Source organism: Thamnophis sirtalis, unplaced genomic scaffold (genome assembly GCF_051295495.1).
Source record: "Thamnophis sirtalis isolate CommonGarterSnake01/CBP01778 unplaced genomic scaffold, rThaSir2_p1.2 scaffold_12, whole genome shotgun sequence".
NCBI classification, from domain to species: domain Eukaryota; kingdom Metazoa; phylum Chordata; class Lepidosauria; order Squamata; family Natricidae; genus Thamnophis; species Thamnophis sirtalis.
In genome coordinates this window covers 1-69,701 of record NW_028261392.1, presented here as the reverse complement: position 1 = coordinate 69,701, position 69,701 = coordinate 1, and the positions used below count along the sequence as shown (strand labels likewise).

General features: G+C 44.5%; 5 protein-coding genes across 6 annotated transcripts in view; 3 read left to right on the top strand and 2 right to left on the bottom strand.

Moving 5' to 3' along the window:
* The window catches only part of PTPN20 (protein tyrosine phosphatase non-receptor type 20), a 10,095-nt gene extending 3,151 nt beyond the window's left edge, over positions 1-6,944 (top strand). Inside the window, exons 4-10 of the mRNA XM_087726334.1 lie at positions 562-668; positions 1,939-2,087; positions 2,604-2,694; positions 3,689-4,023; positions 4,718-4,933; positions 5,707-5,769; positions 6,678-6,944. Of these exons, the coding sequence (XP_087582460.1) occupies positions 562-668; positions 1,939-2,087; positions 2,604-2,694; positions 3,689-4,023; positions 4,718-4,933; positions 5,707-5,769; positions 6,678-6,749 (1,033 nt within the window). The 3' untranslated portion in view covers positions 6,750-6,944. The remainder of the gene's footprint in view (positions 1-561; positions 669-1,938; positions 2,088-2,603; positions 2,695-3,688; positions 4,024-4,717; positions 4,934-5,706; positions 5,770-6,677) is intronic.
* Positions 6,945-17,028: 10,084 nt separating this feature from the next.
* GDF2 (growth differentiation factor 2) lies at positions 17,029-21,387 on the top strand. The gene is made up of 2 exons (XM_014053993.2): positions 17,029-18,114; positions 19,994-21,387. The coding sequence occupies exons 1-2, from the start codon at positions 17,775-17,777 to the stop codon at positions 20,911-20,913; spliced, it is 1,260 nt and encodes a 419-aa protein (XP_013909468.2). The 5' UTR covers positions 17,029-17,774; the 3' UTR covers positions 20,914-21,387.
* A 6,310-nt stretch (positions 21,388-27,697) lies between these two features.
* RBP3 (retinol binding protein 3) lies at positions 27,698-35,022 on the top strand. Its single transcript, XM_014053992.2, has 4 exons — positions 27,698-30,806; positions 31,814-32,004; positions 33,759-33,901; positions 34,697-35,022. The coding sequence occupies exons 1-4, from the start codon at positions 27,759-27,761 to the stop codon at positions 35,020-35,022; spliced, it is 3,708 nt and encodes a 1,235-aa protein (XP_013909467.2). The 5' UTR covers positions 27,698-27,758.
* A 1,059-nt stretch (positions 35,023-36,081) lies between these two features.
* ZNF488 (zinc finger protein 488) lies at positions 36,082-41,105 on the bottom strand. Its single transcript, XM_087726440.1, has 2 exons — positions 40,639-41,105; positions 36,082-38,907 (listed from the first exon to the last, which is right to left on the bottom strand). The coding sequence occupies exon 2, from the start codon at positions 38,798-38,800 to the stop codon at positions 37,772-37,774; it is 1,029 nt and encodes a 342-aa protein (XP_087582566.1). The 5' UTR covers positions 38,801-38,907; positions 40,639-41,105; the 3' UTR covers positions 36,082-37,771.
* A 5,633-nt stretch (positions 41,106-46,738) lies between these two features.
* On the bottom strand, positions 46,739-65,482 carry POMT1 (protein O-mannosyltransferase 1). 2 transcript variants are annotated; one of them, XM_087726233.1, is made up of 20 exons: positions 65,318-65,482; positions 63,209-63,353; positions 61,482-61,588; positions 60,685-60,735; positions 59,811-59,957; positions 59,401-59,512; positions 58,925-58,990; positions 58,522-58,615; positions 56,610-56,765; positions 55,660-55,790; positions 54,723-54,818; positions 53,493-53,585; positions 52,477-52,573; positions 51,590-51,682; positions 51,218-51,338; positions 50,250-50,347; positions 49,700-49,813; positions 49,208-49,334; positions 48,340-48,517; positions 46,739-47,923 (listed from the first exon to the last, which is right to left on the bottom strand). In XM_087726233.1, exons 2-20 carry the CDS (start codon positions 63,328-63,330, stop codon positions 47,749-47,751), a joined length of 2,178 nt encoding a protein of 725 aa, XP_087582359.1. In that variant the 5' UTR covers positions 63,331-63,353; positions 65,318-65,482; the 3' UTR covers positions 46,739-47,748. The 2 variants fall into 2 exon arrangements, with proteins under 2 accessions (XP_087582359.1, XP_087582360.1); XM_087726234.1 differs by lacking the exon at positions 65,318-65,482 and adding an exon at positions 65,078-65,217.
* Between the last annotated feature and the right edge of the window lie 4,219 nt (positions 65,483-69,701).

The window sequence follows — 69,701 nt, the reverse complement described above, 5'->3', positions numbered from 1 at the left end:
CTGTTGCCCCCCCCCCTCAATCACCCCCCCCCCGCCACACACCTGTCCTTACAAAGCGGAGAGATTGCAGAGGGATTTCAAGAGAGCAGGTTCCTCTACGCTACGAAGGAGCTGCCTGTCCCAACTGGGGTCACTAAGCAAGGACCATCTGCACCTCCAGGTTCAGTTCCTTACCTCTGCCGGTCAGGGGGAGCCTCGAGGCAATCGGTAAGAGCCCTTTTAGGGTGGACCCTGCACTAAATGGGAGGCCTCCGCTGGCCTTCATGAGCGGAAGAGGCTGCGTCATACCCAGCATACAAGCTGTCCCCAAAGGGCACCTGCTTTGCCTCGGGCATTCACCCAGGGGGGCACTCGGGCGCCAGAGCCCTCCCGACCGTCCCTGCCAGGCCTATGACTTAACCCACAAGTGGATCCAATAGTCAAGGTCTTTACTGCGATGTTCCTCCTGAAAGGCGCTTTATGGTGAAGGAGAGGGGGAAGCTAATGCTCGTTTGGAGTGGCTTTCATTCCGGGGGTTTGAATATAACCTGCAATTCTTAAACGAATAACGCTGTTCTAAAGCCCTCAGAGAGTTTACGCCAAGGCACCCAGGAGGCAGGAAACTCTAGGAAGAGAAGGCGACAGCAGTGATGAAGATGAAGTCCAAAGGCTGAGCATGCTGCCCCAAGGTACCCGGCCTTACGGTGGTCTTTCAGGGCCATCAAAGGATAAGCCCCCTTCCGCCTGGCCTCCCTCCTCCCTCCTGTGTGTGTGTAGAAAGGGTGCTTTGGATGATAATGAGCAGATCCAGATAATAAAGCAGCCTCCTTCAAAGCAAGGCCTTCCCTGGGACCACGCCCTTTGTTTGGCAAGAACAAGGATCTGAATTTCTTTGCTTGTTTCTTTATCTCCCACCTTTATTATTTGACAAATAAATCTAATTACCTAATCCTCCTTTTTGCCACCACAGCAACCCTGTAAGGTGTTTGGGCTGAGAGGGAGGGAGGGTGGGGGGGGGGGGGGCATGGGGAAGTGGGGAGACTGCCCCAAAGTTACCCAGCCGGCTTCCATGCCTAAGACGGTAGAATTCACCGTCTCTTGGTTTTTGGCCTGGTGGTGCCTTCATCACGAGACCAAACCGTCTCTCTCCATGGGAAATCCCTGGATAAATTCTCCAATCTCTGTTAATCAGCTAGGATTCCAAGTCAAAAGGCTGCAATATTTTTTCATTCCCAACTCTAACATTTTAATGTCTTCTCGTCTGGATTATTCCTGGTCTGTCCTTCTTCCCAAGTTGGTTGCCTGGCAGTTAAGGTCCTGGTTGAAACAGGTTACCTGGACCCCTTTCAGTCGGGCTTCAGGTCCAGTGATGGAACCCTCACAGAGGCATTCGCCCCTTGGGAACGACCTCTGGGGAGAGCCGGTTGAGAGCAGTGCATCCGTCCTAGCTCTTCTTGACGTCCCTGCAGCCGCGGAGACCATTGGCCCCAGAGGCCCTTTGGGGCCCCTGTGGGATCTGGAGCCAGATGCTGCCCTTCTGTGACAGTTCGGCTCCTTTCCCCACGGGTGTTAATAGGGAGGGAGGGAGATCAGTCCGTGGCCGCCCGACTTTGGGTGCCCCAGCAGCTATTTTCCCTGATTAGATGTTTTTAATGTCTTTTATTAGTTTTACTGGTTTTACTGTTTTAAAATGTTTCATTTTTATTTTTAATTGTAATATATTTTATGAACAGTAAGCTGGCCAAAGTCATTGACTGAGATGGGCAGCTGATTAATAGAGAATTTATTTCTCATGGAGAACCAGAAACTGAACAAGGCTTCAGCTCCTCAGGGAGAACCTGTTCCCTTGCCCTTCATTCCTCCAGCAGCCCTTGGAGGCTCAATCGGTGACTGGAGAAGGAAGCGAGGCTGGTCTGGATCGGCCTCTTCCACTGGTAACCATTTTCTGATCCTTTGAAGGGCCGTCAGTGGTCAGTGAGGAGGAGTTGACCCAACTGGCCCTGGTGAAGCCAACACGGTCGAAATGTGGCCTGCGACATAATGCCAGACAATTAATCCAGAAGATTCAAAGACAAATGGAAGAGCAGGAGATCCTGAAGGAGTTTTTGGTGAGTTCTCTTCACCTCATAGCCAAACCTTCGTTATTACAATCCAGGCAGTAACGGTTTCCAGGAAATGGACTGTCAGGTCCCATTTTCTATACAAATTCCTCAATTTCATTGCTGTGGTTTCCCTTCCTATCAGATTCTACAAAATGGACATGACGCTCGTTGTATGTTTAGGTTGGTTTGGAACCTAGAAAAACCAGAAACACCTGGAAGTAAAGGTTAATGGGGAGGGGGGGGGAATCGTATCAGTTTCCGGTGCTCAATTGATTCAACATACAAAGACAAAGCTATGTTTTATCACCCAGTTTGTTCTGAGCCAAGAGCATCGGCCAATCAAAAGTTTCCAAGGGAACTGAACTAAAGCATATTTTGTTAATTAAAACATATTGAAAAAGTCACTGGTTTTGTATAGTGTGCTAAGCGAATCCAAACCATCCCCATTTTGCCTGACCCTTTTCAACCCCTCCTTTGCCTAAAAGAAACAAGTGCTTTTACCTGATTCTATCTTTGGGTTAGAGTTTAGAACACCTGAAGCCCCTGGATGACTGCCAGGTTGCCAAAGCCCCAGAAAACCGGGAAAAGAACAGATACCGGGATATTCTTCCATGTAAGAAATACTTCTTTGGTTTCTTATACTATTTTCATCCCACTGAAATCTCCTGAAGTTTACAATATGGTAATAAAAACAACAGGATGAAATCTGAAAAGAAAAACCAATTTAGGAGAGTCGGGGCCACAAGACCTCCGGGTGTTGTGGGGGAGGGGGTGATGTTTGTGAAAGACTGCTTGGAAAGCTTCGTTTCCAGGGGTCCCTAAAGGCCACCCAGAGGGGCCAGTCTGATCTCCGTGGGCGTCCCTGCCGCAGCACTGGCTCTGCTGCAAGGGCAGGACGTTCTGCTCTTGGCAGCTCAGAGACAGGCTGGTGAATATCAATCTGAGACCCTTCCTGGCCCATATTTAACGATTGGACTGCACGGTGTCAGTTCTGTTCTACCGGGGGATTCCGGCTCTTTTCCCCACTGGGCAGCCACGGATAGGAGGGCAGAAGGACGGTGGCCTTGGAGGGTCCCAGAAGGGGGCTCTGCCACTGCCATTTTAGATGCGCTTCTCCCCGAGCTGCTGCCCTGTATAGCTGCAAATATATGCAGCTTTGGATCATTTTGCTCAAAAGGATAAATGGACGAGTATCACATTTTCTATTGTTTGCCTAGTTTTAAGATCACATTTTAGGCCACATTTAAGCAGGAATACTGAAATCTCAAAAGGATCAACAAACTTTTAAGCACCGTTGCGTGTCAGTAGCCAGAAGGTTTAGAATTAAATTTGTTGCTTAATTTATAACATCTTATTTTTGGGGGGGTGGGGGGGGATGCAGCATTTTATTTCCTTACAATTTTTACAAGGTGCTCTTGAATAGTATTATTTCCAGGACAACTAATGAATTGGGAAAATCAGAAAAAATAGCACTATATATAAACCTCTAAACAGATAGACTGTATTTCTCTGTCAATGTCTCTGTATGAAAATACCTTGGCGACTGAATAAACAGAAATAGCCCACTGGGGTTGCTTTCCTTCCCCCTTCCCTCCTTCCCTTCCTAGACGATGCCACCCGTGTGCCCATTGGAGAGGCGAAGGGCTACATCAACGCTAGCTACATCCATGTGCCGGTGGGCACCGAGGACCTCTGGTACATCTCCACGCAGGGCCCGCTGCTTTCCACCACCCATGACTTCTGGCAAATGGTCTGGGAGAACAACTCCAACGTCATTGCGATGATCACCAGAGAACAGGAACACGGAGTGTCCAAATGCCACCGATATTGGCCTGAGCCGCCTCACAATTCTTTGGATTTACTTCGCTTTCAGCTGCAACTACTCAACTACCAAATCTTGGATTATTTTGTCATTAGAATCATAGAAGTGATCCACAAACAGGTAAGGCTCCCCAAAGGCAATAAACAGGACCACTGGCAATGCCGCGTTGGGTTTTTTCAATTAATAGCTGGCCAGATTTGTTTATGTCATGGCAGCCAATGATAAGAAACATTTTAGGTGTGAATCTTTTAGAAATATATCTGGCAGCTCAGCTGTAACAAAATTGCGCTCTGCTTTTCAGTGTGTCCCCGAAATGACATTGCTAATAGCAATAGCAGCAGCCCTTAGGCTTATATATACCGTTTCACAGGGCATTGCAGCCCTCTCTAAGCAATTTACAGAGTCAGCCTATGGCCCCCCCAGTCATCTGGGCCCTCATTTAATCCACCTTGGGAGGATGGAAGGCGGAGTCAATCTTGAGCTGGATCGAAGGATCGAACTCCTTGCAGTGGGCAGTGAGTTAGCCCTGCAGTACTGCATTCTAACCACTGCGCCACCACGTATGTCCGATTGCAAAAGCGCCTCCTCTTGAGCAAGGGGGGCCTTTCCAGCTCGGGGGCTCCCAGGCAGAGGAAAAGGCTGGCCTGCAACCTGGGGGCTTCTCCTAAGCCGGAGGCCTTCGCCCAGAGGCTCCATTGCCCCCTGCCAGAGAAAGCGTCCAGCAGGGCCGGCGCTGGGATCCTTTCCGGCTCTCTGATTCTAGGAATTGCGCCAAGAGGGCCCCTCCACGTGCCCCTGTTTCTTTCTGTTGCAGACCCAGGAAAGGCGGGTTGTGCAGCACCTCCAGTTTACGAACTGGCCAGACCACGGGACCCCCAAATCGTTACAGCACTTGGTCAAATTTGTTCGCTACATGAGGAAAACTCACCAGTCTGGCCCGGTCATTGCTCACTGTAGTGCTGGGATCGGAAGAAGCGGGGTGCTGCTCTGCGTGGACGTTGTGTTGATTTACATAGAGAAGGATTTGTGTGTAAGTCCCAAAGCGAACGTGTCTGTGCTTATATCCGGTTGCAAACAAAGAGAAAATTGGAAGAGGGTTCCCTTCTTAAAGCTTCAGCGGCATAAAATGTAACAGGCCTAGAAATGCACAATCTCTGCCATCCTTCAAGTGACCGGCCAGCCCGGCTGCAGCCTTACCAAATGCAAGGGGAAAGGGGGATCTGTTTTACCTTCCAATTTTGTTCCTCCCAGACTAAGCTCCAGATACACCAGCTCAGCTGTGAACTTGATTGGTCGAGACTGACCAATCCATAGATTTCTCAGCAGATCTTCCCCTGGTGCATAATAAATAAATACTTGGGTGAGAAAAATCCCAGGCAAAGGCGTCTCCCTGCTCTTGTCATTCTGCCCTTCCAGTCCCAGGGGCTGTTCCTGCCCTCTGGAAACTATTTTTGCCTGGCTGATCTGAACTGTACGTGATTATTTTAAAGGATTCTAAAATAGAAACAGCAAGAGGCACCATTTCATCTGAACCCAACGCCTGCTTCTGGGTCTGAGCTCTGCATTTCTAAAGCATTTAGAACCACTTAGAAGTTGGCTTACTTTCTCAAAGGTGCTTGAATTGCTCTCCCCAAATATCTCAGGGACCATCACCGACCGGGTATCTGGAGATCTGCAAAACCTTTTCCCTGTAACTAAAACATTGCTGCAATGTTTAGAAATGGCTATGTAATTGTTAATAACAATGAGATGCTCCATGCAATGCCTGTAACAAATAGCCTGTTTCTTTTCCTCATGCTGCAGTTTGACATCAAGCAGATAGTGACTCACATGAGAAACCAGCGCTTTGGAATGATCCAAACCAAGGTGAGGAATGCTGGTTCTTTTTTGCACAAGCCAGGCCAGGTTAAGTATACAAAATGTGGCCACATTTGCCAGCTCCCAAGTTTGTGCCAGATTGCCAAGGGGAGCTTCAATTCAGGTTCAAGCCATCGGAGTGAATCCCCCCACCCCAGTGGATACGGGACACAAAGCCGGTCTGCTTCACAGCATCAGATCAGGCAGGTCCTCCTTCTGCCAGATGTCTGTATTACTTTAGACTTGCTTTTAGCTTTCTGAGATGTCCAAACTTCCATGGGGGGGGGGAGGGCAGGTGAGATGGTGAGCCCCCCCCCTCCCGCCTTCTCCCACTTTCTTACTATTCTTGGCACCTCCTACTTTAGAGGTGTGAAGATTCGAACTGGTGACTTCCTTTGGGGGCAGATCAGATTCCCTCTTCTTGCAGCAGGTCTGAACTTCTCTCTCAGCTGCCCCACACCCCCGTGCTCCTATCTATTGCTTCCCTGCTTAAATGAAGATGCTCCTCCGATGAGCTGCCGAGATGTCATAGCAAGCAAAGCCGTCTGCCTGGAGGGAAGAAGGCCAAGAGGTCCATTCCCTCCAAGACGTTTAGGAGAACAACCTGGGAAGACACAGAGTGAATAACACAGATGTGCGGATACAGAGGAAGATGCTTGTATGGGAGAACAAAAGCACATGTTCAGATACAGACAAGCAGCAAAGTGAAAGTGGACACAGCAGACGGCTGAGTTCTTGTTTATTAGGACACCAGCACCGCATGTCTTCAAAGGGTCCCTTTCTCACTGTTTTGACCACGACAGACACCAAATAACTCTGCTTCAGCAGAGAGACTGTGGTGAAACCTGATAGATTATCTACTTCGTTCAGTCTCTGCTGGGAAAGTAACTGGCTGTTTTCTCCTCCTTTTCACCCAGGAACAGTACGTGTTTTGCTATGAAATAGCTCTTGAAGCTCTGAAGAACATCCAGAGTAGGGATTTCCAGTAAGGGCAGCCTGCAGTTATCCAAGACTTCAGACTCATCCTCTTAACTGCAACTCCGGAAGAGGCGAAGAGAAGCACTGTAAAAACCGGGTTGCATTCCACCTCAGGGCCTGAAAACACGGACTCTTGAGGCATCCACCCAACACAGGAAAGTCCGTGTAGACAGAGCGCTAGCTGTATAAACAAGGCTGCTTGTGACTGAATTCAGCTCTGCTGGTCTCTGTCGTGGGAAGCCTCGGTGCACCAAACGCAAATGCGGTAGTTCCCCTTGGGTCTGAAATGGCAGCTGAACCGCTGGGGTGTGTGTGTGTGTGTCTTTAAGGGGCTCGGAGACCACGTGGCCACATGAGGCCTATTTTTTTTTTCCACCACCAGAAAAGGGAGCTCCGATTTCACCCTTTAAAACGGGCGAAATCTTCAAGAAAGATGATGAGCTGGGCTTGAATGATAAAAACAAGACTTCTGAAATTCAGAGTGTGGATAAATGTTAGTGTTAGAACAAGTTGCACCAGGATAGAAGGAAACTCAAAAGAAAGCTTAGATAATAATGTTGTTATCTTAACTACAAGATTAAATCATAGGCAATTTTCTTCTAATTTGTTTGAATTCCAAATGGGGGCTTTTAAATACTGTCCTAACCATGTATGCACTAATTTCTTTCCCTTCCTAGCCATGTTTCCAAAATCAATATTTTATTTAGGCATAAAGGAAGAAGTGGAGGAACAAGTTGATTTGATTCAGCAACTCTTTCTTTCATGAAAACTTCATGTCTTTCGGTTTCAAAGTTCCTTTCATAAGTTAATACGGTAGCATTTTAAAACTGAAACATTTTTATGAGAATGCTAAAAGTATAATTTCACCCCTTGGAAGTGGTTCTAAATTGGCAGCTGATTAGGGTATGTAGCTAGTAAAAATATTTTATGCTACTCTTCATAAATTAATAGTTCATTCCATATGGCTTTAAATCTTTGAGCAGCAAAATATAACCTGTATCCACACATACAATTATTACTGCTTGCCTTAGGCATTTCTGAGTCTGCTTTTGTTCACTGGCAAAGCCTTGTGGTATTATCATACATGAGAACAGTCATACACAAGAAGTAAGCTGAGGGTTGTTATCCCCCATTGCAGAGATGGTAGCATTTTCAGAGACAATAAATTGCTTACAAAAAAATAACGTCCCTACTATGGCTGAATAATTTACAATTCTGACGTGTGTAGATGTCACTGTAAAAGGCAATCATAAAAGAGTTTTTCCTTTTTCATGACATTCTATGTGATGTGGACATCACAAGATGGAAACATTGAAAGAGTTTATCACGTTTCTCAGTTGGTCTCAGGATCACGTCTGCCAATGCCACTATGAAAGGACCCATATTTTCATTGGTGGGAAATAAAGTATGATTTGTCTTTAGGCGATTATTGTAACTTGAGTTGATGCTGTAACCTTTAAAATGTTACTGTTTGGTTGTGATGTGTTTTCCTTCTGTATTATGTAAGCATGTTTTATGTTTTTTTGATGCAACATGTTTTTTCCCCGGTTTAAAGAATTTCATCTTGTTGTGCTAGATTTGAATTAATATAATACTTAAAATTGTATAATGAATGAATATACTTTAATTACTGACTTTGGCCAGTCAGCAAATACAATAAACCCCAAACTGAAGCCTTACTCTTAAATCAATGAAATTAATTAAATATAGTCAGGATAATTACAGTGACAGAGATTGGGCTTTGTCTTAAGCTCCATTTTTTTTTAAAAGACCCAAAGCCTTGCCACCATTTGCAGGTACTCCTTGCTTGCGCTTAAGGACCACGACTGGGACTGGAATCTTAGTTCTTGAATGAAGTGGTTGTGAAAGAAATTTCCTCGGAAAAGGTTCCCCTAACTGTAACCCTTGTGGAGCAGTACCACATTGAAATCTTTTTTTCCTATTCCATTCAGTCATGTCTGACCCTGAGAGGCTGCCTGGAGAAGCCCCTGCTGTTTTCTTGGCAAGGTTTTCCAGGAGTGGTTTGCCATTGTCTCCTTCCTAGGGCTGAGAGTGAGTGACTGGCCCAAGGTGGCATAGTGCCCAAGGCGGGACTCGGACTGACCGTCTCCCATTTTCTAGCCTGAATCACTACACCAAATTGGATCTCCTCACCTGATTAGATTAATCATTAGTCATTTTGTTGGTGAAAGCAATTTACACATTTTCAAGTTCTCAGCAACATTACAAGCCAGCAGCAGATGGCGCTGTTTCTTTGTGTACCGTTTTATCTGTGGTTGACCTACAGCCAAGTGTGTAACTTCCCTGAGCATCATTGGCCACAAGTAGGATATGGGCACTTTTTATTCAGAAGAAGGAAAAAGAAATCCTTCCTGTTTACGCATTTTAATATGAGAGGGCACAGAAAGTCTTTGGCAGCCCAATCCCCACCCCCGGTTCTCAACTCCTGCATTTCAGGACTCTTGGCCGTCCCCCAAGACTTGGGGTCCTTTGGCTGTGATTCAGAAGCCATTCAGCATCGAGGGAGGGAGGGGGAAAAGTGGCTTCAAAGGACCTGGGTCTTAATCCATCAATCGATCAGCATCAACCATCTGGTTCCCCCTCTGTGTATTTGTGGAAGCACAGGAGCAGCTCCAACAATATTTTGTTCAATATATTTATCTCCTCTTGAAGATTCAGCACCTCTCCATACTCTGGCCATCAGATATCTTTAGAAAAGCATGCCCCTTCTCCCAGAATTATAGAAAAAAAAGGACAAAAATAGTCCTGCAGAATATATATGGCATCTTATTTCAAAAAGGATAATTATCCGAGACGACGTTTAGATTTTTCTTAGTGCTTCAAAAGATTTTATTCTGAAATAACTATCTGTGAAAATCTATTAGGATCTCTGCGGTGTTCACAAACAGGAACTCTACAGAGATATTAAATAGGTTGCACATACAGTTAATTTCTCTCTCCCCCCCCCTCTCTCTCTCTTGCTCGCTCACGCTCTTCCTCCCTCCCTCCCTCCCTCCCTCCCTCCCTCCCCAAACATACTTCCTATGCTGAAACCACAAGATTCACACTCCCCCTCCCTTCCTCCCCCTGTCCAAATGCTGAAAAGAATCTCAACAATTTCAGAGTGCCCCGCATTAAACAGGGGCAAAGAGCCTCCCTGTCCAACTGCAGCAGGCGAGCCCATTCGTCTTGGTGCAATTTCAGTCTTGTCTGGAACCAGGAACCCCCAGTTATCTGCATTCAGTCCAGTATCTTGAAGCATGTCAAATACGTGACAAAAATATTCCAGCATTCTGGGAGGCGGGACAAATTTCGCACTTGGGTTTGTGGCCACCAACGCCCTTCAGTTCTAAACATACACAGGGAACTGCTCAGGGTCCCCCTAATTGCCAGATGGGCAGCACATTTGATAAATACATCAATAAACAAGTTGTAAAAAAAGACGAAAGATTTATACGATCTGAAGAGAAACCAGAGTTGCAAATAGAATACATGGTTACTTTCAGAGACACTATGTAAGAAATGGTTTATAAGCAGTATGGGAAAAAGTGAAAGAAAAGCACTATATGGAAGTACCTATGTGGCTTTCAACGGTGGAAGCTCTAACACACCCAAATATTAATAGTATGAAAAAGGTTATTAGATACAAAGATATTCTAACAGCACAGGTACAACTAAAACAGAAGAAAGAATTAGAAGAGCAAGGGATTGATATAGGATGGTTGAAACAAAAGCAAATAGAAACAAGATATGAGAAGGAGGTAAAGAGTATAGTTTTAATATGGAAAATTCAGAACTAGATAAGATACTCATGGGAACGGATAAAAAATGATTTAAAAATTGTATAGTTATCTACTCAGAATAAATTTAGAGGAAGAGATTAAAGAAACAATGAAAAGATTGGCAAATTTTTTTGGATATATAATAGAACTAGAAAAATGGCAACAACTATGGGAAAGGAACTATAAATTGACAATGATGACAGCATACGAAGAGAATTTGTATAAAATGTTTTATAGATGGCACATGCCACCTGAAAGCAAAAGTGTTTAAGGCTAAATCAGCTAAATGTTGGAAATGTCATCAATTGCCAGGATCATATTATCATATGTGGTAGATGTGCAAGGATGCAAAAAGCTATTGGTTAAAATACAAACATGGTTAGAGAAAATGATACATCAACCCGTAGAGTTTAAGCCAGAGGTATTCTTATTGAGTATTCTAACAGAGAAATATTTGATTGTACAGATAATAACATCAGCTAGAATTGTATCTGGACAAAATTGAAAAGCAGATAAAATCCCATTGGAATGGGAGATAATAAAGAAGATATTAGATTGCGCAGAAATGAATAGATTAACATTGAGAATAAAGGACAAAGAGGAATCAGTGTACTACAGAACATGGGGGTGATTTTATGATTGGCTTGAAAAAAGATATAAATAGAGAAAGGAACAAAATATGAAATAAATAACTCAGATGACACATTATTAAATTAGGGGGAGGGGAAATAAGAAAACATTAAAGTGTAACTATACAAGCCGAAAAATGACATAAGTGAAACTAATATTAGAAATAAAATGTAAACAGAGAAAATTATTTATATGAAAATATAAAGCTTGGATTACTGAAACACAACCTCGAGAACCCATCAGAGAAAATAAGTAAGGGCAACAACGGAAAGGAGATGAGGAGGGAAAAGAAGAAAGGGTAAAGCAGAGAAAGTAAAGGTGGGAAATTAAGAGTAGGAGAGAGGGTAAGAAAGAGGAGAAGGGAAGAGGAGAGGGGAAAGGGAGGAGAAGAAGAAGGGAGGAAGAAGAGGAGGAAAGAAAAAGGCAGAAGGAAGGTTGAGAAGGAGTAAGGTTGTTGCAAAATAAGATGGAGGCACGGGGTGGCAAAAAAGTAATCCAAACTGTAATACATACATACATACATGCATGCATGCATGCATACATATTACAGTTTGGATTACTTTCTTGCCACCCCGTGCCTCCATCTTATTTTGCACATATGTGTGTGTGTGTGTGTGTTTGTGTGTGTGTGTGTATGGAAAAATGAGTATAGAGATTAATGATGAATAGATAAATGCTAAATAGCAATTATAAGAATGTATATCTATGAATGAATTTGAAAGGGAAAACATAAAAATCTATTTGCTTAAAAAAATGAAAAAAATGACAATAAATAATTAAATAAATACGTTGTGTGGGTGGGAATAGCCTTTACAATCACCCAGTTGAGCATCTGAAGACGAGAAATAATTGAATAACTTTAACTTAGAACTTGGAGTTAAAAATGGCTTGCCTTGAACTCAGCTGGAGACGATGCTGGTGACGTCATTGGGGGTGAGGGGATGCTATGCACATCCTCATACCTGATTTGGGTCGTGACCTGGTGACACCTGCATCCCCTGGGCTTTCTTTGCATTGGTGATGTCACTGGTTAAAGAGAGAAGCCGCTGCTAAAGTTGCCCTGCGCTGTCCCTGAGGCTGCCAGCGCTGAGGCAGTGCAGAAATGTGCCACCATCTGTTCTTTGCTTTCTTCTATTTGTCACTTCTTGACGTTAACGCAAAGAGATGCCCGGCCCAGGGAGCACACCGTGCCTTTCCCTGTCACAGCACCTGGGGAGACAGTTCTTGCCAGACAATATTAAATTTCTTCTCACCCAGTCAGCTGTGCTCATTTCAGCATAAAACTCTCGCGTGAGGGCTTGGAAGGAGCTGTTGAAAACAAGGGCTCCGTCGAATAAGTCCTGATTCTGTCATTTTGACTCACATGTGGCTTTTCGTGGCTTCTCATTGAATGTCAAGTCACTTCATTCTAAAATGAACAGATGCGTTAACAGGCAGGCTAGGAAGCGGCCCTCCTCACTTAGATCATGGCACTGCCACTGTCTCAGTGTTGCCTGCTTTGAAGCGGCATCAGCAGCCGTCAGGGAGAGGGCCTGTCCTGCTGCTTGAAGTCGGCCAAAGAGGAGGCAGGGCCCCTCCGAGAGAACCCAGGAAGACCCCCTTTCTCCCAGCCAAGGATACGGCACTGCAGGACTGCCTTCCTCCTGCCCGCCTACCTCCTGCCGCTCCACTCCTTGATTCTCCCTGGAGTGAGAGAGACAAGGCTGGTTATGGCACAGCATTTGGCCCCCTCGGGTTAAGGTCCACACGGGCTCTTTTCAGCTCTGAACTGTGAGACTGGGCAATAGAGACGTTGTCAGAATATAGATATATGACTATCTAATCAGAATATAAACAACAACAAAAAAAGGCATTTTGAGGAGAGGCGAGTCTTACGTAGAAGCAGAAGTGAAGTGGATTCATCTCAGTCTCCAACTCCTTCTGCTATTTACCAGCAGCATCTCCATCTCCATCTTTGGATTTCCCCTCCGCTCATCCCCAGCCCTCTAGCCCCTTCAGCTGCTTCTGGGGAGTCAGGTGGTTGGAGAGAGGTTGTTCCCAGAGGTCAATTCTGAATGACTCTGCCCTACAGTTTCTGGTAGAGGTGAAATACCTTTGGGGACAAAGATATGAATTTGAAAGACATCAAAAGATGATAGGAACAAAGAACTTGAAAGCAGACTAGTCTGTTACTACACCAAACATTCTTAATAGCTTTTCCCCCCACCCAATCAATTTACTCATCAGAGATCTTGAGATCCTGTTTGTGCCAATCCAGTTCTAGTATCAGTGGAGTGAAATTGACAATGGGTCAAGCACCTACATTGTTTGGAGTCTTCCGGCACCATCTTCTGTGTGCCTCCGAGCTGAAGGAAGGACTAGAATCCCTGCACAGCTAGGACTCCTGGCCCATCGCAGCCAAGTGGTCCCGAAAGATACTGAGATACTCCACGATGCTGAAAGCAATAAGAATCTGGGTGGTTGAACAGGATCAGATTCCCCATCATCTATTTGCTGGAATGAATCACCTACCTTAATGATTAAAGCAGTCCAAAAAAGTAAAGAATTTATTGAAATAGGTCCAGGCAATCAGTTATTCAAATGTAGCTGAATAAGCCAACATTTTCACGTTGTAAGTCACTGTTGACGTTGACGTTGTAACTTCAAGCAGTCACTAAACAAACCGCTGTAAGTTGAGGACTACCTGTAACCTCACCTTCCTCTGAATTTCCACAGCCTCCATGGAAGGAAGGCAGCCGTCTTCTGAGCGGTCCTCCTCTTTTTGTCTCAAAAGGGGAGAAACCCCCTTCCTTTCTCAAGGCAAGGCTGCTGTTGACTCCAAAACTGGGCCTTAGCTTGGTGTCAAAGCTGAGGGATCACCAGACACAAGGTGTGATACAAGAATATACCTTTTTTATTTTTTAGTATGTAAGATGTAAGAAGCCTGGCTTTGAAAGCTGCCAAGGCCCTGATTACAGTTTTACAGCCATTCTTATGGTCAAGGGTGGGTCATATTCACCCCTCCCCCCCAAAAAAATGCAGGCATAACATATAATATTGATTGGTTTCCTGTATTGCAGCCCCCCTCAAGCTAAATGTCACGTCACCTGTCGCTCACCCCAGGTCACCAGTATCTTGCCAAGTTTCTAGTTTCATGTTCCAGCTAGGTGGCTTTGGGGCTTTTCTTCTAAGCGAGCTATTCTTGTTTCCCATATCCTGGCTTAGTGGTTTCTGACAGGTAAGTTGCTTGCTTCTGCCTCTCTGTGCAGCCCTCCCATCCCCCCCATTCCCCCACAGCCCTCCCCCCACGCTATTAGCAACAGTTAGCACGCCTGTATTGCAGAAGAGCAAAATGAAATAAAGCTGTTTCATTGTTCGTTTTAAGGCAAAGAAATGAAGAGGAAATGTTTTTCAGAATTCATATTCCTCACTCTCATGTCCACGACAGCCACACCTGGAGCCTATCTCCATGCACGACCCTTCCTCTGATCCCCAGGGCCTCATCTGTACATCCATCCTGTCGCCTGGACTTTCATTGCCTATATCTTAAGGGTTAACAAATTCCCTGTATTGTAAGATGTAACAGCCCTCCCCAGCCCCCCCCCTGACAATTAGCTGTCCTCAGGTCCCATACAGGATGCGATATTTGTGAGTACATAATATATATTCACACAGGGCTGGTATCTGCAAAAATATCCCTTATAACTAGATAATTTAAATAATTTGTTGCGAGCAGCTGCGTCCAGTTTCTGAAGCTGGGGCTCTGATGAAACTATCCTCCACATTAAGGGCACTCAGATGCTAATTGAGGGAAGCGTGTTCCTCCAAAGCGGGGATCATTTGTCTTCATCATCTCTGACCATCCTTGAGCGGCCTGACAGGAACCTCTGTTTGGAAGATAATAGGAACCACGATTACTGGGAGGGAATCTAATGCCTCCTCAGTCTTTGGGAGCAATTTGTATTCATTAATGTTCTCGCAGATTAACTCTCCCTGATTAATATACCAGCGTGATGGGCACCAGGGCTGTCCTGCTTGAGCTGCTTTGATAAATCAGCTCTGACTGTCATCAGAGGCTAATAGAACGTAAGCCTCCCGTCGGGCGTCTGGGGTCCAATGTTCCTTCCGTGTTCCTTCCCGACGGCTGCCTGGAGCAGGTCAGGGAAGAAGCTTCTTCAGGCTGTCAGCAAAACCAATTCATCGCTCTCCTTCCAACCGGTGGAATGAGGTGAATTAGGTAGAAGGAAAGTTTGGTTTTCTCTTCTTCTTCAAATTCACAGTGGTGGGTTTCAATTTTTTTTAGAACCTCTTCTGTAGGTGTGGCCTGCTTTGTGGGAGTGGCTTACCAGCCATGTGACCGGGTGGGAGTGGCTTGCTGGCCATGTGACTGGGTGGGCATGGCCAACTTGTAAAATGTGGTGAAACTCACTTAACAACGCTCTTGCTTAGCAACCAAAAAGTTGGCTCAGAAACTCTGGCATTTGAAGCACGAAAGTCTTAAAGCTGTCAAGTTACAAGACCCTTGCACCCCTAACCCTTTAGAGAAAAAAACCTCAGGGGTGTTCAAACTTGACAGCTTTAAGACTTGTGGACTTCAACTCCCAGAATTCCTCCTCTCATTCTTCATCTTGATGATGTGTGGACGGGCGGGGGGAGGGAGCTGGAACCGGTTCTAAACGACACTGTAGATTTGTGGAACCTCTTCTATAGAAGAGGTTAGAACTGGCAGGAACCCACCCCTGGTGTACCAGAAATCGGGCCCAGAGGCCAACAGGTGGCCTGAAGGAGCCCATTGCACAAAAATGTGCAAATGTCAGAGGACGAGTTGCTCTTCTACAGATGTTCAAATGAGTGGGAAGCTTTTGAGAAAGAAATGGCACCCTCTTAAAACATTTAATGTAATTTTTATAATAGTTTATTTCTATTCATTATCAAACTTCTATGGCACCCTTCTCACCAAGCATATTGTTTTACAAAATGGAAGGTATAGTAGTGCATGTTGTTTTTAATTTTAGGTGCTAAACAGTTATATCAACTTGAATTATGGGGGGAAAAGCAATGTGTTGCTATTTGTTTAAACCAAAATAACTATAATTTACAGTTTCATAAATTACACTTTTGGGTCTGGTGGACGTTTCAGTCCAACTCAGAGAATAAATCAAAGGAAGGAGCAACATCTGTGGGCACGGATTGTCCCCCTGTGTCTAATGGACCGTATTAACCTTGTGAAATAAAAAATCAATGTATCTCTCCCATACCTAGAGCTAGAGAAACCAATCAATAGGTTTCCTGTCCCCCGTCATCTCTTTTGGGTTTTGTTAAGGTTAACACTGAGTGCTGACAGCTCCTCTGGCACCCACCCACCCACCCACCCCTGGATGGGATATCGAGGGCCACTGGGGGTTCTCCCCTCTGCTGCTTGGGGAGGGTCCAAGCCCAGGGGAGCAGAGGAATATGGGGGGCGGGTGAGCCAAGGAAGGGCCAACACACATCCTCCCCACAAATCAACTTTGGCTTGATCTGGTTACATCCTCTGGTCCAGGGTTGGGGGTGGGGGGCAACTACAATGTGATAGCAGTCGAAGGACGGAGGATAAGGGTTACCGTTGTTTGCCTCTGTCCTGGTTTTGCCCAGAAAGTTTTTTTTTCTTTTTAACATTCAGGTTTTACATGGTTTGTCATGGAAACATCCGCCACACATGGAAGGCCAGCCTCAGAAAAGACTCAAGCTGTCTTGAGCACAAAGGTTTCACAGGCGTAATTGACCAAGGAGACTTTTTCAGAAGCCACAAGAACAGCATCCTTCCTCAAAGCATTTGTGTGTCCCGGGGTCCCACGCCAAGGACCCCCATGCAATGCCGCCTGGGCTTGTGCAAAAGGGGCCCCTCGGCACGGTGCAGAATGGGGAGATATTTGGAAGGTCATCAGTATTTCAGCTCAGATTGTTGCTGGTGTGGAAAACTGTCATTGTGTTAACTGCCTTGGCATACACACACACACAGCACTGATTAAGGAAGGAAGACTGAAAAGACAGCTTAAAGCCTTCTGTGCAAAAGCAATTGCAGTGGGAAGATAATGGGGGAAATTTCGGATATTTACATAACGATGGGATTGTTGCACCATGTAACAGAAAAGATAGAAATCCTCAACCTGGATGACGTGTACATGAAAGCTAATCAAATTGAATTTTTTTTCTCCATTCTTATTTTGGTTTTGCCTGGTGTGGGAACCAAGAAAACAGTCTACCACATGCCTTCCCCAAAGAATCTTAAAATATGTATTGTTGCTGGCAAGGAAATGATAAAGGAACATAATTAGGCAATGATGACCCCAAAACAAACATAGATTCTTTCCTGGATGCCATGAGCCATCTGTGCTTGCCTGATGTTTATAGAATCTTCATTAGTGAAGAGCCTCCATAGATAAGAGGCTCAACTGGAACATCAATGGTTGAGATAAGGGCAAGGGGACAACCAATCTGAGGATCCACAAATGGCTGGGGGGGGGAACACACAGCAGAAACCCAGCTTTAGAAAGGGACAGGCCTTTTTTTAAAAAAATTCACAGCATGTTCTTCAGACTTCATCAGACAAAACTTTGCTATTCTGGATCATTTGTTGTCCCCTAGCCTTGGAAATTCAACAAGATGTTATATTTTGGTGCCTGGACTCTTCTGTACATCATCCTCATTGTCCTACAAAGTGGAACCTTCATGGGAAACCAGCACAGCTTACCCACAAAGGAGAATTCTCACAAATCTTCTGGTGAACCTGGAAATACGGAGGGAGAGGCCTATTTCAACTTTAAGGCTTTTCTGGAGAACCTGAAAGCTGATTTTTTAAGGAACTTGAACTTATCAGCGATACCTTCACAAGAAAAGATCAAAGAGGAACCACCCCAGTTTATGATTGATTTATATAACAGATACACCCAGGACAAGTCCTCCAGCCCCATTGCCAACATTGTGCGCAGCTTCAGACCTGAAGGTATGAGTAGTTTTCGATGGGTAAGATATAAAACGATTGAAAGCACTGATGAATTACCAATGTAATTTGCATCAGTTTCTCAGGCGAATGTTAGTACTTGCAGGTAGATGGTTCTGCTAAAGCATGCAGTGTGGCTGGGAATAACCTCTGGGTGTTCTAGAAACTCTGGAGTCACGAACATTTGCCAGTGGTGCGTGCGTGTGTGGTCCCGAAATCCAAAGAAAGCCATCGCTATTTCATTTCCTCCTGAGCTGCATGTTCTCCTGAGCCAAAACTGTCTGGCTTTGATAACTGCCCAATGTTTCAGGATTTTTCTAATTAATAGGGTTGAACTATAGATCAATCTTGGCTATCAGCTGCATCCTTTTGCAATATTGCTAGGTGGAGTAAAAAGCTTTCAGCTTTGCTCCCGGAGAAAGAGGTCTTTAAGTACTTAATTTCTTAATAAAAACAAAAGCAAGAACAGATGTTAGGATCCTACTGTTTGGTTGCAATTGCTATTTCAGAGGAGATTCAGAAACAGATCAATTGACCTAAAACTGAGGACAAAGCAGGGTTTGAGAGCATCGTCACCAAAAGTTGATCAACATGGAACTCTTCTGAAAGGCATTATATTATTAACTGATCAATTAACATAGAACCATCCAAGTGTTACAAGTGGTTTAAAAATGTAATAAACATGTAAGTAAGATTATATGGAAGGGGAAAAGATGGGCAAATCTCCCATTCCCCCTTAGATAATGCCTCCTCTCTCTATCCCACCAATTCAAAGTTACAGATAAAATATTGAACACATCATCAACAAAAATACAAAACCCAACATTCACACGTTTAGGCAAAGAGACCAACTAATGCTTCCAATCTCTTTTGAAAAACATAGATTTGGAGCCCATATAAAGTTCTAAAGTCTCTAAGAAGCCTTTAAGATGGTTTTTTAAAAAAAAAAAAAAGTCTACCCAGTATAATCTTGTCCTTTTGACAATAGCAGATTTTTAGGCTGATAACTTTCCCAATTGATACTAATTGTTTAAACCCAAACCATGCAAATTGCCCATTCTTTGAATTGCCCCTAATCTCTTTTTAGAGAGGGCCAGTGTGGCGAAATGCTTCGTGTTGGGTTAGAACCAAGGAAAGCCTGGCCTGAGGGCCCCTCAGTCATGGTAGCCCATTCAGTGACTTTCTGACAGGCAGAATCTGTCAACTCAACCCTCTCCACAAAGTTCCTGTCATTAGAACAATAGAGCTTTAATTACTTTAATTTATTTTTATTTATTTAGAAAACATTGTCAGTTTCTGAGGACGTCTGATTTTTCATTGTGCAAAACTCCTTTCCCTGCAATTTCTAGATGTTTTTAAGCCGGAGGGCAGCCAGACTCCCCTGGCACTTCCTTCTCCTATTTTCCCTGCCACAGCCACTCTGTGGGGTGAGTTGTGCTAAAAGGGAAGGCTAGACCAAAATCACCAAATCAACTTCCATACCTAGATACTGACTCCCAGTTGCTAGTCCAGCTCCTTAACCTCTATGTCAGGTGGGTTTTTCTTTTACATATAGAAATTTTTAAACATATTTTTCATCAACAATACTTTATTTAATTTATTTATTCAATTTCTGTAGTCACCCATTTCAATCAATGATTCCAGCCAGTTTACAATATGCGGGAAGATATGTCCATTTCCCCATATTTCTAATAGTACCTTTTACTTATATAAGCATAATTTAATTCCTTTACTTTGTTTCATATTAGCATTTTAGTAATACTGGTAATGAAGTATTGAAGGTTCAGCATTGGATGTACTAATATTCAGGTTGAAATTCCTTTCTGGCTAGAAAAAGTCAATCACCATGACTTTGACAAATGTTTATCATTTTCTCCATCAGATATTTCTTCTCTGTCTTCGCTGGAAATAAATCAGAAATATATCTTGCTCTTCAACGTTTCCATCCCATGCCATGAAGAAGTAACTAAAGCTGAACTGAGGATCCACATTGCATGTCAGAAAGAGGCCGAGTGTTTTCCGAGTGTTCATGGGAATGTGGTAATCTATGATATGCATGAAGGAGATAACTGGGAGGAAGCAGAGGGCGTAAGGAACTTCCTTGCCTCCAGAGAAATCCAGGGATGTGGCTGGGTGACATTTGATGTGTCCAGCACTGTGAAAAAATGGGTCAAGGCAGAAAAGACCAGGACTGTCAACCGGTTGGAGACCGCCGTGAAGAGCTACGATCCAAGTGGTTTCAACTGTGAGCATCTGAACATCAGCGTGGCTCCTGACTCAAACCACCTGCCTTCCCTGATAGTGTTTTCTAATGATCACGGCAAAAGAGTCAAAGCAAACCACGCAGAACTTCAGGAAATGGTGGCCCATGAACAGGAGGATGTGCTGAAGAGTTTAGTGAAGGGCCACGCTGCCCACAGGCGGAATTCTTGGCCTGTCCACGGGACCCGTCACTCCCTGTCCAGAAGCAAACGAAGTATTGAGCTCAACCATTGCCGGAAAACAGCCCTCCATGTGAATTTTAAAGAAATCGGCTGGAACTGGATCATTGCTCCTCCAGATTATGAGGCATTTCAGTGTAAAGGGGGCTGCTTCTACCCTCTGACCGACAATGTCACCCCAACCAAGCATGCGATTGTCCAGACCTTGGTCCACTACAAAAACCCCAAGAAAGCTGTCAAGGCCTGTTGTGTTCCCACGAAGCTGGAAGCCATCTCCATGCTTTATAAAGATGAGGCTGGAACCCCCACCCTGAAATACGAATACGAAGGGATGAAAGTAGCAGAATGTGGCTGCCGGTAGTATGGGAGGACCTCTCATTCACTTTAAACATGAAGTTGTGAGTGCAGCCCTTCTTCTTTGAATTTCTCATAGAATGGCACTTGTTGTAAATCAGTGACTAAGAATGGAATCATTAATCTCTAGACTGAATCTCCGGCGCATAGATCTTTCTCTCCCTGCAATATTTCTTTTATATACTTACTGTATATTTTTAGGAAGATATCATTAAAAAACTCTGCCTGTGCTCATCAACTGTACTGTAAATATTTGTGGGGACATTGACTGCAGGAGCTATTTCCAGAAGATGAACCACTCATCACAGTAGCTCTAGTGGCAGGAGGTTTTTTGACTATTGTGCCAATACCGCATATGTTTACAGAACTGTAATTTCTTCTCCAACCCCCAAAGAGAGGGAGTGTTTTTTTTCACATTTCCATCATAGAAAAAATATGTAGAAGGAAAGCATTATGAAATACTTTTCTAGCAGTGTAACTATTTTCCAAGCAGTGAAAAAATATTTTAGAAATGATATTGAAATCTGAATACTATAAAGATAACTAAAGTATAATATGTAAACAGCTTTGGTACATGAAATGCACTCTGGGACCTTCCTTTATCCCAAAGTGAGTCCGACATATGTTGCCTTTATTTTACTGTAAAACCCATCACAGACTTGGTGGGACTGGCGTCTGTGACATTCCCTACCCTCACCCACCTGCCATAGAAAGGACACTGGAACAGGGGTGGGTTCCAGCTTCTTTTACTGCCGGGTTGCTCAGGGAGATGCTTCGGGCGTGCACACACTTGATGCATGCTATGCGCACATGCGCAGAAGGGGAAAAATGCTTCTGCACATGTGCAGAAGCAAAGAACCGGTTCGGGCACTTGCACGACCAAGTTACTACGTACTCGGCCGAACAGGTCCGAACTGGTAGAAACCCACTTCTGCATTAGGTAGAAAAGAAGGAAGTTAGGATAGGACTGCAAACAAGTTGTTGTTTCACAGAGTAAACCTTCTCTAGATTGTGGGATTTAGCACTCAGAGTGTCATAATGTTCAACTATACATTCTGGTTGGGTCAAAAAGATACAAAGGATAGGAGTAACCAGGCCTCAAAGATTCCAAGGCCGGGTAAGAGGAACCCAACATTTAACGTCCCTAAAATAATGCAATAAAGAAATGAATAAAAATGAGCAATGAAATAGCACTAAATGACTCTTTTGGAGAAAGGGCTATTCCATTGTCACAAGGAGAGAAATAATGGGAAGCTTTATGAATTTATGAAATGTGATCCTGTCACATTTCACCTAAAACACGAGCAGTTCTAAAACAAACATTAAAGAACCAGCCCCAAATGTGCATGTTAACTGAGCGATTCCCTCCACAGAAATGTTTTGGTGGTCTCCAGATATAAAAGAGAAGTCCTATAAACTTTGTTGGAAAACCTGGCCATCAAATTATTCTGCTCTGCCGAGACAAGTACTGAAGGCAGCAATTCCACCCCGTGGATCACTCTCCAACCACACAGGAGCCCAGTCATCCCATGGAAAGGGGCTTGGGGGCTGGGATTTAAAGAACAGATATTTGAAAGCCCAAATTGTCAGTGGGGCCAATCTATGTTGGCCCCAACATGCTGCTAGAAGACACAGCGCCATAATGGGCTGCAAAAACCCTGCCAATCACTTTGTGACAAAACCGAAATATTTGCGTTCGGCATTTCTTTGCTGCTATCTAGTGGTCACCTGGAGTTTTGCAGGTCAGGTAATCCTAGAAGGAATTTCCATCTCAGCTCTTTCTTGCCGAGAGCCGAGGTGGCGCAGTGGTTAGGGTGCAGCACTGCAGGCCACTTCAGCTGACTGTTATCTGCAGCTCAGCGGTTCAAATCTCACCGGCTCAAGGTTGACTCAGCCTTCCATCCTTCCGAGGTGGGTGAAATGAGGACCCAGACTGTGGGGGCAATATATGCTGACTCTGTAAACCACTTAGAGAGGGCCGAAAGCCCTATGAAGCGGTATATAAGTCTAACTGCTACTGCTGTTGCTACTGCCGGTGCTTTCCTTTGACCAAGCAGCCAGTATCTTCTTTCCAGTTCTCTTATCCATCTGGCTTCTATTTTTATCTCTTGATGAGACCTGCTTGAGTGATCACATACAGAACTACATGACTTTTGCAGAGGGAAGGAATCCTTTATCTCTATTCTCCACAAAGCCTTGACCTTCTGAATATTCTGAGCCTTTCCATGGCTCATCCGTTAAAGTGCCTTGAGAGGCCCTCTTGAGACGCCCGTTTACCAATAAAGGAGAATAACTGTCGCTCAGGGTTGAAATGAGGGGTCCTTGATGCCCCCCGAGCTTGGCTTTGTGGGAAGTTATCATCCAGCCCTCTCCCAGCAAAATGAAATATCCTAGGAAATATTGAAAAGGCAGAATATTTCTCTGGATGTGAAAAGAAAGAAACAGTTTTAAAAGACAGAATAGCTCCCTTTAGCTTCCTGCCCATCCCCACTGGGCCATTGAGAAGGCCAGGCTAGTCCCTTTTACATAATAAAGACTTCTCCACTGCAGCTGCAGGGGGAAGGAATGTTGGAACTTTACTCAACAGACCACATGGCATCTGAGAACTCATCGACACTCATGGATTCAAAACACAGCCTAGAGAGTTGCCCCTGCATGGCCCCATGGGAGTCTGACAACCAATCAGAATACATTTCTTACACAGGAACAGGAAACAGAGAGGTGGGACTGAACAGGTTATAAAAAGCCTAGCAAGCCCCTCCTTCAGCCCTTCTCTTCTTCTCCACCAACATTGAAGCATGTGATCCCCTTTTCTGTTTAGGATTCAAGCCATGTGGCCCTGTCCACCATTAAAACCATCTTTCCAAGCAGCCTCCATGTCTCCAGTGTCTTTTCCCCACTTGGAGCCGAACCCAAAAGGACATTTCTTTCATCAGCTTGTTTCCTTGCAGACGTTTCATGACCCAAACTGGGCAACATCATCGGTGCGAGAGAGCTGACAGCCTTGCATGCTGATATTCCCTAGCGGGCAAATGAAACGTTGGGAAGGAAACTGGCCAGGTGGCTCTCAGAGAGCACCACGGAGCCTTCGGGCCCATTTGCTTCCCCTTTTTTCCTGCTCACCGAAAGGTAGGGAATGTGTTGATCAGTGGAAACAGCAGGGCTGGGGAGACTCAGATGCTTACTTTATTTATTAATTTCCATTTTAATTGATACCCTGCCTTTCCATCCCCATGATGCTTTGGGCTTCCTATAGTCAAGAAAATATAAAATAATAAAAAGAAGTTCAAAACTTAAACATGTCACATATTTATATTAATACATAATATAAATCTTGAAATCCCTATTAGCCAATACAGGAGCCCTAGTGAAATGGGTCCAAATAATCAATAACTTCTGGGATGCGCCAGGATTGAGCATAAATCTGGAATTTAGAGCCCCCGACCTTTTCCATGACTTTAGCCTCAAAGGCTCCGCTTGAGGCCAGGCTGCAGTTTTTCAGCTCCTCCGTCTCGAGAGAAATCTCCAGGGTCCCTTTCACGTGGTGGGGAAAAGGTGATATTCCCTCCATATCTCTTGCCCTCATCACTGGGAAGAATCCAAAGCAGCACATCAAAATTACGTTCATATTAAATGTGGAGATTTGCACTTCCCTCGGCTGCTTTCGTCTGTTTTCTTGGGTTGAAAATATTGTTTGTAGCGACAATTCTGACCACCTGTAGTTCTATAACTCTTCTATCCTCAACCTTCACTTCCTGTTTTGAAAAAGGGATCAATTATTCAACCTATTTTTTTAATTTTAGAAGTAAATTTTAAACTTACTCAAAAATAATTGAGAATAATCATGGAAAATTTGTATTTAAAAATCAGCATTCCTCAATAATCAAACTTTTTTATGGCCATAAATAAAATACAATTAAAAAGACACCCACACACAAACACACACAATATATATATATATATATATATATATATATATATATATATATATATATATATATATATATATATATATATATATATATATATATATATATATATATATATATATATATATAATAATTATAAAAAAGTAAAATAAAAAAAAATGAATAGAGTTCTTCAATCACCAGGAAAGACCTGTGGCTGCACACAACTGAGCAACGCAGCAGAATCTTTCCAGAAGAATCTCTCTAGGTTTAGGTGTATCAGATTCATATGCCGCCCTTCTCCCAAGGACTCAGGGCGGCTGCCAGGAACATCTTCTTCACATGAGGATCAAAAAGCCCCCCCCCCCAGGATTCCCCCACGGAGGAAACGGCCTTCCTTCCCAAAGGTGCATGCATGGATCCCGTTGACTGAGGATTTCCTGCATAGCTGATCCTTTTAACCATAAACTGCCTGAAAGGGCCAAGGACTAAGTATTGCAATGTAGCCCACTTGACCCCTCTGGGCAGCCAGTCGAGAGCAGCTCCTTAAGCCGGTTGTGTATCCGCTGAACTGCCAAACCATCCAGCCCACACTTAACTATCCGGGGGCCCTTTGTCCGATGCCTGGCTAAGTTGGAGGTAACATCCACAGTCTTCCCACAGCCTATTAAGAAAGTCAGTCAAAAAAATGAAATAAGCTTTGTCCGACGACGAACCTTATTTCTGTTTTTAGACATGCTCTGGACCAATCTATGCTGACTGCTGATAATTATTGCACAATTTTCAATGTGCTTACTCCAGAAACCCAAAGAAGCATTGCTAAGAAGACCGAGGGGAATCAGGGGCAACTATTTATGAAATTTCCAAGTACAAATAATGTAGCTTTGTAACACAGTTGCCCTTCCCTCCACACACTTTCTGCTGTAACCAAAAAGACGAGGGAATTTGGCTTTGCCCACTGACTCACTTCAGCAGCCGCAGGAGGTGGGGGCTGCTCTTCAAGCTGGGTGGGATGGCTGAGGTGGGTGAACTCCCGCGGGGCTCCTGTGCTTGGGGTAAGTGTTTCATGGTTAACTGGGGCCATGTGAACAGCAGAGGAAAGGGGTGCTTTGATTCTCTCTCTCTTAGGTTGCAGACAAAGACTTCCTTGTGCCGTCAAATCTCCCTAAAAGCAAATCACATTCCTGCACCCACCGAGGGGTAATTCTGGCCAGAATGACTGTGATTCCTTCTTTCTATCTCTTCCTATCACTAGCAAAAGCATCCAAGGCACATGAAATAACGCCAACGGTTTCAGTCTGTCAAGATCTATTTGTCTTGAAACCAGCAGCCATATGTTCAGGGGTGGCATTACAAGTAAATCCTAATTGATGACAGTTACGAAGATCAAAGTCACCTCAGGATTTAGCAGCATTCTGGGGATAGTGCCGAGTACAGCCAGGAGCAGCGGTAATAACAAAGTTTTTAGCTAAATCCTAAAATACAATTCCTTACCCTTCTTCTTCTTCAGTTCTTGGCATAAATCGCTTCTTGGCCTGGTAGTGAATGACATGACGGGTGTGTGCGGTGTGTATCTAGCTTTTTTAATCAAGCAAGCAAGCAAGTATTCTAATGAAGCAAATGCCCCTCACTGGAAAAGCCCCCGGAACAAGCGCAGGGGAAACGCTGGTCCATTACAAACTGGGCAGAGAAGAAGCCCCATCCTGACCTTAGTCTTACTTCACCCCAAGAGCAACGCCTTAATTTGTTGCCTCCTGGACTGCTGAGTCAAATGCCTTTTCATAGGCGATGAAAGCACCCAGGCCTGGTATACATACTCGTGCTTCTCAGTGACTTGCTGAACAACCTGGATGTGACCCGTTGTGCTGTAGCCACTGCTGAACCCTGCCTGCTCCTTTGCTGTGTATCATTTAATGTTCTCAATATTATTTTATTATTATCTTGGTTAAAACCTTGCAGATGACTGAAAGAAGAAGGCTTGGTGGGCAGTAGCTCTTTCAATCATCTTGGGCCCCTTTCTTGCATATAAGAATCACTTCAACATTTTTCCATGCATTGGGTATTTTTTCTCCTCTGGGGCATCTTGAGTTTTACTAGTATCTTGTGTAAACTATGACCACCAGTTTTCAGCATTTCAAATGTAACACAATCATTTCCCAAAGCTTTGCCATTTTTCATTGACTTTATGGCACTTGACATCCACTCGGATATCTCGCGTTTCCTCTTTTGTGGGTGTTGTTACTTCTGAGTGATCAATGAAACATCCAAAAACCAACCCACAAGCTCGGAAAACGAACACCCCCCCCCTTATAAAGATGTATTAAGATAGTTTACAATTGCCATTGCTGAAGAGAATTTCAATGACAAAAATGAATGTTCTGTGTAGAATTTTGTTTTGTTTTGTGTGAACCTTTGTGTTGTTGTGGCTGCCAATATTATTAAATAGTGCACTATAAGGGCTCCTTTATGTCAGTGGAACATAAAGGTTGTTAATTGTTTTAAACAGCTAACAACATATTCATTTTAACCTAAAAGTCAGATTCAACAGCTTACTGAAACATTCTAACAACCTAATTGTATTGATTTATTTTTGTTTACTATATCCAGATTAGTCACATGAATTATTTAAAATCAAGTACGGTCTGATCCAGATTCTAGTAGGCAGAATCCGACTCAGAAGTTAGTGAACCGAAGCATTATGAAAACATAATGGTCTAGTCACAATTTGAAGGCTGTTGCGGTGGTTTCATAAGGTGGTTGCTGCACCCTGCTACATGCAGTTTAATAAGATTAAAGACTTAGAACTAGATTTAAAGATTACTGTCAGATAAAATGGATATTCAATCTCTCTGCTTTAATATTCACTTCTGAGACCAAGTAGGAGGAAACTACATTTCTCAGAGTCTGTAAATCGTTTGGAATTCATTTGCACTTTTCTAACAGCATGAAAATAATACGAAGAAATTTATTGTTCGGAATGGCACTTATATTTAGTAGCATCCATACTGAGAGCGTCTCACACTCCACCCTGGTGCTGAACATGGCCAAGATTCTGTTGGACAATTATTGTTTTCCAGAAAATCTGGTGGGAATGCAGGAAGCCATTGAACAAGCCATCAAGGGTGGGGAGACTTTGAATATCTCAGATCCTAAAATCTTGGCAACAGCTCTGACAGCTGGACTTCAAGGAACTTTGAACGATCCACGGCTGGTAGTATCGTACGAAGCTTCGGCTCCTGCAGTCCCTGAGCGAGAAGCGGATGCTCCTCTACCAACAGAAGCACTTTTAGAGGTTATCCAGCACACAGTCACATCTGAAGTGCTGGATGACAATGTAGGCTACCTGAGAATAGACTACGTCATCGGAGAGAACATGGTGCAGCAAATTGGTGCTTTCCTGGTAGAAAAGATGTGGAAGCCCCTGATGGAGACATCAGCTCTGGTCTTAGACCTGCGTTACACCACCGGAGGGAAGGTCTCGGGGCTTCCATTCATCATCTCCTACTTGTACAATGAGGACAAACTGCTGCACGTGGACACTGTCTACAACCGGCCTTCTAATAGCACTGTGGAAATATGGACCTTGCCAACAGTGCTGGGCATGAGATACGGTAAGGACAAGGAAGTCGTTTTGCTGACTAGCAAACACACCTCTGGGGTGGCCGAAGATGTGGCTTATATCCTGCAGCAAATGCACAGGGCCATCATAGTGGGTGAAAGGACAGCAGGCGGCTCCCTGGACCTCCAGAAATTGCAAATTGGGGCTTCCCAGTTCTACATGACTGTTCCCGTGTCATGTTCTATCAGCCCCTTAAGTGGCGGTGGGCAGAGCTGGGAACTGAGTGGGGTGATGCCAAGTGTGGCCGTTGCAGCGGAGCAAGCCCTGGGTGATGCCCTCGCCGTTCTGTCCTTCCGCAGGGCGATTCCTGGCAGCATCAGTCACTTGATGCATCTCTTGCAGAACAATTACTCAATCATTGAACAGGTGCCGGCGTTACTTCAACAGCTCTCTGCGTTCGATTATTCAGCCATCCTGTCGGAAACAGATCTGGCTTTCAAACTAAATACTGAATTGCAAAGCATCTCCAAAGACCCGAGACTATTCCTGTGGACTACCACAACCGGTGAGGCTACCAGTGAGGCCACTGAAGAGCCAACGGACATGAACACAGAGCTGCTGGATGGTGAACAACTCAAACAAATCCTGGCTGCTGTGTTTCAAGTGTCAGTGCTACCTGAAAATGTGGGTTACCTGCGTTTTGATCAGTTTCCCGATGCTGGAGTGCTGATCAAGCTGGAGCCCTACATCATCAATCAAGTCTGGGAACCGTTGCAGGCAACAGATTATTTGATCATTGACCTGCGCTACAACCAGGGTGGGCCATTTTCAGATGCTGTACCAGTCCTATTGTCCTACTTTCAAGATCCCTCTGCTGGTCCTGCGCATTTGTTTGCCGCCTATAACAGACTCACCAACCAGACCCACGTTTACAACAGTAGAGTTGAACTGCTAGGCAAGCCCTATGGGACCCAGCGTGGCATCTATTTGCTCACCAGCTACCTCACAGCTACAACGGCAGAGGAGTTTGCCTACCTGATGCAATCCCTCGGCCGGGCTACTCTGATTGGTGAAATCACTGCCGGCAGCCTGGCCCACTCGCGCCAATTCTGCATACTCAGGGTAAAAAAAGAGGAAGGCTGCGGCCTCTTTATCAATGTGCCATTCATCACCTTAATTGACCGCCATGGTGAATATTGGCTGGATGGTGAAGTGGTGCCTGATGCCATCGTGCTGGCCAATGAGGCTTTGGAGAAAGCCCGAGAAGTGCTGCTATTCCACAGAGAGATGGGAGCACTGATCGAGGAACTGGGGCTGCTGCTTGAAGCGCATTACGCCATACCAGAGGTGGCCACACGGGCAAGAGGGACACTACACTCCAAGCTGGCTCAAGGAGGCTATCGCACAGCAGTGGATTTTGAAATGCTTGCCTCACAGTTGACCACTGACCTTCAAGAAGCTTCTGGGGATCACCAGCTGCATACATCTTACAACCATGTCGAATCTTTCTTACAGGAACAACTTCCTAACAAGACTCTGACCCCTGAGGAGATCCGCTACATAATTGAGGATCTGTTCAAGGTAGACATTTTGCCTGGCAACGTAGGATATCTGCGCTTTGACCTGATGGCTGAAGCAGAGACGGTGAAGGCCATTGGCCCCCAGCTGTTGCACATTTGGGACAAGCTTGTGACCACAGAGGCTATGATTGTTGACATGCGCTACAACACGGGCAGTTATTCCAGCGCAGTGCCCATCTTTTGTTCCTATTTCTTTGACAGTGAGCCCCAGCAGCATCTTTACACGCTCTTTGACCGCAGCACCACTCAGAGCATGGAGGTGTGGACTTTACCACATATCTCTGGCAAACGATACGGGTCGGCGAAGGATATCTATATCTTAATTAGCCACGTGAGTGGATCAGCAGCAGAAGCCTTCGCTCGCTCTCTAAAGGATCTCAATCGGGCCACGGTCATTGGGGAGCCCACGCTGGGGGGCTCCCTGTCCGCAAATGTTTACCGCTTAGGCAGCAGCCCCTTGTATGCTTCCATCCCCAGCAAGGTGGTGCTGAGTCCCGTCACGGGCAAAGTGTGGAGCCTCTCTGGCGTACAGCCGCACGTCACCAACCAGGCTTCGGAAGCCATGACTTCCGCCCTGAACATCATTGCTTTGCGCTCCAAGCTCCCCAGCATTTTGCAGACAGTGGCCAAACTGGTGGCTGACAACTATGCTTTTGCTGATGCTGGGGCTCTGGTGGCAGACAAACTTTCTGAAGATGCCACAAGAGACACGTACCAGAAGGTCAACTGTGAAATGAAGCTTGCTGAAAAAATTGCAGCTGACCTAAAAGCTCTTTCTGGAGATAAACACTTGAAAATAACCCATGTTCCCCAGCACCTGCGCAACCATATTCCAGGGATCGTGCCCATGCAGGTAAGTGGCCGCTGGCTTGTTTCATTGGCTACTGACATAAAACTTGAGTGAATGAAGAGTTCATGTTTACAATGATGGGATAAATCCCTTTGGATTTGCCTCAAGAACTGGATTTGTTCAAGTAGCACTCGGCTAAGTTTACACCCCAGCAGCTCAGTTAATACTATTTAGTTTACTGTGTTTGTTACATTATCTTATTATTAATTTCCTTAGGTAGTTTTGGTTTTTGTCTTTATGTCTTTAATTTTTTTTTAGCAAAATGAAAACTAGGACAGATATTTAGAAGCTAAGTTAATTAGTAAGTATCATAGTGATTTTCAGATTTTACTATCATAATTTTATTTATAATTAACTTTGTACAGTAGCTCCATGAATTTTAGTCTCACTTTTACTCTAATTATAGTATTGGCAATGATGCAGCTTTTTCTAATTTTTCTCACACTTACCACCTTGAGTGTAATAGGTGTAATATTTCAGATACTGATAATGGGTAACCGTACTCTAGTTTTGTCCTAGGACTCTCATTGTGTTATTATTATTTTATCTCACATTTTAAATCTTATTTTTCAACTTGAAACTTTACTTGTGTTATGCTGATGCTTAACTGTCCTATAAATTGAAATTACATGCGCAGAGCTTAACAGATTGGTATAGTACTACATTCTGATTTTCTTTTTAATCAAGCGGTGTCCTTACTATAAATAAGATATTTTAAAAAATTATAAAATAAAATTAACAGACTTATCCCAGAAAGTCCAGTATGACTAGTTCCTGAAAATCATTTCATTAAAAGGCCATTGAAGAGATCAACTCTTCATCAACTAGTGATTTTCATTGACTTATTTATTTATTCTTGTCATACTGCTATGATGTAGACTGAGTAAGGGTTTCAGTCCTGATCACCCCAACTCTCTAGCGGCAAGATGTGTTATTTTAATGCAAGGTGGATTCTCATATTTTTGAGTTATTCTTGAAAATTAATTACTTATTTTTAAAAAATATTTCAGATTCTTTCCTCCGAAATGTTAGAAGACCGCATTAAGTTTTCGTTCCAAACCAAAGTCTTTGAGAATAATGTTGGTTACCTCAGATTTGATACATTTGGGGAGAGCGAGCTTTGGCCTCAATTCTCTGAGCTGATGGTGGAACAGGTCTGGAAGAAGGTTGTCCACACTGACGCACTAATCATCGACATGAGGTAAATAATCTGCCCTAAGTAGAATAAGCAATAAAGATAAAACTTTCAAAATATAGGCTTTGCTATAAAGGTATTTGTCAAATTTAATTCCTGGGCCCAACATAATTGCAGTGTGTCTTGAGAGCCATCGTTGACCAGATTATGAGCTATGTGTTCCTTGCAGGAGATAATGCGTTTATCTACCCTTAAAGACAAATGCAAGGATGGAGGTTGGGTACCGGAATAGAGGGCGTAATAACAATATGCCCAAAGTTTGACCTCCTGGGATCTATCCCAAAATATCTGTGATCGAGGTACAGAAGCTCCAGTCTCCTAAATTTGAAATAAATCAGTGGGAAGATGCAGCAATGTTTTCCTCAATGCAATTGCAGCCCTTCACAAAACATACACCCAGCGCCATCAGGATATCTGATGTTATACCGCAGGTTTCGAGAAAGCCTCCTCCTTCTTCTCCTCCTCCTCCTTCCTATGATATGATATGATATTATTGTGGGTGTTCCAACGTAACTCTGGAGCTCTGGAACTCTGCAAACAAACTTGGTACACAGATGACTTACCCTCTCTGGAAACAAATACTGGAGTGGGGGGGGAGACACCTCTGGTGTGTCTGTGTCTGTGTGTTCCAGCATAATTCTGGAACACCTGGCACATTAAGCAGAGCAAGTGTGCAAGTGTCCTACAATGGCAATTGTTTGTGACGTCATGGGGGAGAGAGAAGGGAGAGCCTGGGCCGTTAAGCAGAGCGAGTGCGGCCTCCTAGAGTGGCAATTGTTTAATTGTAGATGTCAGTTCCTTTGCAGCTTCTTCTGGAAAGACAGCCATGACGTCCCCCTCGAGTGGACCCATGGAAAAGCGCCTGATGGATTTGGGGCAAAGTGTCAGGATTGTAGACAGGGCAGGAAAGAGGAGCAGATGGGGGGGGGGGAAGAGAGGGCAGGGATGATGGGCATGGGAGTAAGGAGTATGGCTCTTTGTCAGACAAACGCTCTGACGTCTATAAATACCTGGGCAACGGCAGGTGATCAGCTAGTATCAATGTAAAGCATAGGATGAAAGGCAGGGGCCACATCTCCTCCTAGGCCCTTTTCCTGGGCAAATTAAAGGCTCTGCAGTCTTAGCGTGTCTTATTCAGTCGCTTTTACTAGACTGCGGAAGGTCTTGGTGTTTTCTTATAAGGATTCTGCAGCCATTCAGAACCAGAAGGGCCCCTTTTGGGCTCCCACGACATCAGCTGAAATCTGACAATTTATTTCTCCCAAAGGAATATTGGAATAATAAAACTAATTACTTTTCATTCTAGGTAGACCACAAAATCTTGCTTTGGCCTGCAGGATTTCAAATCTTTCTAGGTTAATTGTGACTTGATGACTTTTTTACATATAAAGCAGACAATTTTTAAAAAAAAAAACCCAGACAAGACATAAGAACATAGGAATGGGGAAGTGTGAAACAAACAGCTAATTTCTCTTGTAACTGCAGTTGGATTATGAGATCCAGGCTAGAAAATGTCATATGACTGTTATATGGAATCAAAGAGTTATAATTTTCTGTCTGTGGGATTTTTTATGACTGTCACTTAAGGCAGTCAAGACATTTTTGTTCTGAGCATTTCAAGATTTAATTGTGGATCATTTTCAAACTTCTTTGGGGGGATCAGAGACAAGAAGTTGTGGTAATGTGGGGGGGGGCGGGGGGCTAAGGTCAGGTTTCCTTGTCAGTGCCTACTTCTCAAAACGTCTCCCATACCTCACCAGGTACAACACTGGAGGGCCCGTCTCCTCTGTAGCCACTCTGTGCTCCTACTTCTTTGACGAAGGACATCCGATTCTACTGGACAAAGTCTACTACAGACCAAATAATACTACCAATGACCTTTGGACTTCTTCCCAACTTTTAGGTAACAACGTCTGAAGTTGTGAATGCCAGTATTTCTCTTTACTTACCGGACATTGTGGCTAAAGATAGCACATTAATCTATCAAATATTAACCTATGGCAAACATGGGTGATGGACTGGAATAACCCCAGAGCAAAATAGGCACGGAGAGCCAAAGGCAGGTTGGTCATTCCTAAGCACCAGGCCCCTAGAAGCAGGGCTCACCATGTGGGACAGGACCTAGGCTGCAGACTATGGAGAGAGGCCTCATAGACAGTCCAGCACACAGGGGCAGGGTTCACGATGCATTGCAGCCAAGTGAATCATGGGGTCATTTAACGAATCCAACTTCACCCATTGACTTTGCTAGTCAGGATACAGCCAGAAAGGTAGCAAGTGGTGATCACACTGCCCCAAAATGCTACCACTATCATAAATGCATGCCGGTTGCCAAGTGCCCAAACGCCGATTACACAAGCATGGGGGGGATGCTGTGACGACCGTATCGGAGAAGGACGATTGCCACTTTTTTCAATGACATTGTAACTCCGAGCACTCACTAAATGAATGGTGGTAAGTTGAAGACTATGGTATATATCAACTAGCTAGGGAATTGTGGGAGTTGAAGTCCGCATGTCATACACTTGCTAAGGTTGAGGAGCACTGCCTTGTACGGTGTATGCATAGCATTGATTACATTATTTATTCTCGTTCTATGAATTCTTAGAGGGACATTAATTTTAATATGAGTTCTGATGAAATTTACTGTCCAGTGAGATTGCGGGTGATTTTCTGCATCTTCTCCTGTCTCTTCAAGGTCAAAGATACGGCTCCGGAAAGAGCGTGGTGATTCTCACCAGCTCTGCAACTGCCGGGACTGCCGAACAATTTGTGTCTATCATGAAGAGGCTGGGCAGAGCCTTGATCATCGGACAAAGGACCAGCGGGGGCTGCCTCCCCGCTCAGACATTCCAAGTGGACGGGACTGGCCTCTATGTCACCATCCCAACTTCTAGATCCACCATTTCTTCCGAGGACTCTTGGGAGGGCGTTGGAGTGGATCCTCACGTGGCGGTTCCCACTGAGAAATCCCTCATGCAAGCCAAAGCAATGCTTGTCTCCCACCTCCATAGTTTGAGTTAGATTAGCGGGTCCAACCAGTGGTTTGCCTGAAGGCAAAAGGGCATCCGGTTCCTTTCCCTTCCCTTGAGACTAAAATTTTGGCCTTGCACATTCATGCCAGACATCATTCCAAGTCTTCTATAATACCTATAGTTAAAATATAGAAGGAGAAAGAGGAAAGCAAGAAGTATTAACCCATCCTCCTAATTTCAGACTGTGTTTCAGAATATAACTTGAAACCCCCAAATCCCTAGAATATATATTTTTTAAGTTTTAAAGAGAAGATACAAACTAACAAAAACTAATATAGAAGAAAAGAAGAAAAAAGAAAGAAAAGACAAATTGTAGGGGAAAAAACAAAAAGGATCAGAAAGAGGCAGCTTCTGATTCTCTTTGCAGCAAATACAAACACAGTTACACAGTTATCTCTAGTTGTAAAAAGAAAAGCTAACTTTTTTCTATTATCTATTTTTTTCTAATCATCAAAACCACAAATGGTAAGTGCATTTTTCTGTATCATGCAAAACCTCCATCAGGGGTGTGCGATAAGCCATAAACGCAGATGTGGTCTTTTCTCTGATCAAGAAAGTCAATTCAGCCATCTCTGAAAGTCCAATCATCTTCACCAAGCATTCCTTCCATAATGGGTAGTGTTGAAACAATCCATTTTTGAGCATATAATAATCTGGCTGCAATTGTCATTCTGTCTTTTTTTCTAGCTGTGTATCCATTAATTCCAAAATAAAAGCCTCTGGGTTCAACCTTTAGCCTTTAAAATCTTCTGAATTAGCCTGTGTGTTTGTCTCCATTTTCCCATCGATCCATTTGTATATTGTAACCAGCATTTTTAGCCCATTTTATTATACATTTGTTCTTCTGTCTCAAATTTCAACAAAAGTTTATACATTTTAGCAACATGTTTATAATTTGTATATAACTGTCAGCACAACCTCTGCTTTCTAGCCTGATGCTTCACCACTAACCAATTTGGCTAGAGCAATATATATTTATATATATAGTACAATATACACTGTATTGCCAAAAGTATTTGCTCACAACTGAATCTGATTATGTGGATGGGTGAGCAAATACTTTTGGCAATATAGTGTATATTTATATATAGCGCAATAACAATGATGCAATATACCCATTTTTGTAACAAATAGAACTGTTGATGTCACTTCAAGAGGCTTTGGGCTACATGGAGTAATTCTTAGCTTGTCATGCCTCAGAACAAATGTCAGTTACATTTTGGAAATATAAACAAAGCAGAAAAAGTAAGATAAAATGCAAATAAAAGCACTTTGCATTTGGCCATTGAATACATTTTACCAATAGTTGTACAACTTTGTTTCTGATAGAGCAAATGTCTTTACAATCTTGATAGTAGGGAAATATATGGACCAAAAGCATTATGTTCATGTTTATATTAAGAATATTGATACCCAAACCGGTTCTTAAATATAACTTGAGGAGGTAAAATTGCTCCCTGAAATTGGTACTTGGAGGCAAGCTATCACCAATTCAGAGGTAAATTGAACTTTTATGCTACCAGCGCTATCCATAATCCACAATATGATGTGGTTGGGAGTAGTTTAATTTGGACTCCTGCACTGGATTTGATGACCTACGTAGATGCCTCCTGCTTCTTTTATTCTAATCACTGCGCCTTCATTCGAAAGCTTGCAGGCAACTTGTGGGTGTGAACTGGGAAACTGGCATTTCCATCCTCACTTATTCAGTCCTTGTTGAGATACACCCACCTATCACTGCACTGTGGTGCACAACTGAAGAAGGGTGTTTTATCACATCAGAAAAATTACATGGATTGATGGTCACCAGGAATCAAGCTTAACTTAAAATACGTTTCATCCTTTACTTCAATCCTAAGCTAGGGAAGAATTTCATTCCACAATGGCTCTGATATGGAAAAAGTTGGTGCTTCAAATTACTAAAGAAAAAAAATTATCAATATTTTAATAGTTATGGGCAGCGATGGTGGGCCTTTTTTGGCTCGCGTGCCATAAGCGGGGGGGAGTGCAGGGGGGGTTGTGCGCAGGCGTGCCACACCCATAATGCAATGCGTGACCCCCCCCAGCACGCGTGCGCGCATGACAGGCGCAACCCCCCCATAGGGTCGGTTTTTTGTGACTTCCGGTTTGTCCTCCAGAGCCGTCAGGGAAGCCTCCGGAAGCCCCCTGAAGGCTTAAACCGGCCCTACGAGCAAACCCGAAGTCCGTACTGAATTTCCGGTCTGCCTGTAGGGCTGGTTTTTTGTGCTCCAGAGAAGCTCCTGAAGCCTCTGGAGGGCCTCGGGGTGAGGTGGGGTGGGGGAGGCTGTTTTCTCCCTCCCCAGGCTCCTGTAAAGCCTCTGGAGCCTGGGGAGGGCGAAAAATGGCTTTAAAAAAGGATGAACTCAGCTGGCCAGCTGACAGGGCAACGCCTCACGTGCCCTGACAAGTGGCTCCGCTTGCCCTCTGTGGCAGACGTGCCATAGGTTCGCCCTCCTGGGTTTAGGGTGAAAAAAATGGATCTGCACAAAGCAAAACTTTTCTCTCTACATGTCACTGTTTATTTCCTTATAACCGCATTTGCAGAGTTTCAGAACTTGAGCTATCTGAAGCTCATGTAATGACGTTTCTTCTGAATGCTTCTACAAAAGCCCGCCTTTCACGGATTCTGGTTAAATGCAGTAAAGCCACAATGGAATTCAATCAATGTTTGCACACATAAACACATCCAACAAGTAGACATCCATTACATCTGCAGGCTAGTTGTGCGAAGTCATGTGCCGAGACAAGTGATGTCTTTCTCGAAAATACTCCTGGCAAACAGGACAGGACAGTTTTTCCTCCCGCCTCCTTTTCCTTTGCGATTCTGTTGAGCCCTCAACCTTTTTGTGATGGGAGCGCATGTGCAGCACAAGGTCTGATGTCATGTGGAAGGAGAGGCTGCACTTTGCACACCAGTTCTGGGCCGCCATACCGAGAGGGGCGAAAGTGGGAGGCAGCAGAGCCCAGGACGCGGGGGAGGAGGAGGAGGAGGAGAGGCTGCAGCTGGAAACAGGAGCAGCCTGCGTCTGCTCACCTGCTGCTTCCTTTGGCCACGGGGCCGAGGAGAAAGCGGACGGGTTGCCCTGGATGAGGTTGGTTGACAGCAGCTGGAAACCACCTGAATCGCTTGCCAGGAACCCGGAAGCGAGGCGGTCACTGCACGGCATGAGGTCAGTGGCAGCGATGCATTCCGACAATTTTCTTGGGCTTCCTTCCTTGATAGCCTTCAGAGGTTGAAAAACAGCCAGAGCCCCTCCATCTTCCCAGCACTTGGCTGGTTTGGTGAAAGCACTTTTGGGTTCCCCAGCAACGCTGTTGGGCCACACAAAGGAGAATGCGCTACCAGGGGAACACTGGACTGCAGCTTGGTCCAAACCAGTCTTCCTACTACTGCCTCGTTCTGCCTCTTTGACTTTCTCTACAGACTTTCTCCTCCTCACTTCGGTGAATGCACTCTCCTTTGGTCGCAGCACATCCTTAACTAATAGGTGTTTCCTGGTACTGAATGTCCAGCAGGGTTCCTTTAATATGTGCTCCACAGTTCTCCCATCCTTGAGCTCGCTGTAGGCGGCTTTCTTCTGTAGACTATTTGTCTTCTCAAATAACGCAGATTTTCTCTTTTGACAGCTCTCCGTTTCATGGCCGCTCACTCTCCTCCCCTCAAAGGAAGCGACCCTTTTAAACTCCAAGTCCCTAGACAGATGGTGGAAGTTTGCGGATTGTTCCATAAATATGCTTTTCACCATCTTTGGGAGAAGACCTTTTGTTCAGAGCTGAAACCTATTCTTCAGAAAGCAGAAGAAATGAGCAAAGCAGCACCGGGAGGCTGTCTTGAAGTCTGGACAATCGGGTTCTAGAACGAGAGAAATCAAATAAATAATTATTGGACTGGATTCCTGGTTGGGAGAAATTTAGTGATCAAACCAAAAAAGATCTTTATTGACCTAGATTAACGCTCTGTGTTGCAAAACCATTAAAACAGTCTCTCCAGGGGCCTTGAGCAAAGGTTGCGTGCAAATCTTGAGTTTGCACGCAATCGAGTTTTGTTGAAGGGATAATGCAGCACTGACTCACATACTTCTGGCAACAGGAGGCAAGGTTTATTTTTACTATTTCTTTATTAAACAAATGTAGGTAGCTGCCCTTCACAGACAAAGGTGACTCTGGATAGTTTACGATCTTTAAAATATCTACTGCATAATAAAAGTCCATGAAAAACAGCCTGTCCCCTGCACTCCCAAACCCATGTTTAGAATCAAAGGTAAATCCCTGCGCTGGTGTTTTCTACGCCCTGTGACCCATCCTTGAGCAGGGAAAGGAAAGGAATAGAGGGGAAGTTTGACCATGGATGTTAGCAGAAAAGGAGAAACAGAAAACTCCACCTTCCGGATAAGAACTTGGGGCATCAGGCAATCCGCTGCTGTCATGAATACAAACCCATTTTCAGGAAAAAATAAAATCACTTCACAAGGGCTGATACAAAAATCACACCATTCAATCCCCATCAGACATTTCCTCACCCATGCTGCCTCTTGCCTACATTGCTGAAATATTTCTAGTAAATCCTATCACCACCCTCAATTCCTTTCTGGCAGCATCCAAAAAAATGATATGGCAATATCATAAATACCAGTATTTATTTCTATGCATTCATATTTCGTTTCCTCTACAGATGAATTTCCCAAAGTGCCTGCTGAGAAGCACACATTCTAAAGAGACTTTTTTTTAAAAAAAGGAAACTTTCTTGTACATGTTCCTTTGAAAATAATTTCATAAATAGTTTTAACATTAATTTATAGTGTAAACCTATCTACATTTTTTCAGAAGTAAAATCAGTTTATTGGCCGTCAGACTAAACTTAAACGGTTTTTCCTGTCATAATTTAGCACATTTTCCCCAGCAATAAAAATCGAACTCTGCTCATGCTTTCTTTTTCAATCATTACTCCCATTATGTCCATCGGAGCTTCATCCTTGCACGTTATAAGACGGAAGCCTCGGCCAGGTGAATACTGTAGCGAGCATCCATGTTTTAAAAAACTGCAAGTGGTTAAGAAAGAAAAAGTGCCCAAAACACTGTTTTCGACTAATTCCAATGTTCATGCCCCGATGACGTCCAGATTCAAGAGCAAAATGTCAGTCAATGTTAGTCAATAAGACTAACTCGGGTTAGTCTTATTAGGATTTTATCCCGACTTCTTTATGCGGTATATACTCAGGATGGCAAAGATAGCTAACACTCCGGCCCCTTCTTTTCCCCACCCAACAGCCCTGCGCGGAGGGCTCAGCCGAGAGAATGGCAGACCCACACTGAGCCGCGAAGCCGGGCTGCGGGACCGCGAGAGAGGAGCGCTTGGGAGGCGCTCGGCTTCGCCGCTCGCTGGCAGACCTACCCCGGGTGAGCGGCTCCTGTCGTACCGCCCCGGCCCTCCTGTGCAGCCCTCGCATCCCACCTCCTCCTCCGGGCTCCCCGGGAGCCGCTCTGCAGGTCCCGCCTTTCAGGCATCGCAGCGCGGGGAAAGCGGAGGGCGCGACCCGCCCCCCTGCCTGCTCGCCCGGCAGGCACCGCTTCGCCCGCGCCCTACCTGCGCACCAGAGGCCGCTCCGTCCGGCGCAGGTGGAGCCGCCGAGTACGCCGCCCAGGAGCGCCCGCCACACGCCTGGGATGGAGAGCCGGCCGGGGGGGCGGATAGGACTCAGCCTGGACTAAAGTAGGCAGGGAGCCCGAGCTTGGCGTGCGAGTCCCAGGCGGAAGGCAGAAGCGGAGGGGGGCGGGGGGGGGCACCAGGCGCCCCTGGTCAGGAAGCCCCGCGCGGCCCGGCGTCAGAGGGAGGCCAGGAAAGCTTTGTGGCGGAGCGCCTCTTCTCGGGCGTGGAAGTCCAGGTAGAGGAGTGGGCCGAGGTCCTCGGGCCCCCGAGAATCGCCCTGCGGAGCCGCGGTGGGGCTACCCGCTTCCTTGCCGCTTCCGTTGGCGTGGTCACTCCCAGTGCAGCGGCCCCGGATTTCTGCCCGGAGGGCTTTCGAAAGTCTCCGCGGCAGATGCCCCAGCCGAAGTCCCGGAGCCTTCGGGAGCAGCGGCGCTCTGCCCTCGAGAAAGGTCCCCGTCCCTTTGACCAGCGGCGCCCGCCCGCTTCAGACTCTGCTCCAGGGAGCCTCTGGCCTGGAGAGAGGAGCGGGGGGGGCGGGGGGGGGCTTTGAGAGAGTGCCGGAACCGCCGCCTTTTCCACCTCCTGGTTCTTCTCCCCCCAGCCCACCCCCGGCTGCCCAGCCAGGCTTTCTCCAGCTCTCGGAAGGCCTCTGGCGGGGGATTCCGAAAATTGGACCCCCTCGTCTTAAAGTTGCCGAGATTGAAGAAGGTTGGGCCGGGCAGAGGGCGGAGGCTCCTTTCCTGAGCGCTGCCTTGTCCTCTCCTCCCTCTCCCCGCGGCGTGGATGAGTCCTGGCCGCGACTTTGGCGCCAGGCGTCCTTCTGCTTTTGTCTCAAGCCCAGGCGGCCGCAGGGCTTGCTCGAGCTCCGCTTTGACTGCCTTGTGTTGCTGTCCGAACAGACGGCGGTCCTGAGGGTGAACGTCGTAAACAACGACGGCAGACCGGCTCTGCTCCTTTGGCCGCTTTTGAAGAGCAGCTGCTCGGCTTCACACCCTACAAAGTTTCCCAAGGTTCTTGGGTTGTTTTCCCCCTGAGGATTCTCACGCCCACCGCAGCTCTGTGAATGGGGGAAATGACACAAAACGTCCCGTGACGGCAATGCGATGTGGTCCGTTTGACCCCCGTGGTAGAGGGTCTTTTGCCTGAGCAGAGGATTGCACTAGAAGAGCTCCAAGGTCCCTCCCAACTCTCTTATTCTGTTATACTTCAAAAGATTTTAATCCAGACTCTGCCTATGGCATCCACCTGTATCTCCTACAGAGGGAAGTAGCTCCCAATTCAACAAATTCAGATTTCATCCCACTTCAACCAGCTCATAACAACCATTTATCCCACATAATTACATGCCCCACTCATATATGTATGAAGCACCTCTGGAGCAGCAGCTGTCAGGCAGCACGAGGCACATGAGCTCTTGTGTTAAAACAGATGCTCAGACTGCTGGCAACTGTATTGGAAGTTGAGACTGGGACATAGCTTTGAAACCAGGGCCAGGACTCCAGGCAAGGCCTTGTGTGCAAGCAATGCACGGAGAAAGTGATTAAACCAGGCCATAGGACTGAACTCATTCAGAAATGTCTCAGCCTGGCCGCGGCTCTTGGGCATTTCATGCAGCCATCTTTTTTCTGAGCAGGAACATTGGATCCTTTGCATATAAAGAAAATTCTTCTCAGTTGAGGCATGTATAGTTCTTAAACAATGGGGGAAATGGTCATTTTTGTAAAAAGGCGTTGTGTCTTCCTCTTCCTCCAGCCTCAGTGCCTGTATTCTTTGGCCTCTCTTTGGGCAGGCCACAGCTGGTCAGTTGTGTTGGAGGTTGTGCTGGTTCTCTGGGGAAAGTGCAGTCTTTCTTCAAAGCCAACACCCGTTCATCTTGGATGGACTTAACACCTAAAAGCCGTCAGTGTCTCTGAAGACAAAGATGCGGGATGTGACTGTCTTAGGAAAGCAAACCAAGGGAGTGTCCGGTTCATGTTTTCTCCTTTAAACAGGGTCCAGTGACAGCTCCAAAATGATCTTAATAACTGAAGAATTCTTGGTCTATTACAGAAGTCATTGAGAAATTCACATATGAACTGGATATATAACTAAAAGCAATGATCATATTTTCAAATAATATCTGGTGCTTGTTTTTAATTCTTTCATTAAAAGCACTCAGTGGAAATAATTTATGGATCTGTATTGCAAATGACTTTTGGCACAGCTAGTACACAAAATATAGCCATCAAATGTCTTGTCACAATCTAATAGCCCTGAATAGGGATTCACCTCATTGCTTTTGAAAGATGTCACTCCATATAAATGCCTTTAACGCCTGATAGAAAAATTTTATGAGCACATTGACAAATGAAATAACAATGGGAATTTGATTAATGTTCAAGTAAAATGAATGTTAGCCAACGGGAAGAGAAAGAGGAGAGAAAGATTTAGTTGTAATAGTTCCCACCAAATTGCAGAAAAGAAGGAAAGAAGATACAAAAATACTGTTTTGCACAATCAGTTTTTACTGTAAAGAAAAAGGGAGGGCAGTGTGCTGACGCAACCCAGCAAAGCTGCAAAGGGCAGTGTAGCAGCCAAAGCACCAGCACTCCGTGCTCCTCTTAAGGGTGTGAGGAGAGCAGTTGGTTGCACAGAATAGCGGTTATGGCGTTCCTTTTGGTGTGGGAGACTGAGGTTCAAATCCCAGCTGGTACCTACCTTCACAGCAGTGATCCTTTTTCATGTAAAAATATTTTTCTTTGAAGTGACATTCCTTTAATGATATTGGTTGGGAATAGAAGAAGCCCTCATCCTGCAGTGGATAGACAGTGGCTAAAATTATGATGATTGTAACTTAGGGCATGTCCAATTTTTCAAGTTTCAATTTCCAAACATTAGGGGTGCTCAAAAGTTGTGACATGCCTTGTGAAGTGCAAAGATATTATGGTTACTTTAATATAATTTAGATGTGCTTGGTAAGTAACTACATAAATATCACAACTTTTTAACATTTTCTTTGTTTGATTTGAATATCATCCCATGCACAGAGAGGGAGGGTCAGGAGTTTTCCTCCTCTGGGTGCAAAAAGCTTGATTTTTAAAAATAGCATGAAATATCATTTTTAAGCATGAAGCTCCACCCTGAATCTCGTCCCCTCCTCCGTTTTTCAATTTGGGCTCAAAAAAAATTTGGCCTCCAAAGCACCCATTTTTCTGTCCACGGGATCAGGAGTTTTCCTCCTATCAGTGCCAAAAAGCTTGTTTTTCTTTTTTTTTTAAGGAAGAAATACCATTTTTAAGCATGAAATTCCACCCCCAATCTCGTACCCTCATCCATTTTTGAATTTGGACTCAAAATTCTCTAATTGGCTTTCTCTCAAATTGTGCTCGATTGGTGCTACTTCTTTGCTCCTTTAAGGTGTTGCAGCCCATTATATCACCTTTCTTAAGTGAATCACAGTTCTTAAGTGAATAACTGCAGCTGGTATTTTGTATTTTGGATAGAATCTTTTTTTAAATTTGTCTAAGACAATTTTAAAAAAGGATTCTATCCAAAATAAATTGAAATGAAACCATTTTTAAAAATTCTATGCACAATACTTTGAAATATATTGTGCATAGAATTTTTAAAAATAGTTTTATTTCAATTTATTCCGTGTGGAATAGTTTGAAATGTTTTACTTCAATTTATTCTGTGTGGATTCTTTTTTTAAATTGTCTCAGACTATTTTAAAAAAGATTCTATCCAAAATACAAAATTCCAGCTGCAGTTATTCACTTAAGAACTGTGGCAAGAAAGGTGGTATAATGGGCTTAGTGACCAAAGTTACAATGGCATTGAAAAAAGTGACTGATGACCATTTTTCACACTTAGCTACCATTTTCAAACTTAGAGACCGTTTCAGCATCCTCGTGGTCACTTGATCAAAATTTTGATGTTTGGCAACAGTTACAATTTATATTTGTAAATTGTAGTTATGCTGAAATAAAAAAATATTACAATACTATTTTTGCGTTGTATGAAAATTTTTGTTGCTCCGTATAAAATTTTTAATCAAGCCCCCCCCCCCCGCCCCCGGGTCAAAGGTGTCCCTCTTTACCAATCTGAAAATTTGGTCACCTTATTAAAGCAAGAACCGGAATCCTACGAAGCTAATTTATGTAAACGAATCCCAGTGCGGTAATAAAAAATATGAGCCGAAAGAGAGTGCCAAAGAGGCGTTTCCAAAGGGCAATGTACCGTTAAAAAGATTTCAACGCAATAGCGATATCGACCATACGAAACGCTTCCCTCTCTTGAAAGATAAAAAAAAATTAAGGGCTGCTGTTCCTTCTTTCGCCACGAGACGGCGATGTTGTCTATAAACTCACCTGTGACAGGCAAACTGCTACCGAATTCTCCGAACCGATAAAGCTCTTCCGTTGCGTTTTGGCTTTTGCATTTTCTTGTTCTATTAGTAGAAATCGTGTGGATCTGTTGCATATTGTATTTCATGCTCTTTTTAAAAATCAAGCTTTTGGGGGCTTTGGAGGCCAAAGTTTTTTTGAGGCCAAATTGAAAAACCCATCAGGGGACTTCATTGGGGGGTGGGGGAGAGATTTCATGCTTAAACATTACATTTCTTGCTGGTTTTTTAAAAAAATCAAGCTTTTATCACCTACAGGAGAAAAACTCCTCACCCCGCGGTCACAAAAAGGGGTGCTTTGGAGGCCTGATCTTTTTTGGAGCCCAAATTGAAAAACTCATGAGGGGACTCAGGGTGGAATTTCATCCTGGTATTTCTTGCCGTTTTTAAACATCAAACTTTTTGCACGTGGCACCTAAAGCGATAACCAAAATCCTATAATGCTAATTTATGCAAATGAATCCTCCATACACCTAACGATGAAGTAATAAAACATATTAAAACGATATAAACAAAACAGCGCCTGCGATATACTTTCGCAGTACGAAACGCTTCCCTCTCTTGTTGAAAGATAAAAATTTTAAGGGCTGCTGCTCCTTCTTTCGCCACAAGATGGCGCTGTTGTCTGTAAACTCACCTGCAATAGGCAAACTGCTCAGAAATTCTCCAAACCAATAAAGCTCTTCCATTGCATTGTGCCTTTTGAACTTTCTTGTTCTTTTAGAAGAAATTGTGTGGATCTGTTGCATATTGTATTTCATTTTATTTTTAAAAATTCTTTTTTAAAGGCCAAATTATTTTTGAGCCCAAATTGAAGAACCCATGAGGGGACTTAATTCGGGGTGAAATTTCATGCTTAAAATGGTATTTCTTGCTGTTCATAAAAATCAAGCTTTTTGCACCCAGAGGAAAACTCCTGACCCTGCGGTTATAAAAATGGATGCTTTGGAGGCAAAACATTCAACCCTACAAAGAGTACCAAGGGTGCGTTTCCAAAATATTTAAAAGAAATAGACATTTAAAAGATTTACAGAGACCAGTTCCTGCTAGATTGACTTTCGCTGTACGAAACGCTTCCCTGCTCTTCTTGAAAGATAAAAAATTTAAGGGCTGCTGTTCCTTCTTTCGCCACGAGACGGCGATGTTGTCTGTAAACTCACCTGCGATAGGCAAACTGCTCTGCAATTCTCCAAACTGATAAACCTTTTCCGTTGCGTTTTGGCTTTTGAATTTTCTGGTTCTAGTAGCAAAAATTGTGCAGATCTGTTGCATATTGTATTTCTTGTTGTTTTTACAAATCAAGCTTTTTGCACCCAGAGGAGGAAAAGTCCTGACCCCGTACTCAGAAAAACGGGTCCTTTGGAGACCATTTTTTTTTTACCCCAAATTGAAAAACCCATGAGAGGACTTGATTCGGGGTGCAATTTCATGCTTAAAAATGGTATTTCTTGCTCTTTTTAAAAATTGAGTTTTTTTACCCACAAGAGGTGCAAAATTCTCATTGCCTTGCCTTGGGCCCTTGTGGGCCAGGAAGACCTGGTAGCCTGCTTCTGCCTGCCCTCCAACCCTCCCAGGGGCTGCCCGTTGGTCCGATTGTTCTTGCGTTGGCCCCGTGTGTCAACGCTCCAAGTAATGCACCGATGGAAAGCAGAATTCTGAGAAAGATCGATCGGAAGGTTTATTGGATACATCGTGTTGGTACAAGTAGTGAAAACCAACTCTGAAAGTTCCTGCCGTTTTTCAGCTAATTTTAGAATTTGGAATTTAATAAAATTTGTATGCCGCCCACTCCCATGTAAAGTGAAGTGAAACTTCCCCCCTTTCTCCCCATTTTCCAATCGAGGTGCCGGGTGTCTGCTTGATTGCTCCGCTCCGCTTTTTTACTCCGCTTTTGACTATAAAGCCCCATCTATGTATTTCCTACCCCTCCCTGTCCGTTCTTCTGCCCTGTAGCAACCCTGAAGCCTGCAAAGTGGTCTCAAACCAAAATCACTTCAGGGTTGGCACCCAGCAAGTCCGGTGTAGCCTGCCCTCTGCCTGGCTTCCCAGCCTCCCCGGACCTGAAGCTCGTGCTTCTAACCGTCACAAGCAGAGGTGGGATTTAACCAGTTAAGACCCTAACCCGCCCCTAAGGGGATTGCCATTCCTCGGCTGATTTCCTTCCCAAGCTGCATTCCGAAAGGTAAGTATTCTCTAAAGTGTGCACGCAGTGAGCTGGTTGTTAAACTGGTAGGAGACCACACCTGCTCAGCTCTGTTTCCATGGGAGGCCCTCCGCTCCAAGAAGGTTCTGCCCAAGTACAATAGAATCCTATCCCCATCAAAGGAGTCTCTGGCCAGCCAGTCTGGCCTATGCACTCTTTCCATGCTCAAGGGACGCAGGGTGCATTAGTCTCTTTTCTCTGTCCTGAGTGAGCAAAAGGGCCCCTGTGATTCTTTCCCTTGTCCAACTACATTGCTATCCTTTGGAACAAATTTCACATCTGCAACAAAAACATAAGGGGGGTGGGGGGAACGCTGCAAATCCATTCTACAGGCATTTCCAATTCGACAATACGGTTTTCTAGTCCAAAATGGAAGAAATCATTCATATGAATTATTTTCTCTTTTCTTGGCCATCCAATCCCGGATGTCATCTCCGCCGTCCGTTTCTCTCGGGCTTGATCAACGTTTGCGGATCAAAATATCCCAGCTATCCTTCCAACGTAGAGCCTGCAACTCGGATTTCGAGAGTGCTGGTTCTCCGTAGGTGAGTGGGCGGAAGGTGTGGTACGTCAGGTAGACGGAAGAAATCCAGGCCGCCACCAAAGCACTGTGCATGCTCTTGTAAAGCCTGGATCTGTCCAACAGAGAGACAAGCATAAAAAAGGAGGATAAGACTCTAGAAAGAATGCAGGGAAGAGCAACCGAGATTATTCAGGAGGCTAAAACGGCTCCTCTTTTATTCCCTATGGGAGGGGCCGTTCATTGTCCACCTGTGACCTTGCCCCAAAGTCCGCCCCCGTTCTTTAGCTGTTCCCTTCTCCTGGCAGCTCTGCATGCGCGCATTGGGAACAGGCTCCGGTTGTTCTTCTGCCTCAGTGCTGTCTTTGAAGGCACCTGATCTCTACCAGATGGCCTGAGCCCCCTCTCTGCCTTTCATGCAGAGCCCTCATCAGAGCCTTTCCCAGGACTGGCCCGGGTTCATCCTTGACCTCCTCATTGTCTGAGTCTGCCACCGGCTACGCTAGAGGGCCACAACACCAGCTGTCCTACCTGCAAAGGAAGTCGCTGGTGTGCTGCAGAACAACGGGGATCAGAAGAATTTGGAAAGTGACAGCGGGCAGGTAATGGTAAAGAAAGAGGTTCTTCTCCATCAGGAAGAAAGGCAGGTAGTTCATGGCCCATCCGCCTACGCAGATCCCTCCAGCCAGGAGCCACTGCTGCCAAGTCTCTGCAGAGGAGCGGGACGGGGAAATGGGCAAGTCAGTTTCTCAGCCTGACAAAATGCCAGGACGGGACAGAGAGTAGAACGAGAAATGAACTTAGGGGCATTTTACCACCTTTCAGGTAAGATGGGTGCAAGAAGCCTGGCACTCCTCAAGAGTCAGCGTGTCCATCAAAAGACACACTGATCTACCGCCGGGCATGGGATTCTACCGGTCCAGACAGGTTCAGGTGAACCGGTAGCTACGACTATCAGCTCAGCTGGGAGAAAACTGCTTTGTTCTGACTTTCAGCTGGGCGGATGCAAAGCGAACCGGTTGTTACACCGGTAGGATCACAGCCCTGGCTACAACCGGCCTGCGGACCACCCTGCCTCAGAACCCAAATCAACCACACAGCCGAATGGAGATGGCACCCACCCTCAACCAACTCATGCAATTGTACACACACACACACACACACAGCAGTTCACCTCCCAATGGGCCTGACCTGAGATAATCTGAAATAAATTAGTAGAGGTTCTCCTGCGTCAGCAGGGGGCTGGACTAGAAGACCTCCCGCGTCCCTTCCGGGATTAAAGCCATTTTTTGGGTTGGAGAAACAGACCTCAAAGGCTTCAACCCTGTGCGACAGGTCTAGGCCAACCCAATTAAGGGGTTTAGGATAGAAGATCGAGATGGGGTTGGAGGTCCCAGACCTTCAGGGATATCCCGGATATTCCGCCGCCGCCGGAGCAGGTACCCGAGGAACAAAATCACATAGACGATGGTGGCTACGTTGGCCGATGTCCAGTTGACGAGGTTGCCCAGAAGGTGAATCTGAGCCTGGCCAAGAAAGATCGAGAAGATGCTTTGAGTTGTGTTTTGCGATCTTCTGACAGGCCAAATCCATGGAGAAGCCAGCTTCCCTTTAACAACTGTGTTACTAACTGAACAACGGCAGTGATTTGCTTAGTGGCAAGATAGGTCTCAAAATGAGGTAGAGCTCACTTCACAAATCGCCTTGCTTAGCAGCGGCAATTTTGGCCTCGGTTATGGTTGTTAATCGGGGACTTGCCTGTATGCCTAAAAAGTCAGAGGGATATGGACTGCTGAAATTCTCTCTGGGGCAAAGGGAGAGCTGGAGATTGCCCACATGTATTCCAGAAAACATAATTTCTAAAGTCCACATAAAAATCCAGTAAAATCACCCCTGAGCTGGAATGGAACCAGTAAGCAATGTTGGTCTCCAGGGTGATCCAATCTAAGGGAGATGAGCTGTATTTATGTTCCGTGTCCTCGTTTTTCAGGGTAAGGATCTTCCACTAGAACAAAACACAAGAATTGGGAATTCTGGATATCAATGCAAGCTATGAGTGATGCAGCCCCTAATTCAAAATGTCGCTTGAAGTCTACAATCCCCAAGTTGTGAAACCGGCTGGCAGCATTTACACAACACGCTTAACGTTCTGGTGTGTTTAGGGGCTGTAGCTTGGGGGGGGGCGCTCTGCCTGGTTCAGCTTGCCACCTCACCGGCATCCTGCCATCAAGGGATGGAAGGGAGAGAAAGGATGGAAGCGCAATAAAGCTGTGTGTGTACATGATGGGAAATTGGAAGTGGAGAGGGATTGACAAAAATCAATAAATGGAACTTCAATTCCCAGAATCCCCTAGACGAGCACAGCTGCTGCTGAGAATTGTGGGAAATGAAGTCCACCCTGTGACTTTATTGTAGGCTGACTTTCTGGCCCTTTCTCTCACCTGCAGTTCCGTGAACTTGGCAACAAATGTGAGATTCTGGCTGATGTTGATCTGAGTGGGGAGATGCAATTCCACCTCTCTCTCTTTTTGCTCATGGCCTGCAAAAGATTAAAATGAGAGAGATCTGAAAAAACAGGATGGTTGGGGCAAAACCATTTGGGTCAAGCCCTTGACTTACAAGAGTTCATTTTATGACCGTTTGAAGTTACAACAGCACTGAAAAAAGCGACTTATGATTGCTTTTTATACTTATGACCATTGCTGCGTCTCCGTGCAAATTCAAACACTTGGCAACTGGCATGTTGTGGTGTCCCGGGGGCCACGTGGTGCCCTTTTGCAACCTTCCGATGAGCAAAAGCAACAGGGAAATCAGATTCACTCAAGGACCAGGTTATTAACTTATCCACCGCAGTGATTCACTTAACAACCATGGCAGGAAATGTCGCAAAATAGGGGAAAACTCACTTAACAACAGTCTCATTTGGCAACAGGAATTTTTTAAGGCTCAATTGTGGCCATTAAGTCGAGGTCAATTTCTCCAGGTATGGACTGAGTGGGGGGGAAAAACAAAGTCTTTCCAGAACTTTGAATGGGGAGGGAATCTTGATTCGCGTACAGAGGTTTTCCTAAAACAGGGGTCAGCAATCTGTGGCTCTGGAGCCACATGTGGCTCTTTCATCCCTCTGCTGCGGCGCCATGTTGCTCAAAATATACGTCACAACCTCGTGTGTGTGATACCTACCGGCATGCGATGTACTGAGCTTTTCCACCCCCAGTAGGCCAACCACAGATAAATCCAAGAAAAGAAGAGTTTCGGGAGAAAACAGAACCTCTAGTTTTGTGGCCGCTCAGGAAATAATCAGGCACGGGAAGGGTTTTGTGGCTCCCGGTGTTTTCTTTTCTGTGGGAAATGGGTCCAAATGGCTCTTTGAGTGTTTAAGGTTGCTGACCCCATCCTAAAAACTAACTTTTCCCATAACGGTGTTCTTCCACGTTCCACAACATGCTTTGATGGTACCCCTTGGAGATCTTCTCGCCAATCACCTCCAGTTGTCGGTACCCCCACTCGGGAAGAGAGGCTCCGCTGAGCTGGAGGGGAGAAAAAGAAGGGAATGGTTTAAAAAAAGAAAGAAAAAAAGAGGTTTAAAATGCCAAACCAGGCTTCAAGAGGTTGAAAGATCTGAGAGATCTTTGTCTGAAATGGTATAGAGTAGTTGGACTAGAAGACCTCTAAGGTCCCTTCCGACTCTTATCCCAACTCTTACTCTGACTACATGCCTTCTCTGTAACATTGCCTGCAAGAAACACCAAAGGTTGAGACTCCAAGCCTACTCACTCACCTTTAACACGGCCGACGTGTTGACGTGGACCAGTCTGACTTCGGACAGGATCGTTTTCCAAATCTCATTATCCGAGTCGCGGTTCACAATTTCCTGTGTGTTTGAAAGAGACGCTTCCTGATGCTGCAGTTTGGCTGCTAATACTCTGCCTTCATTGCTCCTACCACGTCATCGAGTTTCAGCATCTGATATTGTCAGAGTTCCAAATAGCATCCAAAAGTAAATCAGAGGCCGAGGCAAAGTTCCCATTGATGAAGAGAGCCATGTTGGCACATTTGGGAAAATCCAAATCTGAAAGCTTCCCGGTTTTCCCCACCCAGTTGAAAGTTCAAGATCTTGCCCCCACACCCAGCAGCCCATCTTCCACTGCCATGCTGGCAGTTCTACCCATCCCGGTCAGGTGCAGAGGTACAGAGACAAAGGATGACCTTGGCTTTCTAGAAATAATTTTGTTATGGCTACATAGCATCTCACTCCTTACAATCCCCCCTCCCATTTTCCCACAATACAAAATGCCTAGTAGAATATTAGAAAGTGTGGCAGGCCAAAGATCCAAAGGAAAAGAAGGCTGCAGGCAGGCCTGCCAGATATATAACTAGATTAGGAAAGGGGTTAAGAGCCAGGATAGTGCTATGATGGCGCAGTGGTTAGAATACGGCATTGCAGGCTAACTCTGTCAACTGCCAGCAGTTCAAGGTGGACTCAGCCTTCCGTCCTTCCGAGGTGGATAAAATGAGGACCCAGATTGTTGGGGACAAGATGCTGACTCTATGAACCACTTAAAGATGGCTGTGAAATCAGTATGATATTGCTGTGTTTATTTATTTATTTATTTTTTAGTTCCACTTTAAATCCAATGCTTTTAAATTCTACAGCCTGCCACTTACCACCCTCCAGAGATTCTGAGCGGGCATGGAAATGTTGTAATCGATGTAACAGGATACCTCTTGGGAATGCGGGCTGAGGGGTGCAGCCACGTCATGCCTGCAGAGTAGAGAAAGCAACGGAAAAGAATACTTGGAGCTCATGGTCGGACTGTGGAGTCCCTGGTGCTCTCTGTAGTGGTTGGTTTTCTTGGCAGATGTTTCATTACCCAACTAGTTAACATCACCATAGTTAGAAGGGAGTGGGATGGAGGGAGGGAGGGAAAGAGGGAGGGAGGGAGGGAGGGAGGGAGGAAGGAAGGAAGGAAGGAAGGAAGGAAGGAATAGCAATAGCAGTTAGACTTATATACCGCTTCATAGGGCTTTCAGCCCTCTCTAAGCGGTTTACAGAGTCAGCGTATCGCCCCCACAGTCTGGGTCCTCATTTCACCCACCTCGGAAGGATGGAAGGCTGTCAACCTTGAGCCAGTGGGATTTGAATCGCTGAACTGCAGATAGCAGTCAGTTGAAGTGGCCTGCAGTACTGCACTCTAACCACTGCGCCACCTCGGCTCTTAAGGAAGGAAGGAAGGAAGGAAGGAAGGAAGGAAGGAAGGAAGGAAGGAAGGAAGGAAGGAAGGAAGGAAGAGGATGAGTTCCTCGGTGCTCTCTGAGCTTGGTTGTTTTCTTGCATTTCATTAGGTAACATCATCAGTGCTAGGAGAACACATATTGCAGCCAGAAAACAGGATTAAAACTTCTTAATTGCACAACACAACCCGTCCTAGCTAAGGGTCAAAACGCTAGAGAATTCCTAGAATCCTTGCACTCAGACAAGTCTCACCTGATTCCAGGGAAATTAGGCAGAATCTCTTTCAAGGCTTTTGCCCAGCCCGCTATAGAGTTGAGGGCTAAGCTATTCTTATCTGACTCTTCCCTTGGCAGCATCTCTGGATGCCGCCTCCAAGGACATTCCCACATACCATTAACAGCCGTTTCGAGATGACACGCAGCTAGAAGCCAAAGAAGAAACAACTTACGTGTTGAGGTAACGGGTTGTGATTCCATGGACCAGCTGCACAATGTTGCCGTGCCGCACAGGCCGTGGCGGGTTGCTAGCGACCAAATGTTGCCTGTTTGGGAGAGGCAGAAAAAACAACGGCTGGAATCATCAATATCAAAGCGTAAGGTTCCCCTCGCACATATATGGCAGTCGGTCCCGACTCTAGGGGGCGATGGTGCTCATCTCCGTTTCAAAGCCAGAGAGCCAGCGCTGTCTGAAGACGTCTCCGTGGTCATGTGGCCGGCATGACTCAACGCTGAAGGTGCACGGAACACTGTTCCCTTCCCACAAAAGATGGTCCCTATTTTTCTACTTGCATTTTTACCTGCTTTCGAACTGCTAGGTTGGCAGAAGCTGGGACAAGTCACGGGAGCTCACTCCGTTATGGGGTGTTAGGGATTTGAAATGCCAATCTTTCTGACTGACAAGCTCAGGGCCACTGAGCCACTGTGTCCCTTCAAATATATATTAAATTTGATATATCAAAGTATATCAACCCATTGTGGCTGTAATGTGATCATTTATTCCTTTTTATTATCTGAGTTACTTCGCCCTTTTATTGGTATTATTATTATTTCCTCTGTCGCCTTGCAAATATACTGAGTACAGCTGTCATCTGCATTTAATGGCCCAATGGCTCCACCTTGTGAGGTGGAGTCTGGGCAATTGAGTAGAGTTAGCAGTGTGTTTTACTGGCCAGATGCCCTTCCTGTCGCCAATGAGGAGTTTTGTTCAGCAGATACATTTTTGGTGTGCCCAGAGAGAGAAATACCTGCCTCCAACTAGGATCGAACTCGCAGCCTCCTGATTGTCACACTTGGCCAAATAAAATACAGGTAATCCTCGACTTACTATCATAACTGAGCCCAAAATTTATATTGCTAAGCGAGAAATTTGTGAAGTGAGTTTTGTCCCATTTTACGACCTTTCGTGCCACCGTGGTTTTAAGTGAATCACTGCAGCTGTTCAGTTAGCAACAGGGATGGTAAGTTAATCTCGCTTCCCCACTGACTTTGCCTGGGTAATCACGGGACCGTCATAAGTGAGAGTCAGCTGCCAAGCATCTGAATTTTGATCATATAACCACGGGGACGCTGCAGCGGTCATAAGTTTGAAAAACTGTCGTTGACTTTTTTTCAGTATCTTGTAACTTCGAACAATCACTAAATGAACTGTTGTAAGTGGAGGACTAAATGAAGAGGCTCACCTTCCAGGATCCTTGATGATCCACCAGTTATTCACATCCTTAAAAGGATAGCAGGTCACCTGTTGCTGATGGGAACTGCCCCGCCCGTTTTCATATCTGGGGAAGACACAGAGGAAATGGGACTTAATTGCAGAAAAAAAGGAACACAAGATAATCCGAAAGGCTCTTTTAGGTCACAGGGAAAATAATATTTGTTTTCTGCATTTAATAGGAAGAGAAGACACAGATATCAGCCCTTTGAGGAGCGCAGGATCAGAAAAAAAAGGAGAGAGAAATTTGATGCTCTCTGAGCTTGGTGAAGTTTGGTCTTCTTCTGGGAGCCGGGCCCTTTGCCAAACTGGCCATCATCAGGCAGATAAATATAAACAACATGTACATATCATTCAAAAGAGACAATAAGCCAAAAAAGAGAGCAAATTAACAAGAAAACCACCAAGCAATTAACACCAAGATTAATATTAGATTAACGATCAAGATGTGGTGGCTAAGAGGCTGAGCTTGTCAATCAGAAAGGTTGGTGGTTTGAATCCCTAGGGCCGTGTAACAGAGTGAGCTCCCGTGACTTGTCCCAGCTTCTGCCAACCTGGAAGTTCGAAAGCAAAGAATGCAAGTAGAAAAACAGGAACCACCTTTGGTGGGAAGGGAACAGTCTTCCATGAGCCTTGGGCGTTGACTCCTGCCGGCCACATGACCACGGAGACGTCTTTGGACAGCCCCGGCTCTTGGGCTTTGAAACGGAGATGAGCACCGCCTCCTAGAGTCAGGAACGACTGGCACACATGTGTGAGGGGAACCTTTATCTTTACTTAACAATCAAGAAGCAAACAAGGACCCCACCGTCCTCCTCCTCCTCTCCACAAACCCCACACCCATTCTAGCGCTGATGATGTTCCTTAGTCGGGTAATGAAACATCTGCAAGAAAACCTCCCGTCTCACCTGATGGGGTAGGTATTCCGGTGGGAGTGAAGCCAACACGGTAACGGTTTCCCCAAGATATTCCTCAAAGTAATCTGGGAACCATAAGCCACTTCCAAGGGCTGCCCCTGAGTGATACGAGAAAGACCTCCCTAAAAACACACACACACACACACAGTTTGTTACGCAATCTGGAAAAAACCATCAGCATATTTTTTTAAAAAAAAATAACATTTACAGATCCTACTGATTCTGCATATAGTCCTTGACTTAGGAGTTCATATTAGTGACCATTCAAAGTTCAACCCCAATGAAAATGGGGTGTTCTGACTGTTTTTCACACTTACGAGCATGGCAGCAACCTCACGGTCCCGTGATCAAAATTCGAAAGTTTGGCAATTGACACGGACTTATGACTGTAGCGGTGACCTGGGGACACTTTAGCGACCTTCAATGGAGAAGCCAGACTGACTTAACAATGTGTCACTAAGTGAACAATGTCAGTGATTCAGTTAACAACTATGGCAAGAAAGGTCGCAAAACAGGGCGGATGTCTCTCTTAACAAACAGAAAGGTTGGGTTCGATTCTGGCCATGTTGAAGTCTACCTGTATAGAAATGAGTAAATCCCAATAAATAAAAAAAGGAAGCAGGAAGAGCAGATAAAGTCCAGCACGGGGTGGAGAGAAGGAAGGGAGGAAGAAAGGAAGAAAGAAAAAGAAAGAGAGGAAGGGAAGAAATAGAAAGGGAGAGAGGGAAGAAAGAAAGGGTGGGAGGAAAGGAGAAAAGAAAGAAAGAAAAAAGATGGTAGGAAGGAAGGAAAGAAAGAAAGAAAGAAAGAAAGAAAGAAAGAAAAGGAAGGAAGAAGAACAGGGAAGGAAAGAAAAGAAATGGAAAGAATAGGGAAGGAAGGGAAGACTCCAAAATTTCTCCACTTTTAACCGATTAGCCCCAGATGCAGCTCGGTCTCACCTCTAAACTAGCTTGAAAGGCGCTGCTCATGATTTGATCGTGGGGGCCGGATCGGCACAGCAAAATCAAATGGATGTAGAAAAATGAGAGATAGAGAGCGATGGGGAGGATCAGGAGAGCTAAACTCCGGGCCAGAAAATGGCAGAGTAGAGAGACCTAAAATGGAAAAGGCAGAAGTTTGTCACGTTTGTCCTAATGTGTTTTCTCAACGAAAGATTGCCGGATGAGGCTAAATAATAATCCTAATTTGTCTTAATAAGGCTAAAATAACTCACTCTAAATAATCTGAGCCCTAAAACTTTAACAGGTGTGTGTCTCTGTGTGTTAGACATATGAGGAGAAGGGCTTCTTGTTTAAGCTTAAATCAATTAAAATTTTATTTTATTCCCTTTGCTCTGCCTTTGTTATGTTTAGAAATAATTCAAGTGCCTGCATGTGCCTGATACTCTTTCCTCTTCCTATTTTCCCCATAACAACCACCCTGTGAGGTGGGTTCGGCTGAGAGAGAGAGAGGGAATGGCTGAAAGTCACCCAGGCAGCTTTCATGCCTAAAGCAGGACTAGAACTCACAGTCTCCTGGTTTAATACACCAGCACTTTCACTACTAGACTGAACTGGCTCTCCAATCATTCATTCATTCAATTAATCAATCGATCAGACACTATGATTCTGCCTATCAAATTTACATGGTAACCAATCTCACACAAGGTAACTCTAGGCAGCATACCGAAAAACATGAATTAATTCCAAATAGATACTTATGACAGAGACATGTATTCATGATCATTTGATGTTATGTTTCATTCATTTAACCATCATAAATGTTTAGGTTTTTCCCCACTAAAAATAAAATCTATCAACCAGTCTCTTTGTCTTCTATCATCTCCTCCTCTCTCCCTCCTTCTCTATCTATCATCTATCTATCTATCTATCTATCTATCTATCTATCTATCTATCTATCTATCTATCTATCTATCTATCTATCTATCTTTTCTTTCTTTCTTCTATCTAATCTCCCTACCCCCTCTCTCTATCTAACCTTACCTACCTACCTACCTATCTGTTCTGACCCCCCTTCTCCGTTCAGAAACGAAAGCCAAAAGCCACGTAACTCAAAAGGTTTCTTTTAATCAGTCCCGGCTCTTCCTGGCTGCAAGCCCAAAATAAACAAAGATAATAGCTCTGGCAAAAGTCCTATAACTCATAACAAAATGCAAACCCGGCTTCTCTTATCTCAAAACCACTTATCCATGTTGGCTTCTGTCGGGTTGTGAACAAGACCCACCAGGCCGTGGCACCAGCAGACCCTTTTATCAGCAGGAGGGGATCTTGATCAGCTGTTCGCAATCACCTCCTGTAGTTACTCCTTTGTCCTTTACGCTGAGTAGACCTACGCCTGCATGCATCCTGATACAACTCCCCAATACTTTCAGGAACATTCCCTTTGATCCAATGCTCTGCCGCCACCTGGTGGCCAACCAGTCTTTCCTTGCCCTGCTTGGAGTCGACACCCTGTCCAGGGTCCTCCACCTCCTCCAAGGCCGACTCATAAGACCCCTCGCTGTCGGAGTCTGGCGACAGCTCTAACAGCTCCTGCCGGGCCACAACACCTATCTATCTAATCTCCCTCCCCACCCCCTTCTATCTAACCTTATCTACCTATCTATCTATCATTGATGGATATGGCACCTCTATGTTAGAGAGCCTTGCCTCTAACTTACCAATATTCACAATTTTGCAATCAAACAGGTATGGGAAAGCACATTCCTTGCAACCTTGACTGAACACGTCCCAAGAAAAACTGTTGTGTAAAACTAAAACCCACGGATTCTGAAATCCAAAGTTCTCCAGAAGGTGAGATCAACTCCCACCACCTCAGAGCGACTACATCTCATTTCACACTCCGACGTACGTTGGACAAGGAGCGATCTCCAACCAGTTGCCAGGAATGGATCCCTGCCAGGCTCAGAATGAGGAGGTAAGTGAAGAGGCCCATGTATTTCACCCTGCGAAGCAAGCAGGAAATGTCAACCCAACCGAGCCAATTGGAAGGAGAAGGTAAGGAGGAGAACATGTAGACAACCCTTGATGGGCCCAGAAGGGAAAGGGGAGATTGCCAGAAGATCTAAGACAGGTGTCCAACTTTTAAGCAACTTTAAGACTTGTGGACTTCAACTCCAGAATTCCCCAGCCAACATAGGGAATTCTGGGAGTTGAAGTCCACGAGTGTTAAAGTCATCTCAAGAAGCGGCTAAGATGCTTATGAACAAAGCAGTTATCAAATATCTTAGCAGACCATCAGGAGATAAGCTTACCCAACTGCACAGGAACAGGAGACCCCTGTTAGTAACAGCCAAATCCACCACCTGGCAGAAAAAGGGCTTAAAAAGAAAAGAAAAACATATTTACTCACAGGCCAGCCTTATGACATTCCAGACAACTGCAGGCATTCAATTAAGATTTGTGACAAGAAAGGTTATGGGCAAAATTCACTTAATAACTGTCTTGCTTAGTGACAGAAATATCAGGCTCAATTGTGGCTGTAAACTGAGGAATAATCTGTATGTTATGTACTACAAAAAAAAACCACAGAAAAGTTTTAAGCCCAGTTTTGTTGCAGAATTCATCCGCATCTTGGTTTGGCTGAGGTGTAAACCACCATTTATAAACCATGTTAGTCTGGGTCCCCTTAGCGTAAATGCAGAAGACACTTTATTGCTTGGCCTGACTTGGAGAACTTTTAATGTTTAAGTGCAAACAATAATGGAACATTAAAGCCATTTTTTTTTACCTCTGTTTGTGACTGTTGTGAAACTTCAGATAAGATAAAACTGCCAGCAGGATGAAAAATATTAAAATGGACTCCAGCAGCATCAACCTGGATTGAGTAATTAGTGAATTTTCTGTGGAAACACAAAAGGAAAAATAAGAAATTGTTCCCCCTGCCCATACAGAGGGGTCTCCAACTTCGGACTTATGGACTTCAGCTCCCACAATTCCTCGGCCACGGCTGGCTGAGGAATTCTAAGGACTGAAGTCCGTAAAGTGGCCAAGGTTGGGGGACCCCAGTTACAGCAAAAAATAGAAAGATAAGGACAGGAGTGGGATTTAGCCAGTTTGTCCAACCGGTTGTTGAAAGGACCAACAACTATGATAAGGATGGCATCAACAGAGGATTGAAAGGAACGAGATCTTATTTACCAAGTAAAATCAGGACCGCAGCACCCAGGGCAACGAAATGGGTGAAATGCAACTCAACCAGGATTTGGTACGCCAAGGGGACGCATAAGCCACCAGCTATGGCTGGTAGCAGCCGCAAAGCCCAGATGGGCACATTGGAGCTGTATTCTAGGATAGAATAAAGACGAAAATCAGAACCGTCCTAAAATGCAGGCATAGCGATAGCACTTAGACTTATATACTGCTTCACGGTGCTTAACAACCCTCTCTAACCAGTTTACAGAGTCAGCCTTTTGCCCCCAGCAATCCAGGTCCTCGTTTTACCGACATTGGAAAGAGAGAAGGCCGAATCAACCTTGAGCCTGGTGAGATTCGATCTGCCAAATTGCAGGCAGATGACAGCCAGCAGAAGTACCGCACTCTAACCATTTTGCCTTTAGCATTATAAAGGTAAAGGTTCTCCTCACATATATGTGCTAGTTGTTCCCGACTCTAGGGGGTGGTGCTCACCTCCATTTTAAAGCCGAAGAGCCAGCGCTGTCCGAAGACGTCTCTGTGGTCATGTGGCCGCATGACTCAACACCAAAGGCGCACGGAACACTATTACCTTCCCACCAAAGGTGGTTCCTATTTTTCTACTTGCATTTTTTATGTGCTTTCAAACTGCTAGGTTGGCAGAAGCTGGGACGGGTCACGAGAGCTCACTCTGCTACGTGTCACTAGGGATTCGAACCGCCAAACTACCAACCTTTCTGATCAACGAGTTCAGCATCTTAGTCACTGAGCCACCACATCCCTAGCATTATAGTTTCCTTTATTTCACCACCTCTAGTTTGAACAGGTGGCCATGTCTTTATCAATGTTTAACTGCAGGGTGAATCATAAACCACTTTACCTGCTCCTATCCTGTTCCACAGAAAATTTCCATCAAATCCCCCTAAATAACCTGAAAAAGAAGGGAAAGAGAAAAATAAATTTTCCAGGTCACGGAACCTAAACTTAAATTAAAGATCTGACTGCATCTCTATGTTTTTTTCAGCAATACATTGATTTCCTTCCCCAATTTCTCCATCTAGACACCACACACATCTTGTAAATTTTTACAAACGCAGTAATTAGTTCAACTCTTTATTATTTGAATTGACATATAGCCCCGATGTTCCACTGCCATGGATTTTGGGCGCCGCACAACAAAAATAAAAATATGTAGAAAATAGATAATACATAAAACCGCACAAACCTTTCATACTAAAAATGATTGAAGCAAGGGTCCTAAAATATTAGAATACATTAAACTCCTGCCCAGGAACAAAGCTTGACCCACAAATTGTGAAATTCAGGTATTATGACTAACAAAAAGGAGGAGAGGAAGATAACCCTGAAAGAAAGAATGGGAGCTCCATTATATAAAACCCTTAATCATGGCAGGAATGTCATAGCCTCGGGGCTCAAGTTTTGACTACCATATTTTTCAGAGTATAAGACACACTTTTTCCCCCTCAAAAAAGAGGCTGAAAATCTGGGTGCGTCTGAATATAGCATTTTTGGCCTCCTGAAACCCTGCACCCTTCGCCAAAATGGCCGTGCATAGATTGTAGGTGGCTTATTATTATTCCAATTCCCGACAGTACAGAGTGGGGAGAGGTGCCTTAATTTATTATTGCAGGATGCATTCTTTGAAAATTTGCATACCTCCGAGAGCAAAAAGCATGTGGCCGAACGGCGGCCCGCTATCATCTATGAAAAATATCCGCTTCATGTACAAGGAGAGGAACTGGCCGTAGTAAACTTCATCAAAACTGGAATAATACAATAAAATAAAATTTTTAAAGAGAGAGAGAGAGAGAGATTTCTCATCAAACCCTTCAAATAATTGGATTTGTCACCCCAACAGAGAAACTCACCGGATTTCAATTCCAAAACAAAAAGCATTACGGTTACAGAGAGTTATTGACGTTATTGCCACAATTGAGTATGTCGCCAAGTGAGAAATTTGCTAAGTGAGCTTTGCACCCCTTTATGACTATTCCTGCTCACTGCCGTTAAGTGAATCACTGCAGGTTTTAAATTGAGAACTCAGGTTGTTAACTGAATCTGGTTTTCCCAATGGACTTTGCTTGCCGTAATGTCATAAAAAGGGAATACGTGGTCACAGGAGCCACTGCAACCGTCACAAATGTGAATCAGCGGCCAATCCTCTGGATTTTGATCACATGAGCATGTTGGAGTGCTGTAACTGTCGTTTACTGTGAAAAATGGTGGTAACCGAATCACTGCTGTTGTCAAATTAGTAACATGGTTTTTTAAAGTGATTTCACTTAACATCTGAGATGCCAAGTAAGGTCACAAAATGAGGCAAAACTGACTTTTAGCAACTGTCTCTTCCTCGGCAGCTGAAGTTTTGGGTGAAATTACGTCTGTAAGTAGCAAACTATCTTGCATAACAGAAGCACAATGTAGCATGAAGCCAAATTTAGCAGTTTAGTTCTATTCATCCATTCAGCTACAATTCCATCTGAGCTCCATTGTGCACCATGACAACTTGATTAATGTTAATCTCAATTTGTTTTCAAGGGCTTTTTCACACACCAAAAGCTGGACTGAATAATAAATAGTTTTATGTGTCTAGATTAAAAGATTGTAAAAACGCAACGGTGAGGTTTCCGCAGACAGTCTTTATAAACAGAGAGAAAAGTTTCATTTTAATTCCCGGAAAAGCCATTGTCGATATGGACATTTTTGGTCTACTAAATCTATGGTATCCCCATATATTGGAATATGTTTTTTTTTCAGAAAAGTTTTTATTTTCTTACATAAAATTATAGGCATACATTCACATAATTATTATTCTTTTTTTACATTCATCATTCTTATGCATTTGACATTCCATTTACAGGATTAAAGCATAATGTTTGGGTTGCTTAGTTTACCATCCCTCGCCTGTTTTGAAACCACCTTATTTTTCCTTTCTTTTCTCCCTCCCTCCCTTCTTCACTTTCTTCCTTCTTTCTCTCCTTTCCCTTCCTTCTTCTCTTACCTCTCCCCTACTCCTCTCTTCCTCTTCCCCTTCCCACCCTTTCTTCTTCTCTGTCTCTTCCTTTTGTCTTCCTCTCCTTACCTCTATCTTCCTTCCTTCCCTCCTCTCCTCTCCTCCTCTCTCCCTTTCTTCTTCTATTGTTGTAGGTGCCTCTTCCAGCTCTTATTTTTTATTTTCTTGGGGTGGCATTTCTCCAAAGCCAAAATAACTGGGTATCATTTCTTGTTCCCTTTCCTTCTCAAATCTATCCTGATTATCTCCCCCCTCCCCCGTTTTGTATCTTACTTTTGAATATATACTTATATACTAGTATTTTCTTTTCTATTCCCCCCCCCCTTTGACCCCTGCGTATCCTCTAGTTTCCAGGAATATGTTTACTTACACTACAGCTCTGGGATAGGATAGAGCCCACAGCCGGCTGACCAATCCAACCACAGTCAAAACCACCAGATTGACATTGATTTCCACCGAAAAGACAATTGGCTGCTTTAAGAATCCGAGCATTTTTCAGAATAACCTGCGAGCATCTAAAAAAAATTTTAAAAAGGAAAATCGGTCCCATTCAGAAAAAAATAAAAATCTGGCATACTCTCAAAACTGTTGGAAAAGTTATGCTATTCAGACCAGTCAGCCATCCACAGACACAGAGAGATAAAGATATTTCACCATCATTGAAAAGAAACAATAAAAAAATAAGGAAAGAAAAAGACCAAAACACATCCTCTCCAGCTGCCCATGCTTAGATAATCAGGGATTAACTCCAGCCTATCAAGCAAACAATAGTATCTTAACTGAGGAATTATCAAGGAGAAAACCACACTTGCAAGGCAAACTACCGTATATATACAAGAGATCAAACCCCGCACTCACTAACATTGGTGATGTAACCTAGTAGGTTCACGAAAAGTCTGCAATGAAACAACCAAGCGCAGAGGGCAGCAAGGAGCCCAATTTAACCATGAGCTACAGGAATAGGTGGCCCAAAATGCCAAATGCAATCTAAATATTTGGCTGCTTGAGCGACAAGCCATAAGAATAATAACAGGGGAGAGTGGCAGTATCTGGGAGACAGCAGAAGAGAAAACACTGGAGAAGATAACAAATCAGAAAGATATGCAATGCCTTTAACCCCATCCAACCACAACATCTGCCTTTCCTGGGTCCTTGATACGTGGATACAGATACAGATACAGAGTAACTAGGTTGGAAGGGACCTTGGAGGTCTTCTAGTCCAACCTCCAGCGCATGCAGAAGACCCAATACCATTCTGAACAAATGGTTGTTTCATCCCTTCTTAAAAGCTTTCAGTGATGGAGCAGTTATTATTGAAAGTGTGTTTACGAATATTCCATTGGCTGCAAAACTGATGCAAATCCTACTATTCAGATACATTTTGTATCCTTCTCTTACTCCTCCTTTTATCCTTCCTCCATTCCCACTCCTTTTCAGCACTTATGACATTACCTGGTTCGGTAATGAAACGTCTGCAAGAAAACAACCAAACTCAAAGAGCACCAAGGACCCCACACTCTTCCCCCCCTCCACCTCTCCCCCCAAACCCTTCTCCTTTTCAGAACTGGTGACATGAATGCCAGATCCAGTCCAAACACAGTTCTAGGCTGCATCAACTGAGGGATAGAATCAAGATCACGTGAAGGTTTAATACCACTTTATAAGGCCTTGGTAAGGCCACACTTGGAATACTGCATTCAGTTTTGGTCGCCATGACGTAGAAAAGATGCTGAGACTCTAGAAAAAGTGCAGAGAAGAGCAACAAAGGATTAGGGGACTGGAGGTTAAAACATAAGAACAGTTGCAGGAACTGGGTATGTCTAGTTTAATTAAAAGAAGGACTGGGGAGACACGATAGCAATCTTCCAATATCTCTGGGCTGCCACAAACAAGAGGGAGTCAAGCTATTCCCCAAAGCACCCAAGGGCAGGACAAGAAGCAACTGGTGGAAACTCATCAAGGAGAGAAACAATTTAGAACTAAGGAGAAATTTCCCGACAGTGAGGACAATTAATCAATGAAACAACTTGCCTCCAGAAGTTCTGAATGCTCCAACACTGGAAGTTTTTAAGAAGAGATTGGACAATTCATTTGTGTCTGAAGTGTTGTAGGGTTTCCTGCCTAAGCAGGGGGTTGGACTAGAAGACCTCAAAGGTCCCTTCCAACTTTGTTATTCTATTCTATTCTGTTCTATCTAGCTGACTGAACGACCAACCACAATATGAAGCCAAATACCCACCAGTCCATATATCGTGCGACAATGCCTGTTAAAACACTACACAGCAGCATTGGAGCGTGCAAAGTTGCACTCTCTCCAGCAATTAATTCTCACTGCAACCATCTTTTGCACCAACCCGTTCTTCTTTTGCACTCCGGCTGGCTATGCATGCCTGGAAAAAAAGATTGTCTATAAATCTTATCAATAATAATACCCGGGGGTTTGCTTTCACTTTCTTTCCGATTATTTCGAGAAACTTACCCGATCCCTTCTGCTTCTGGCTCGCCTGCTTGGTTCAATCGCCTTAATTTCTCCCCGCCCCCTCCCTTTTCCTAGAATGAGCTCGCCTTCGTTCCTGTGTTCAGGCGGCGGATATGGGATATACCAATGATGGGGGGGGGGAGAAAGGAGGCGAACATGTAGTCCGCTCTACTCCTCTACTGTGCAGAAGGCAGGACCGGAGGTGACATCACGGACCCAGACGGTTGCCATAGGAACAAGAAACCATAGAGGAGCCCATGGGCTCTCGCCCCCGCCCCCAATAGTCTAACCAGTTGCAACCTGGTTGGTTTCCTGGGCAACTACAGTCCCCAGAATTCCTAGTTTCACACATCTCCCACCGCAAATCTATTTCCATTACCCAATTTCTGCCGTTGTTTACAGCGGAGCAAATGATCACCTAATAAAGTGGTCCTCATTAAATTTCTTTTAAAATTATTTTTCTCTTCTGCAGGTATCACATTCGTCATAGTGAAATCTGGCTTTGCACTATGTTGATTGCATTCCTTGCAGTGATGTATGGCAACAGGATAAACAGAATGCAAATTGTTGAATTAAGAGGGGCAGTCGAATAGATGTCCTAAGGCACCTTCATCCCTACAATTCCTAAATAGCGGCAGGGTGGTCTAGTGCGGAAAAAACTTTTTATTTGGAACGTTGAGGGTTCCATACTACGTAGGGAATCGTGTCCCCTCGTGGGTTTTTCAATTTGGGCTCAAAAGATGTTTTGGCCCCAAAGCCCCCATTTTTCTGACCGCAGGGTCAGGATTTTTCCTCCTCTGGGTGCAAAAAGCTTGATTTGTAAAAAAAAAAAAAGCAAGAAATACAATACGCAACACATCCGCACAATTTTTGCTAGTAGAGCCAGAAAATGCAAAAGGCACAATGCAAAGGAAGAGGTTTATCGGTTCGGAGAATTCCAGAGCAGTTTGCCTATTGCAGGTGAGTTTACGGACAACATCGCCGTTTTGTGGTGAAAGAAGGAGCAGCAGCCCTTAAAATTTTTATCTTTCAAGAAGAGCAGGGAAGCGTTTCGTACGTCGAAAGTCGATATCGCAGGTGCTATTGCATTGAAATCTTTTTAATGGTACGTTGCCCTTTGGAAATGCCCCTTCGGCACTCTCTTTCCCGCTCATATTTTTTAACCACATTCATTTACATCGATTGGCTGCTTCGGAAATCCCTCCCTCGGATTGGCTGATTGACTTCTACCCCCCCCCCCACCTCCGAGGGGGACGTGAGCACGCTGCAGAAGCAGGAGCAGTCGACGCCGCCACGTGTCTCCCTCTTGCGTCCTGAGGTAATTCTAGCGGAGGCATAGCACCTGTGGTAATTTTATTTCTTAAAGTTAGTTTTTAGGAGTAAAAATACTCTTAGGAGTAAACTACGCTTAGGAGCAAAACGCCAGAAATGGCTGAGGCAATATCTCTGCATCTTATTTAAAGTACTCCAAATTACCACAGCTCACCTATGGCGAGTTACCTCACTCAGTCCCAGGAAAAGTGTTTTTCCCTCAGGGAAAGGAGGCAAACTTCTGGGCGCTGAATTGTTTTTTAGCCAAGTATTTAGGGAGTAAAATAAAATATTGGCGGAGCCTGAGGTTATTAACTAAAATTGCTTCAGGTCCAGGAACTGACCTATGTTTCTTGCTGGAAGCTAAACTCCCAGGGCCTGAGGCAACGTTAAGTTCCTGGTTCTTGGAGAGTAAGAGAAACTCCAGGGGCTGGAGGCCATATCTTTGGGAACAGTAGAAAAACGTGGTCTGAGGTATTCTCAAGGGCACAACGTTCCAATTCATTGTATCTTGCTTGTTTCACTGATAGGATAAAGCGCATAAAAGCTCCTTTGTCAAATTGTCGAATTAGTTTTCTAGTCTTTGAGCACCAGGTGGGCATTTGGTGACGTTGATTTTTTAATTTATTTCAGAGGCACTCACTGAGTAAAATCAGTCAAACTGAAGACATCAAAGGTAAGTCATTGGTTTTATTAATTATCCAGCGTTACATTTAGCCAAGAAGCCTGATAGATACTATTGGCAACATGAGGTTTATTATGGCAAAGACCATATATGTATAAAAACAGGCACGAATTGGATAAATGTATCTAAAACATACACTTTTTTGCAATCTTTTTTATTTTTAAACAAAAAACAATATAAAAGGATGATCTCATCCATTACATACAGCATGTCGTTTGGTTACAAGTGTTTTTGCATCCATATTCTCAATTACATTTACAATCACAGATTTTTCATCTAACTAAACGCCTCACTTTCATTGTACAACATATATTCAATTACAATTAATATTTTTTTTCAATAAACCTAATTCCCTTACATTCTTGATTGTCTGTTTAATAATAATATACCTTTATATAATCACAGATCCCGATATGAAAGAGATTTACCAACCCTTTATATTTGTATATCACTCTTTTCAATTACGTATAAGCCCACCAATCAACTATCAAGTATGTTTATGTTCATTATTGTCCTTGTACATCAAACCTTCAAACAAAGATGTCATTCCTTCGTTTTTCAACAAGGTATTCTAAATAGTCACTTCATATATAACCAATTTTTAATTACTTCCTTATTGAAATTATTTATCAACAACAAGATATCTTTATAATATATTATTAGGGTTATACATTATATCACCAATCCTCTATCAAGTATACATAAATTCATTGTTATCCTTATCCATTTTAAAACAAACAGTTCTAAAGTATTCAATTCATATGTGTATCATTGTTAATCTATTTCACAGCATAATTTTATTATCACTTAGCTCCTTCAGTAAAAACATAAGTAAAACATTTTTCATTTCCAGCTTTTTTGCCCCGAGCCACTGATAAAACAAATCCCATATCTTATAAAATGGCTCGTCTTTTTGATCTCCAATTTCAAATCTCAATTTACTCATTTCAGCACACTCCATTAATTTTTGAATAACTTCTTATTTTGGTATTGTTTCATTTTTCTAGTTTTTGCAAATACAATTGTAGCTGCTGGTAGAACCTTTACAATTAAATATTTTAAGTCTTTGTTATAGATTTCTGGTATAATTCCCAATAAAAAGACCTCTGGTTTAAATCTATGTGTTTGTGTATTTTTTCTCAAACCACAGGGTTTAGGGGGTGTAGGGGTTAGGGGGTTTAGGGTCTAGGGGGTTTAGGGTTTAGGGGGTGTAGGGTGCGTAGGGTGTAGGATGCGTAGGGTGTAGGGTGCGTAGGGAGTAGGGTGCGTAGGGTGTAGGGTGCATAGGGTGTAGGGTGCGTGTTAGGGTTAGGGTTAGGGTGCGGATTAGGGTGCGGGTGCGGGTTAGGGTGCGGGTTAGGGTTAGGGTTAGGGTATGGGTTAGGGTGCGGGTTAGGGTGCGGGTTAGGGTTAGGGTGCGGGTTAGGGTTAGGGTTAGGGTGCGGGTTAGGGTGCGGGTTAGGGTTAGGGTGCGTGTTAGGGTTAGGGTGCGTGTTAGGGTTAGGGTTAGGGTGCGTGTTAGGGTTAGGGTTAGGGTGCGTGTTAGGGTTAGGGTGCGTGTTAGGGTTAGGGTGCGTGTTAGGGTTAGGGTTAGGGTTAGGGTGCGTGTTAGGGTTAGGGTTAGGGTGCGTGTTAGGGTTAGGGTGCGTGTTAGGGTTAGGGTGCGTGTTAGGGTTAGGGTGCGTGTTAGGGTTAGGGTTAGGGTGCGTGTTAGGGTTAGGGTTAGGGTTAGGGTTAGGGTTAGGGTTAGGGTGCGTGTTAGGGTGCGGGTTAGGGTTAGGGTTAGGGTTAGGGTTAGGGTTAGGGTTAGGGTGCGTGTTAGGGTTAGGGTTAGGGTTAGGGTGCGTGTTAGGGTTAGGGTTAGGGTGCGTGTTAGGGTTAGGGTGCGTGTTAGGGTTAGGGTGCGTGTTAGGGTTAGGGTGCGTGTTAGGGTTAGGGTTAGGGTGCGTGTTAGGGTTAGGGTTAGGGTTAGGGTTAGGGTTAGGGTTCGGGTGCGTGTTAGGGTGCGTGTTAGGGTGCGTCTTAGGGTGCGTGTTAGGGTGCGTGTTAGGGTTAGGGTGCGTGTTAGGGTTAGGGTGCGTGTTAGGGTTAGGGTGCGGGTTAGGGTTAGGGTGCGGGTTAGGGTGCGGGTTAGGGTTAGGGTGCGGGTTAGGTGGCGTGGTGCGTGTTAGGGTGCGTGTTAGGGTGCGTGTTAGGGTGCGTGTTAGGGTTAGGGTTAGGGTTAGGGTTAGGGTTAGGTTAGGGTTAGGGTTAGGGTTAGGGTTAGGGTTAGGGTTAGGGTTAGGGTTAGGGTTAGGGTTAGGGTTAGGGTTAGGGTTAGGGTTAGGGTTAGGGTTAGGGTTAGGGTTAGGGTTAGGGTTAGGGTTAGGGTTAGGGTTAGGGTTAGGG

Coding starts and splice junctions, on each gene's coding strand:
- GDF2 (XM_014053993.2), top strand. CDS start 17,775: ATGTTATATTTTGGTGCCTGGACTCTTCTGTACATCATCCTCATTGTC. Junction 18,115..19,993: donor GCGCAGCTTCAGACCTGAAG/GTATGAGTAGTT, acceptor TTTCTCCATCAG/ATATTTCTTCTCTGTCTTCG.
- RBP3 (XM_014053992.2), top strand. CDS start 27,759: ATGAAAATAATACGAAGAAATTTATTGTTCGGAATGGCACTTATATTT. Junction 32,005..33,758: donor GCACTAATCATCGACATGAG/GTAAATAATCTG, acceptor ATACCTCACCAG/GTACAACACTGGAGGGCCCG. Junction 33,902..34,696: donor GACTTCTTCCCAACTTTTAG/GTAACAACGTCT, acceptor TGTCTCTTCAAG/GTCAAAGATACGGCTCCGGA.
- ZNF488 (XM_087726440.1), bottom strand. CDS start 38,800: ATGGTGAAAAGCATATTTATGGAACAATCCGCAAACTTCCACCATCTG.
- POMT1 (XM_087726233.1), bottom strand. CDS start 63,330: ATGCTCGGATTCTTAAAGCAGCCAATTGTCTTTTCGGTGGAAATCAAT. Junction 60,736..61,481: donor CATGCTTTTTGCTCTCGGAG/GTATGCAAATTT, acceptor CTTCTTTTTCAG/GTTATTTAGGGGGATTTGAT. Junction 56,766..58,521: donor GAGATCGCTCCTTGTCCAAC/GTACGTCGGAGT, acceptor TTTCCATTTTAG/GTCTCTCTACTCTGCCATTT.